Genomic DNA, 71,309 nt, shown 5'->3' with positions numbered 1-71,309 from the left:
CAATTTTCCTAGTTACATCCTCAAAAAATTCCAGTAGATTTGTCAAGCACATGTAAAGAGGTACATTGAAAACCTTTTGTTGCGTGTTAAGTGTTGCATGTTGCAACGTCGGGCATTGCACTGTGATGACACAGGCTTTTACAACACAGAGCGTCACACTGTGAGGACATAGGCCTTTACAACCCGGGGCGTTGCACTGTGAGGACACAGGGCTTTGCAGATCTCAGCAAAGTGTAGATATAAATGGCATCATCAGACAACTATAAGCTGAGGACAAAGGCTGATGCGATTAAGATCACCAAAGTGTGAAAGGATAAGGAGTGAGACTTTTGAAGTGCAGGAGATAGTCCATAGATAGTCTGAGTTTAATGGGGGAGTGCTGGACCTAATCCTAAGGAATGAAGTTGGGGAAGCAGATGCAGTCCTGGGAACCGTGGATTTTGAGGGATATTGAGGGGTTGATTAAAACAAGAGTCAAGTGTCAAAAGTGTTTTATTGTCATATGTCCCAGATGGAACAATGAAATTCATAATTGCTGCAGCACAACACAATATGTAAACATAGTACACCATAAACAATATAACAAACGAGAGAGAAAAGAAAGAAAAAAATAATAATAAATGGAAGTGCACGGTAGATTTAAGAGGATTAGCGACTGGGGAGGTCCTTTAAGGTTACATAGAGGGTGGAGTTCTGTAGCATGAATTTAGGAGAGCAAACTGTCAAATGACTCCTCCCACTTCCTCCAAACCAGAGGCGTAGCTATGGGCACTCGCATGGGCCCTAGCTACGCCTGCCTCTTTGTCGGGTACGTCGAACAATCCCTGTTCCAGACGTACACTGGCCCCATCCCCGAACTCTACCTCCGCTACATCGACGACTGCATTGGTGCTACCTCTTGCACCCATGCAGAACTCACTGACTTCATAAACTTCACCTCCAATTTCCATCCTGCCCTTAAATATACCTGGACTATCTCTGACATCTCCCTCCCGTTTCTGGACCTCACCATCTCCATCACAGGAGACAGACTAGTGACGGACATTTACTATAAACCCACCGACTCGCACAGCTATCTGGACTACACTTCTTCCCACCCGGTCCCCTGCAAAAAGTCTATCCCCTACTCCCAATTCCTCCGTCTACGCCGCATCTGCGCCCGGGATGAGGTGTTTCACACTAGGGCTTCCGAGATGTCCTCGTTCTTCAGAAAACGGGGCTTCCCCTCCTCCATTATAGATGAGGCTCTCACTAGGGTCTCTTCTACACCCCGCAGCTCCGCTCTTGCTCCCCCTCCCCCCACTCGCAACAAGGACAGAATCCCCCTCGTTCTCACCTTCCACCCCACCAGCCAGCGGATCCTACATATCATCCACCAACATTTCCGTCACCTACAACGGGACCCCACCACTGGCCATATCTTCCCAACCCCTCCCCTCTCTGCATTCTGCAGAGACCGTTCCCTCCGTAACTCCCTGGTCCACTCGTCCCTTCCTACCCAAACCACCCCAACCCCGGGCACTTTCCCCTGCAACCGCACGAGATGCAACACCTGTCCCTTTACCTCCCCCCTCAACTCCATCCAAGGACCCAAACAGTCTTTCCAGGTGAGACAAAGGTTCACCTGCACCTCCTCCAACCTCATCTATTGCATCCGCTGCTCTAGATGTCAACTTATTTACATCGGCGAAACCAAGCACAGGCTCGGCGATCGCTTCGCTGAACACCTGCGCTCGGTCCGCATTAACAAAGCTGATCTCCCGGTGGCCGAGCACTTTAACTCCCCCTCCCATTCCCAGTCTGACCTTTCTGTCATGGGCCTCCTCCAGTGCCATAGTGAGGCCCGCCGGAAATTGGAGGAGCAGCACCTCATATTTCGCCTGGGCAGTTTGCAGCCCGGCGGTATGAACGTCGACTTCTCCAACTTTAGATAGCTCCTCTGTCCCCCCCTTCCCCTCCTCCTTCCCAGATCTCCCTCTATCTTCCTGTCTCCACCTATATCCTTCCTTTGTCCCGCCCCCCTGACATCAGTCTGAAGAAGGGTCTCGACCCGAAACGTCACCCATTCCTTCTCTCCCGAGATGCTGCCTGACCTGCAGAGTTACTCCAGCATTTTGTGAATAAATTGAAATATTAGTGGCAGCTCAGCTTAGGGAAAACCTCACAGAGCCCGAGATATTTTGAAAACAAGAGGGTAGACAAAGAGTGAAGCTGTGAGGTACCAAAGTGGCAACCAATGCGGAGGGGCAAAGGGTTTGGGCAAAGTCATAGATTAATGGTTAATTTCATGTCACAGGAGCAGAATTAGGCCATTCGGCCCACCAAGTCTATTCAGCGATTCAATCATTGCTGATCCATCTTTCTCTCCCAAATCTATTCTCCTGCCTGGGCAGGAGGCACTAAAGCCTGAGGTTTCACACCACCAGGTTCAGGAACAGTTCCTTTCATACAACTCTCAGGTTCTTGAACAGGATTGACCTACACAATCCTAATCGTACCTCGAGAATGGAACACTATGGCACAACTCTTGCACTGTTATAGACTTTTGTTGTTGTACTTTGTTTTGGTTTTGCAGTCATCTTTCTTTAAGAATTTTATTTATTTTAATGTACAATTTATATGTATTTTGTTTTGTGCATTTATCTAAGCCTACATGCCTTTGATGCTGCTGTAAGCAAGATTTTTATTGTTCCAACAGCTGATTGTACTCGTGCATGTGACAATAAACTCAAATTGAACTCTGTTATGAATGTTCTGCACTGGTTCAACTTCAAGATGCAAGATATCTTTATTTGTCATCCATAAAACAAGTTCTTGTCTTATGTGGATTTATCTCCGTTATCTTATCTGAATTAAACTTCATCTGCTATTCCGTTGGCTACTTTTCCAGTTGATATATATTCAGTTGTAAACTTGTAAGATAACCTTATTCATCACCGATCCCTGCAAACCACTGTAGTCGCAACAGAGATAGACTTCCCCTAGTCCTTAAATTTCACCCCATCAGCCAATGCCTGTCCCAAAGGTAGGAAAAGAGGAAGTACAAAAAGATCTGTGTGTCCTTGTTCATCAGTCACTGAAAGTAAGCATGCAGGTACAGCAGGCAGTGAAGAAAGCTAGTGGCATGTCAGCTTTCATGACAAGAGGAGTTGAATATAGAAGCAAAGAGGTCCTTCTGCAGTTGTACAGGGCCCTAGTGATACCGCACCTGGAGTACTGTGTGCAGTTTTGGTCTCCAAATTTGAGGAAGGACATTCCGGCTATTCAGGGAGTGCAGCATAGGTTCACTAGATTAATTCCCGGAATGGTGGGACTGTCGTATGTTGAAAGACTGGAGCGACTGGGCTTGGATACACTAGAATTTCGAAGGATGAGAGGGGATCTTATGGAAACATATAAAATTATTGAGGGATTGGACACGCTAGAGGCAGGAAACATGTTCCCAATGTTGGGGAAGTCCAGAACCAGGGGCCACTGTTTAAGAATAAGGGGTTGGCCATTTAGAATGGAGATGAGGAAAAACATTTTCACTCAGAGAATTGTAAATCTGTGGCCAATTCTCTGGATGCTTTCAAGAGAGAGTTCGATAGAGCTCTTAATTATATCGGAGTCAGGGGGTATGGGGAGAGGGCAGGGATGGGGTACTGATTGTGGATGATCAGCTATGATGACATTGAATGGCAGTGTTGGCTTGAAGGGCCGAATGGCCTACTCCTGCAGCTATTGTCTATTATCGTATACAATACATAATGTTCCGACATAATGCTCCATTTCCAACGGGATCCTAACACTAGTCACATCCTCCCATCTCCTCCCCTTTCCGCCTTCCGCAGAAACCGTTCCCTCCACAACTCCCTGGTTAACTCATCTCTTCCCACCCAAACCACCCCCTCCCCAGGTACCACCTGAACCTACCTGATCTCCCGGTTGCTAAACACTTTAATTCTCCTTCCCATTCCGACACTGCCCTTTCTGTCCTAGTCCCCTCCATTGTCAGAGTGAGGCCAAACACAAATTGTTGGAACAGCATCTCATATTTCGCTTGAACAGCTCACAGCCCAGAGGTATATTAATTTCTCTAATTTCAACTAACCCTGGCATTCCCTCTCTCTCTCTCTATCCCTCCCTCACCCAAGTCGCACCAGCTTCTCGTTTTCACCCAACAAACAGCTAACAATGAATGGTCTGTTTCCTTTATCATCGTTACTCACTGTTCACTGCCCGGCAGGCAGGAAGAGAAGACCCCGATGTCCACAGTGGAGGAGCAGTCAGGCCCACAAGACTCCACCAGTCAGGCCCCAGATCCACACGGGAATGGCAGAGAGCAAGGACCAGCTCGTCTGATACAATCGCCGCTTTCTCCATCTCTCCAAACCAGTCTGCAAACCACAAGAGCATCCGTGAGATCACCTCTCATTCTTCTCAACTCCAGCAAGTACAGACCGACCCCACTTCAGTCCAGTCCTTTATCTCAGGCTCCACCCCCGGGCCCAGGCCCCTCCCCCTCCGTGGGCCTCGCCGCCGCCCCGCGCCCGGACCGGCCGGTTGCCGAGGGAACGACGTCAGTGACGCTACACGGTATCTGTGACGTAATCGCGCAAATGGCTTGCCGAAGTTGTCTCGCATCACGTGACAGGGGCGGCCGCAACCCGGGGGGAGGGGCAAAGTGAGCTGGCAATCAGTCACTTTTTCTAGGAGGGAAACTGATCAATCAATCAATATCAATAGTCGTTTATTTGTTACATACACATAAATGTGTAGTAAAATGAAACATTACCCGCAGTTGAACAATAAGACCAATAAGATTAATCAATAAAAATGCAATAACACATACAATCACAACTAACACCAAACAAAAAGAAACATCCATCACAGTGAGTCTCCTCCAGTCCCTCCTCACTGTGATGGAAGGCCAGAATGTCTTTTTCTCTTCCCTGCCGTCTTGTCCCGCGGTCAGGCTGTTGGAGTTGCCACGTCGGGGCGGTCGGGGCTCCCGATATTGAAGCCCCCGCTGGGCGGTGAAAAAAAATCCCGCGGCCTATTTCAGGCCGCGCCGGATGGTGAAAGGTCCGTGGCGGGCCGACCCAAGCCCCGCGATTCGGGGCGGGCGGACACGTTGCCTCTGCCGCTGCCGGAGCTCCCGATGTCGGCCCCCATCCAGGGGCCTGCGGGCTTCCGACGTCCACGCGGCCCGCGCCGGAGCCTCCGGAGACGAGTCGCAGCCGTTCCCGCAGCATTCGCAGGCAGCCAGCGCCGCAGGTGGTGAGTCCGGACCGCGGGCTCTGCGAACCAGAGACCCAGGTGGTCCCAGGTGCATGGCCGGTGGTAGGCCGCAACGGGAACGGAGACACGATACAGAACAAAGGTCGCGTCTCCGTTCTGGAGAGAGAATGTTACAGTTACAGTTCCCGTTCCCTCCCACCCCCCCCCCCCCCAAAACATAACATACAACACTACATCATATTAACACTACAATTGAGACAAAAACAACAAAAAACACAAAAGACAGACGGACTGCAGGCAAGCCGCAGTCATAAAACACAAGGTACATGATATTTGATATTGAGTTGACAGAAACTGAATATATTAATAATTGTAAAAATAATACTGTCGTCGGTAGGGGTGCCAACCTCACTCCCAAATGTGGAACAGATTACGTCCAGAGTGTTTGGAGCTAAAATGCCGAAAAACTCGATTGTCTGGACCGAAACTGTCCGCACCTACAACGTCGGGGCCTGCAGCGTCCAGGCTTACATCACCCCCCCCCCCCCCCGGGCCTAATACGGGACAAACCAATTTAGCCGAAAATACGGGATGTCCCGGCTAATACGGGACAGTTGGCAACCCTACTGCCAACAGTCATAAAACACTAGATACATGAAACATGAAATGAAAGTGACGAGTGGAAAGGGTTGGGGATGTGCAAAGATTTGAGGGTGGGGGGAGGTGAGTCAGTCTACCCCACGACAGAAAGGGGAGGAGTTGCACAGTTTGATAGCCTCAGGGAAGAGGGATATCCTGTGGCGTTCTGTATCCTCCCCTCCAAGACCACCTCCTATGAATCCACTTCCGCGCCCAGGATGGAGCCAGATGAGTTTGTGAATTCTGATGGTGTTCGCGGCCTTTGCCCTGCTGCCCCAGCACACAAGAGCGAAGAAGGTGGCTCTGGCTACCACCGTTTGGTCCAACATCAGGTGATTAAACCGACACCACTCAACAAAGTCTTAGACTACCCCTCTGCATTCAGCTTCCCTCCCCTCACTGATGCAGCCCACAATTGCAGAGTCATCCAAAAACTTCTGCAGGTGGCAGGAGTCCCAGTTATATCTGAAGTCCGAGGTGTATATGTTGAACAGGAAGGGAGAGAGTACCGTCCCCTGTGGGGCCCCCGTGTTGCTCAGTACCATGTCCGAGACACAGTTCTGTTGCCTGACATTGTGGTCGTCCAGTCAGGTAGTTGGTGATCCAGGACACCAATAGTGCATCCACCCGCATCTTCGTCATTTTGCAGCCTAGAAGTGCAGGCCGGATGGTGTTAAGCACTGGAGAAGTTAAAAAGATGACTCTCATAGTCCTTCCCGGCTTCCAGAGACATTTTGGTGTCAAATGTGCAACTGGGGAAGCGACGTAGAATCTCTTTTCTCAAGACATAAACTTGAACAAAATAAGTTGTTTCCAAGGCAGAAGCAGTGAAAAAGATCAGCGAAAAATTAATGAAAGAGATAAAGGGCAAAGTAAGAGGCGAGAGATGCAGCCAGTCAGAATCGTGTAAAGAGTAAGCGTTTCTGGTGAGATAAAATAAAATAGAAATTTATTGAGAAAGTGAGCGGTGATTCTGTGCAAAGTGAGTCTGAGGGGCAATGGTGGTAAATTGTTGACAGCAGAGTGAGTGGGAATCACTGCCAGGTAAGGAAGGCGAGAATTAGATGGGGCCTGAGGGTTGTATTACACTCAGAACGTGGTTGCAATGTGGGATATGGTGCCTGAGAATGTGGTGGATGCAAGAACAATCACACAAGTGAACAAGTATCTGGGAGAGCACTTAAAGTGTTTCAGTGTTGAAGGTTATGGAGCAAGTATGATAAACTGGACTGGTACAGTGGGGCTCTTGTTCGTCAGTATGGAGGGCCACATGGGCTGTCTCTATACTGCACAATCCCATGAGTCTGTCAGAGTCACTACAGAGGATACAATGAACCTCGCAGAAATGGCTGTAAATCAGGAACTGGAAGTTAGGGGAATCCCTGAAAAATTGCAATCAAAATTGTTATCTAGACAGCTGTTGGTGTTGAGCTGGCATTTTTAATTTTTTTCCAAATATTCCCAGATTAGGGGCAGTATCCTTCCGGCAACAACAAAGAGTACAATTCCATACCAACAAATGTGGAGTGGGTGGGGGGGGTGGGGGGAAGCAGGAAACACCAGGCAAATGATCTCAACCACCTGTCACAGGAAAATGTGTCGGAAAGAACTGCAGGTTTAAATCCAAGATAGATGTTTCTCGATCCGAAACTTCACCCATTCCTTCTCTCCAGTGATGCTGTCTATCCCGCTGATTTACTCCAGCATTTGGTGTCACAGGAAAATGTCAGCTGCTATTACTAAAGAGATAACATGACACTCGAGTAAAACCCAAATCATTTGGGCAAAGTTAACTAGATGCTGAAAGGGAATCCAGTTTTGACCATTTTGACCAATATATCAGAGTTCATTGAAAGTGACCATCAGGATGAGGGAAGCTGGGTCCACAAGAGATATTTGGGCTCTCAAGATTCAAGGACGCATAATTGTCACTAAATCAAGTGGACCCGTTGGGCCCAAACCTCTCCTGCATTGGTGCAGCACCCTCTCCTCCCCCCTCCCCTCTCCTCCCCACTCCCCCCCCCATCCTCCTCACCTCTGCTCCCCCTCCCCCCCCACTCTCCCCCCTCTCCCCCTCCTACCCTCACTCCCTCCTCCCCCTCCCTCCCCCAACCCCCCATCCCCCTTCCTCCTCTTTCCTCCCCTCGCTGCCCCTCACCCCCCTCCCCCCTTCTCCTCCCACCCACTCATCCTCTCCTTGCCCCCTCCCTCCCTCCCTCGGAGATAGGTTTAAACTTTAAAAATGTGAATAACTTTAAAAATGTAACACCTATTTCAATTAAACTTCTTCCACTAGCACCAGATGGTGAGTAAGGTAGTCCTAAAATTGCTGCACTATCGTGTACCGTTTTGGCTGTAGTTCAGGGACAAACAAACAAACGAGAATTTTAGTATATAGATATGTACCCGCAATAGAACAATGACATGCACACTTGCTGCAGCTTCAAATGTCATTTAACACAGGAGCACACAGATCATAATTAACAATAAAACATACATTAAATTTGTAACCACATTACTTGGTAACCAAAATTGTGCAACAACTGAAATCCATAATGCAGCTAAAAACATGGTGCACATCAGATCATAGCTGAGGTTAGTATTGTGTCATGTTCAAAAGCACGATAATTACTGGGAAGGAGCTGTTCTTGAACCTGATGACCATGATTTTCAGACTTCTGTACCTTCTTTCTGATGGTAGCAGTGAATTGTGAGCACAGCCAGGGTGGAGTGGTTTTATTATATTAGCTGCCTTTAAAGCAGTGCTTTCTCTGGATCCCTCTGATGGTGGAGAGGTCAGCACATGTGAGTGACCTGGTAGTGTCTACCTCTCTCTGTAGTCTCCTTCGTACATGGGCCTTTGCGTTGTCAAACCAGACCGTGATGCAACAGTACGCTTCTGTACACCTGTAAAAGTTCAATAAAGTATTTGTCAACAAACTGAATTGCTCAATATTTTTAGAAAGTAGAGGAAGGAAAAAAAGAAGTATATATCATGTGTAGATAGCTGGGATGAAGCAAATCTCTTGGGGAGTGCAAGTGATGAAGAAGTACACTTACGTCGAAAAGCAGAAGAGCAAAAAGGAGACAAGAGATATCTTTAGCAGAGAAGGTTATGGAGATAACCTGGGGATTATTTAAGCATATTGAAAGGCAACGAAGGAGAGATTAGGGTCCTGAAGGATCAATGTGGAATGCTATATTGGCAGCCATTGAGAACGTCACATAAACTGGGGAATTCAGGGACGAGAACTGTGATGTCTGCAAACATGTTCCAAGTTTAGAGGCATAGATAAAGTCGACAGTCAAAACCTTTTTCCCAGGTTGCAAATGAACAGTACTCGTGGGAATAGCTGTAAGTTGAGAGGGGGGAAGTATTAAGGAGATATGCGGGGCAAGTGTTTTTACACAGAGTGGTGGGGGCCTTGATTGCATTGTCTGGGGAGGTGGTGGAGGCAGATACAATAGTGGTGTACAAGAGGCTTTTAGATAGGCACAACAATGTGCAGGGAATAGAGAGGTATGGATCATGTACAGGCAGTGGAGATTAAGGGCTTTGTGGCCAAGTTTGTGGATGATACGGAAATAGGTGGAAAGGCGGGTAGTGTAGCTTAGAACACATCAGTATAATATGGCTCGGGAGGAACTGCAGATGCTGTTTTAAATCGAAGATAGACACAAAATGCTGGAGTAACTCAGGCAGACAGGCAGGATCTCTGTCTAAAGATCATTTGGAAGAAGGGTTTCGAACCAAAACATTACCCATTCCTTCTTTCCAAAGATGCTGCCTGTCCTGCTGAGTGACTCCAACATTTTGTGTCTATCTTACTGCAATATGGCACCAGTTTCAGACAGCCAAGCTGAGGAAGGATGTGCTGACTCTGGAGAGGGTCCCGAGGAGATTTACAAGAATGGTCCCAGGGATGAGTGTTTGTAGGCACTGGGCCTGTACTCGCAGGAGTATAGATGAACGAGGAGGGACCTCATTGAAACATACAAATAGTGAAAGGCTTGGGTGGAGTGGATGTGTAGAAGATGGTTCCGTTCGTGGGAGAGTCTTGCACTAGAGGCGCCTCAGAATTAAAGGACGTTCCTTTAGGAACAAGACGAGGAGAAATTTCTTTAGTCCGAGGGTGGTGAATATGTGGAACTCTTTGCCACAGAAGGCCTTGGAAGCCAAGTCAGTGGATATTTTTAAGGCAGAGATAGATAGATTCTTGATTTGTACAGGTCTCAAACGTTATGGGGAGAAGGCAGGAGAACGGGGTTAGGAGGGAGAGATAGATCAGCCATAATAGAATAGCGGAGTAGACTTGATGGGCCAAATGGCCTAATTCTACTGCTCTCACTTCTGACCATATGACCTAATCAGGCATCATGTTTGGCACAAACATTGTGGGGTGAGGGACCCACACTGTTCTTTGCACCATTACGAAAGAGTGGTCTTAAAGTGCATAATGTGGAAATCCTTGGAGCCTGATCAAGGGTATCCGAGGACAGTGTGGGAAACCAAGGAAGAAAATGCAGGGGCTCTGCAGAGTTATTTGCATCACTGTTAGCCATGGATGAGGTACTGGAAGACTGTGGGGTGGCTATAGTGGTGCCTTTACTTAAGGACTGCAAGGAAAAGGCAGGGAACTACAGGCCAGTGAGCCTAAAGTGAATTGTGCGAAAGTTACTGGGGGGGAATTCTGAGAGACAGGTTCTGCTTGCAATTGTAAAGGCAAGGACTGAATAGGAACAGTCACGGTGGTTCTGTGAAAGGGAAATTGTGACTCATGAATTTAACTGAATTTTTCAAACAGGAACCATGAAAATTGGTGAGGGACAGGCAGCAGATGTTGCTACATGGACTTTAGCAAGGCCTGACATGGTGTTGTATGGTAGGCAGGTCCAGAAGTTAGATCACAAGCGATGCAGAGTGAAGTAGCCAATTGATACAAAACTGGTTTGGTAGAGATGATTCTGTAGGTCTGTTTCACAGTTTGGAGACTTATGACCAGTGGTGTACTGCAGAGATCAGCACTGGGTCCACTGTTGTTTATCATCTATGTCCATCATTTGGATGATTATGCGATTGTCTTGGTTAGTAAGTTTACTGATATTCAATTAGTGGTAGAGTGGACAGTGAATAAGGTTATCTAAGATTGATGCTGGATCTAAATCAGTTGGGCCAGAGGCCCAAGGAATGGCAGAAGGAACTTAACTCACACACCTGCACAGTGTTGCATTTTGGCTGAACAGTAAACGGCACCAGATTGTAGGAAGGATGTGGTTTTAACGTAGCAACATAGAAAATAGGTGCGGGAGGAGGCCATTCGGCCCTTCATTATGATCATGGCTGATCGTCCCCAATCAATAATCGTGCCTGCCTTCTCTCCATATCCCTCGACTCCACTAGCCCCAAGAGCTCTATCCAACTCTCTCTGAAATCCATCTAGTGATTTGGTTTCCACTGCCCTCTGTGGCAGAGAATTCCACAAATTCACAACTCTCTGGGTGAAAAAGTTTTTTCTCACCTCAGTTTTAAATGGCCTCCCCTTTATTCTAAGACTGTGTCCCCTGGTTCTGGACTCGCCCAACATTGGGAACATTTTTCCTGCACCTAGCTTTTCCAGTCCTTTTATAAATTTATATGTTTCTATAAGATCCCCTCTCATCATTCTAAACTCCAGTGAATACAAGCCTAGTCTTTTCAATCTTTCTTCATATGACAGTCCTGCCATCCCAGGGATCAATCTCGTGATCCTACGCTGCACTGCCTCAATTACAAGGATGTCCTTCCTCAAATTAGGAGACTAAAACTGTGCACAATACTCCAGATGTGGGCTTACCAGGGCGCTATAAAACTGCAGAAGAACCTCTTTACTCCGATACAGAAATCCTCTTGTTATGAAGGCCAACATTCCATTAGTTTTCTTGAATGCCTGCTGTACCTGCATGCCAACTTTCAGTGACTGGTGCACAAGGACATCCAGGTCTCGCTGCACCTCCCCCTTACCTAACCTAACTCTATTGAGAAAATAATCTGCCTCCATGTTTTTTCCACCAAAGTGGATAACCTCACATTTATCTATATTATACTGCATCTGCCATGCATCTGCCCCCTCACTCAACCTGTCCAGGTCACCCTGCAACCTCCTAACATCCTCTTCACAGTTTACACTGCCACCCAGCTTTGTGTCATCCGCAAACTTGCTAGTGTTGTTTCTAATTCCCTCTTCCAAATCATTAATATATATGGTAAACAGTTGCGGCCCCAACACCTAGCCTTGCGGCACTCCACTCGCCATTACCTGCCATTCTGAAAAGGACCTGTTTACTCCTACTCTTTGCTTCCTGTCCGCCAACCAATTTTCTATCCATGTCAACACTCTACCCCCAATACCATGCGCTCTAAATTTAGTCACCAATCTCCCGTGCGGGACCTTATCAAAGGCTTTCTGAAAGTCTAGATACACTACATCCACTGGCTCCCCATCATCCATTTTACTTGTCACATCCTCAAAAAATTCCAGAAGATTAGTCAAGCATTATTTCCCTTTCATAAATCCATGCTGACTTATCCTTTTACTGCTATTCAAATGCACTGTTATTACCTCTTTATTAATTGACTCCAGCATCTTTCCCACCACCGAAGTCAGGCTAACTGGTCTGTAATTCCCCATTTTCTCTCTCGCTCCTTTCTTGAAAAGTGGGATAACATTAGCTATCCTCCAATCCACAGGACCTGATCCTGGATCTATTGATTCGGGTCGAAACCCGTTTTCAGACTGATGTTAGGTGAAGGGGTGGGACAAAGATAGAATGTAGTCGGAGACAGTAAGACTAGTGTTTTTTTCTTTCATGCTCTTTCCCCTCTTTTAATTAACCCCGTTGTCCTCCTCCATTGTGTTCTAAATTTCTCCCAGTCCTCCAGTTTGTTGCTTCCTCTGGCCAATTCATATGCCTCTTCCTTAGATTTAACACTTCCCTTGATTTCCCTTGTGAGCCACTGTTGAGCCGCCCTCCCCGTTTTATTTTTTCGCCAGACAGGCATTTTTTGGAGTTGCATCTTTGCCATTGCATCTCCACCATCAACCCTTTAAGTATAATTTGCCTGATTATCCAAGCCAATTCCCGTCTCATACCATCAAAGTCTCCTTTCTTCAAGTTCAGGACCCTTGTCTCTGAATTAACCATCTCACTCTCCATCCTAATGCAGAAATCCATCAGATTATGATCACTGTTGCCCAAGGGGCTTTGCACAACAAGATCGCAAACTAATCCTTCCTCATTACACAATACCCAGACTACGATGACCTGCCCTCTAGTCGGTTCCTCAACATGTTGGCTTAAACAACCATCTTGTGTACATTCCAGGAAATCCTCCTCCTCAGCGATGTTACCAATTTGGTTGGCCCAATCTATATGTAGATTAAAGTCACCCATGATATCTGCTGTACCTTTATTACACGCATCCCTAATTTCCTGCTTGATGTTATCCCCAACCTCCCTGCTGCTGTTTGGTGGTCTGTATACAACTCCAACAAGCATTTTTTGCCCTTTGCTATTTCGCAGTTCTACCTATATCGATTCTACAGCATCCAAGCTAATGCCTCTCCTTGTTGCATTAATCTCCTCTTTAACCGGCAATGCCACCCCACGTCCTCTTCCTTTCTGTCTAGCCTTTCCGAATATTGAATACCCCTGCATGTTTAGCTCCCAGCCTTGGTCATTCTGGAGGCATGTCTCCATAATTCCAATCAGCCCGCCTGAACCTACCTGATATCCCGGCTGCTGGACACTTTAATTCTCCTTCCCATTCCTACACAGACCTTTCTGTCCTAGGTCTCCTCCATTGTCAGAGTGAGGCTAAATGCAAATTGGAGGAACATCATCTCATATTTCTCTTGGGCAACTTACGGCCCAGTGGTATAAATTATTGATTTCTCTCATTTCAGGTAGCCCCGGCATTCTCTCTCTCTCTATCCCACCCCCACCCAATTCGCACTAGCTTCTCATTTTCACGCTACAAAGATCCAACAATGGTCTGTTTCCTTTATCATCGTTACCTTTTTGTATATCTTTCATTCATTGTTCTTTGTCTCTCCATATCACCGTCTATAACTCTTGTTTCCCATGTCCCTAACCAATCTGAAGAAGGGTCTTGACTCGAAACATCACCCATCCCTTCTCTCCAGAGATGCTGCCGGTCCCACTGAGTCACTCCAGCTTTTTGTGCCTATCTTCGGTTTAAATCAGCATTTGTAGTTCCTTCTTGCACACTGCCCAGTCCATCATGTGTTCTGACCTCCCCACCGTTAAAGTGCTCTGGCAGAGTCGCGGTTCAAAAAGGCAACCAACATTAATCTTGCCATGCACTCATTTCACCAATGTCATTGCGAAGGTGGTTTTGGAGCCTGAAAACGCTAACGTCCAGGTTTTGTAGCAGCTTCTTCACAACATCATCTGGCTATTAAACACTAAAACTCCAACTAAGCTCCATAGCTACTTAGACTTGGGACAATTAAATTTGTCTTTGCACTATTATTGTTTGTTCTTTTTATCTCCTGAACTTCACACTTGTTGGTTATTATGCCGATTGCAGAGTACATTGTTTACATATCTGTTTTGCTGCTGCAAGAAAGAATTTCACTGTTTGGTTTCAGGATACAGTATCTGACAACAACACAGTCATGACTTGACTCTTGAGGACAGACTCTTACAACACGGGCCATTGCATTATGAGGGCACAGGCCCTTGCAACGCGGGCCATTGCACTGTGAGGACACAGGGCCATGCAACGTGGGCTGTTGCACTGTGAGCACACAGACCTTACAACACGGGTCGTTGCACTGTAGGATTTTGCAATGTGAAGATACAGGCCAACAAACAAAACACCAGTGGATTTTACAGGTACGGGCATTTAAATACGTACATTGCATGGGCTTTGCAACTCCCAGCATGAAGCAGACACAGGTGTCACCATCAGACCACTGTATGAGCTGCACTACCAGGACAATAGATAGACAATAAATGCAGGAGTAGGCCATTTGGCCCTTCGAACCAGCACCGCCATTCAATGTGATCATGGCTGATCTCACAATCAGAACCCCTTTCCCGCCTTCTCCCCATACCCCCTGACTCCACTATCTTTAAGAGCTCTATCTAGTTCTCTATTGAAAGCATTGAGAGAATTAGCCTCCACTGCCTTCTGAGGCAGAGAATTCCACAGATTTACAACTCTCTGACTGAAAAAGTTTTTCCCCATCTCCGTTCTAAATGGCCTACCCCTTATTCTTAAACTGTGGCCCCGGATCTGGACTCCCCCAACATTGGGAACATGGTTCCTGCCTCTAACGTGTCCAATCCCTTAATAATCTTATATCTTTCAATACACCTGCAAGAACTGTGCCCAGCTGAGTTCTTGAATGAACGTGTGGTGGTGTTGAAAAGCAGCTGGATGACCTCAGGGCCATCCGGGAATGCGAGAGTTTCCTGGACAGGACCTACTGTCAGGCTGTCACGCCAAGGGTCCAAGTCAACCAAAGGTGGGAGACCGTTTCAAAGGGCAGTGACCGTGGACTACAGGGGACCCCGGTGGCTGTGCCTATTGCAAACAGGTACACCCTCTTGGGAGCTGTCGGGGCAGAGACGCTTCCAGTCCGAGCGGCGGACAGGTTGGTGGTTCTAATCCAGGCAAGGAGACTCGACCGGGGAGACCGAAGTCAGGAAGAGCCATAGTAGTGGGTGACTCCATTGTCCGAGGTACGGACAGTAGATTCTGTGACAGCAGGCGGGACTTGAGGATGGTCTGTTGCCTCCCTGGTGCCAGGGTTCAAGACGTCATGGACCCGCTTCAGAACATCCTAGCGAGGGAAGGCGATCAACCGGAAGTAGTTATGCACGTGGGCACGGACGACATCGGGAGGAAGAGGAAGGAGGTACTGCAAGGTCAATTTGAAAAGTCCGGGAGCAGAGCAAGGACGCCCGTTGGCTGAGCAGAAAAGTAAGTGCTAATTACAGTTGAACAGGCAGTTTAAAAAGAGCGCCAAGAGGAGGCTAGTAGTCAATTTGAAAAGTCCGGGAGCAGAGCAAGGACGCCCGTTGGCTGAGCAGAAAAGTAAGTGCTAATTACAGTTGAACAGGCAGTTTAAAAAGAGCGCCAAGAGGAGGCTAGTAGTCAATTTGAAAAGTCCGGGAGCAGAGCAAGGACGCCCGTTGGCTGAGCAGAAAAGTAAGTGCTAATTACAGTTGAACAGGCAGTTTAAAAAGAGCGCCAAGAGGAAGCTAGTAGTCAATTTGAAAAGTCCGGGAGCAGAGCAAGGACGCCCGTTGGCTGAGCAGAAAAGTAAATGCTAATTACAGTTGAACAGGCAGTTTAAAAAGAGCGCCAAGAGGAAGCTAGTAGTCAATTTGAAAAGTCCGGGAGCAGAGCAAGGACGCCCGTTGGCTGAGCAGAAAAGTAAGTGCTAATTACATGTTGAACAGGCAGTTTAAAAAGAGCGCCAAGAGGAAGCTAGTAGTCAATTTGAAAAGTCCGGGAGCAGAGCAAGGATGACCGTTGGCTGAGCAGAAAAGTGAGTGCTAATTACAGTTGAACAGGCAGTTTAAAAAGAGCGCCAAGAGGAAGCTAGTAGTCAATTTGAAAAGTCCGGGAGCAGAGCAAGGACGCCCGTTGGCTGAGCAGAAAAATAAGTGCTAGTTTAAGCGAGAAGTCAGGTAAATTGGACAATCAGGCAATTTAATTGGTGATATAAGCAATACTTGCAAAAGGGTGCAGCCCTGTTCGGGTGCAGCTCCTGAAGGGACGTGTGGTGGAGTTGGAGAGGCAGTTGGGTTGGATGACCTCAGGGCCATCCGGGAATGCGAGAGTTTCCTCGACAGGACCTATTGTGAGGCTGTCACGCCAAGGCTCCAGGTCGAGCGAAGGTGGGAGACTGTTTCAGGGGGGAGTGGACGTGGACTACAGGAGACCCCAGTGGCTGTGCCTATTGCAAATAGGTATACCCTCTTGGGAACTGTCGGGGCAGAAGACGTTTCCAGTCCGAGTGGCGGACCTGTTGGCAAGGATACACGACAGGGGAGACCGAAGTCTGGAAGAGCCGTAGTGGTCGGTGACTCCATAGTCCGAGGGACGGACAGAAGATTCTGTGGCAGCAGGAGGGACTTGAGGATGGTCTGTTGCCTCCCTGGTGCCAGGGTTCAACACATCACAGACCGGCTTCAGAAAATCCTAGTGAGGGAAGGCGATCAACCTGAAGTCGTTGTGCACGTGGGCACGAATGACGTCGGGCGGAAGAGGAAGGAGGTGCTACAGCGGGAGTTTAGAGAGTTGGGAAAAACACTGAGAAGTAGGACGTCGAAGGTGGTTATCTCTGGACTGCTACCGGTACCTCGTGCTGGTGAGGCCAGGAACAGAGAGATAGAGGGTATGAATTTATGGCTGAGGGACTGGTGCAGAGAGCAGGGATTTAGATTTCTGGACCACTGGGATCTCTTCTGGGCTAGGGGTGACTTGTACAAAAGGGACGGGTTGCATCTTAACAGCAGGGGGACAAACATTCTGGCAGGCAGGTTTGCTAGTGTAACACCTGTGGCTTTAAACTAAGTAGTGGGGGGGAGGGGTTAACAAATTGTGAATATGAAGATGAGGTAAAAGGGAATACAGGAGATATTGCAAAAGACTCTCGGAAGAATGGGAACAGAAGTTCTAGAGGGGAAAAGAAATTAAGGGCAGGGCCAATTGTGAACGATGTGAGAGGGGAGGTAAATACAGAAGTTAAAGTGTTGTACTTAAATGCGCGTAGTATAAAAAATAAAGTGGATGAGCTTGAGGCTCAGTTAGTCATGGGCAAGTATGATGTTGTAGGGATCACTGAGACATGGCTACAAGAGGACCAGGGCTGGGAACTGAATATTCAGGGGTACACAACGTATAGAAAAGACACAGGTGGGCAGAGGGGGTGGGGTTGCTCTGATGGTAAGGAATGATATTCATTCCCTTGCAAGGGGTGACATAGAATCAGGAGATGTTGAATCAGTATGGATAGAAATGAGAAATTGTAAGGGTAAAAAGACCCTAATGGGAGTTATCTATAGGCCCCCAAACAGTAGCCTCGACATAGGGTGCAAGTTGAATCAGGAGATAAAATTGGCGTGTCAAAAATGTAATGCTACGGTGGTTATGGGAGATTTCAACATGCAGGTAGACTGGGAAAATCAGGTTGGAAATGGACCCCAGGAAAGAGAGTTTGTAGAGTGCCTTCGAGATGGATTCTTAGAACAGCTTGTACTGGAGCCTACCAGGGAGAAGGCAATTCTGGATTTAGTGTTGTGTAATGATCCTGATCTGATAAGGGGACTAGAGGTAAAAGAGCCATTAGGAGGCAGTGATCACAACATGATAAGTTTTACTCTGCAAATGGAAAGGCAGAAGGGAAAATCGGAAGGGTCGGTATTACAGTATAGCAAAGGGGATTACAGAGGCATGAGGCAGGAGCTGGCCAAAATTGACTGGAAGGAGGCCCTAGCAGGGAAGACGGTAGAACAGCAATGGCAGGTATTCCTGGGAATAATGCAGAGGTTGCAGGAGGGGGAGTTCAACGAGATCTGGGTGTCCTAGTGCATCAGTCAATGAAAGGAAGCATGCAGGTACAGCAGGCAGTGAAGAAAGCCAATGGAATGTTGGCCTTCGTAACAAGAGGAGTTGAGTATAGGAGCAAAGAGGTCCTTCTACAGTTGTACCGGGCCCTGGTGAGACCGCACCTGGAGTACTGTGTGCAGTTTTGGTCTCCAAATTTGAGGAAGGATATTCTTGCTATGGAGGGCGTGCAGCGTAGGTTCACTAGGTTAATTCCCGGAATGGCGGGACTGTCGTATGTTGAAAGGCTGGAGCGATTGGGCTTGTATACACTGGAATTTAGAAGGATGAGGGGGGATCTTATTGAAACATATAAGATAATTAGGGGATTGGACACATTAGAGGCAGGAAACATGTTCCCAATGTTGGGGGAGTCCAGAACAAGGGGCCACAGTTTAAGAATAAGGGGTAGGCCATTTAGAACGGAGATGAGGAAGAACTTTTTCAGTCAGAGGGTGGTGAAGGTGTGGAATTCTCTGCCTCTGTGAGGAAGATGCTGTGAGGTTGCAGGGTGACTTGGACAGGTTGTGTGAGTGGGCGGATGCATGGCAGATGCAGTTAAATGTGGATAAGTGTGAGGTTATCCACTTTGGTGATAAGAATAGGAAGGCAGATTATTATCTGAATGGTGTCAAGTTAAGAAAAGGGGACATTCAACAAGTTCTGGGTGTCCTAGTGCTTCATTCACTGAAAGGAAGCATGCAGGTACAGCAGGCAATGAAGAAAGCCAATGGAATGTTGGCCTTCATAACAAGAGGAGTTGAGTATAGGAGCAAAGAGGTCCTTCTGCAGTTGTACAGGGCACTAGTGAGACCACACCTGGAGTACTGTGTACAGTTTTGGTCTCCAAATTTGAGGAAGGATATTCTTGCTATTGAGGGCGTGCAGCATAGGTTTACTCGGTTAATTCCTGGAATTGCGGGACTGTCGTATGTTGAAAGACTGGAGTGACTAGGCTTGTATACAGTAGTAGTTGCAGCAGAATACACATTAAATGAGCATCTGAATTTCTCTGAGCCAAGTCTAATGAGTAAGCTTGATTGAGTAACCACCCCATCCCCAGGCACTTTCCCCTGCAACCCACAGGAGATGCAACACCTGTCCCTTTACCTCCTCCCTCAACTCCATCCAAGGACCCAAACAGTCTTCACCTGCACCTCCTCCAACCTCATCTATTGTATCTGCTGCTCTAGATGTCAACTTCTTTACATCGGCGAAACCAAACGCAGGCTCGGTGATCGTTTCGCTCAACACCTTCGCTCAGTCCGCCTTAACCAACCTGATCACCTGGTGGTTGAGCACTTCAACTCCCCCTCCCACTCCCAGTCTGACCTTTCTGTCATGGGCCTCCTCCAGTGCCATAGTGAGGCCCACTAGAAATTGGAGGAACAGCACCTCATATTTCGCTTCGGCAGCTTGCAGTCCAGAACATTGACTTCCCCAACTTTAGATAGTTCCTCTGTCCCTCTCTTCCCTTCCCCTCTCCCAGTTCTCCCTCCATCTTCCTGTCTCCACCTATATCCTTCCTTTGTCCCGCCCCCCTGGCAGCAGTCTGAAGAAGGCAGGGCCGTCTTTACAGCATTATGGGCCCCGGGCAAAGCAGTGTACTGGGGCCCCTACGACAACTACTCACAGGAATAAAAATGTAAATGGTCGATAAAATTAAACATATATTTATTTTATTGGCACTTCCAACAAAATCGGTGTTGAAACATTAAAAACATGCTGTACAGCAACAACTAATCAACATGATAAACATTTCAACAATACACGAGGCTTGAAAATTAGGTCTAATGTGAGTAATGTCAACTGAGTTGAAGTGACGTAACATATACGCTAAATTACATTATACAGCATGAGATCCATACACATAGGCCAACATGCAAGTGAGGTGGCAGAGGTGACTGCGATACTAACCCGGGGATACTAAATCAGAGACAAATCACAATGTCCATTTGTAACACAATAACATTGCAGCAAATATTTATAGTTTAGTACTAGACCAAGTGGACCCGTTGGGCCCATTCCTCGTAGAGGGGGAACAGGGAAGGGGAGAGGGTATGATTGAGTGAGGCCTGGACCCAGAGCCTCTCGTGTATTGTAGCACCCTCAACCCACCTTATCTCTCCCCCTACTGACCCACTCCACCCCCCTTGGCCACCCCCACTTGCACCTCCCCTGCCCCACCCGGGACGCGGGGGGGGGTGGAGTGGCTGAGTGTTAGACCAATGCAGTAGAGGATTGGGGGAGTTTCAAAGGGGGTTCAGGGAGGTTGAATTGGGTGAATGGAGGGTGGAAGAGAGGGGGGTGATAAGGGGGCTGGGGGGATGGAGTGGGTGAGAAGAGGATAAGGGGGGATGAGGTGGGGGGTGGGATGATAAGTGGAGTTGAGGGGGTGTGGATGGAGTGGGTGAGTGGGGCTCTTAAAAAAAACCCCTGAAACCAATTTAAGTTAATGCGGCACAGGTCTGGGGGAGTTTTAAGGGGGATTAAGGGGGGAATGGAGTGCATGAGTGGGGCTCTGAAGAAAAATCCTAAACACAATTTCATGACCCCTGTTGTCCCCCTCCCCCAGTGCCCATTCTCAGACCCCTCCATTCTCTCTCCCCCGACCAACTGTTACTCTCCGCCACCCCCCTTTCCCCAGCACCCCCATTTCCCCCACTCTCTCTTCCCCCCACCACCAACCCCCACCCTTGCTGTCCCCCTCCCCAGTCCCACTCTGCCTCCTCCCACCCCCACTCTCTCCTCCTCCCACCCTCCCCGTCGCCCCCACCGTTACTCTCCCCCACCCCCCTTTCCCTACCAGCCCCCCCGTCGTGCCGGCGAAAAGCACTTACCAAAAAGCACTTAGCGATGGACTTAGGCTGCTACATTGTTGCAAAAAGCACTTACAGATCGCTGTGAGAAGCACTTAGGGATGGAAAAGCATAGCACTTAGGGAGCTAATTGTTGCGAAACAGATCGCTGTGAGAAGCACTTAGGGATGGAAAATGTTGCGAATAAAACACTTAGGGACCGAAAATGTTGCGAAAAAAGCACATTGAACCTACATTTTTAAAGTAGTATTTATTTATTGCAAGTCACTTAACATACACAGATCAGCATGGGGCCCCTATGCTCGTGGGGCCCCGGGCAAGTGCCCATCAGGCCCATGCGTTAAGACGGCCCTGGAAGAAGGGTCTCGACCCGAAACGTCACCCATTCCTTCTCTCCTGAGATGCTGCCTGACCTGCTGAGTTACTCAAGCATTTTGTGAAATAAATACCTTTGATTTGTACCAGCATCTGCAGTTATTTTCTTACACTAATTATACAAGCTTGATTGTAAGCTGACTAGATCCAAGGTTTTGTTTTCCAATAGTCCCTGTCGTATTAAAGGCGATGTCAAACCATAGAAAAAAAGAGTCTCAAATAAGTTCCTGTCAATATTGATCAGCTGTAACTGCTCATAAAGTGATTGACCAGGTTTTTGTTTTACGAGTAGCAAGGAGGTGTCGAGCAAATATTACATTGGGTGTCTTAACGAAGAGTCTGCTTAGTACATCAATAGAATCATAAGTTGTACATTCCTCTATGTAATCATATACATCATGAGACAGAGCTTATTAATGTCCTGAATTTGTCTGGTGCATTGACGCCACACTCATCAAAGTAGTTATTTAGTGTATGAAGCCAGAGCTTCCATTCCTTTGCTGCAGTAGGTGAGTTGAAATCCAGATCGAAGCTTTGTGCTTTCAATAGTTTCTCCATCTCAATGTCACACTGCTTAACTTCTGAGATTGAGTTGCTTAAATTGTTGTGAGGCAAATGAAAATTCTAATTTACTTAAACTTTATTTAAGCTTTAAGCAACTCATTTCTGTAATACACATCTTCAAAGCGCCTGGAAATTATTGCTGATTCCACAGGCCCTAGCCGGCCCGAGCCCCATACATGCGCACACTTCAGTCAATAAGACCAAGGAACTGATTGTGGACTTTGGAATGGAAAAATAAGGATCCATGAATTTGCCTTCATCGCAGGACAGTGGTGGAGAGTCAAAGCTGGACATTCGTGGGACTGGACATCTTTGTAGATATGACCTGGGTCCAACACTTAGATGCAATCATAAATAAAGCCTATCAACATTTCTACTTCTATAGAAGATTGAGGAGATTCTGTATGTCAACGAATACTCTCATGAACTTCTACAGGTGTACAGTAGAGAGCATATCTCTATCACTGGCTGCATCACTGCCTGGTTCGGCAAATCGAACGCCCAGGAATGAACAAGATTGCAAAAACTGGTAAACACTCCCAGTCAATCGCGGGTACTGACCTGCCCCCATCAAAGGAATCTACAACAGTTGCTACCTCAAAAAGGCAGCTTGCAAAGACCCACACCACCATGGCTATGCCCTTATTTCACACCTGCCATTTAAGAAGGTGGACAGGAGCCTGAAAACTGTAACGTCCAGGTTCAGGAGCTGCTACATCCCAAAAACCACACACCACCCTTCCGTACACAACAACCTCCAAATGTGCTTTGAACTATATAGATTAGGGACCTTATTGTTGTAAGAATATCTGCCAAAACTTACCTTTCCGCATCAGTCAACCGCTGTTTCATGTTTAGTTTAGTTTAGAGGTACAGCGCGGAAACAGGCCCTAAGGGCCAGCGAGTCAGCAGCGAACAGCAATCCCCACACATGAACACGATCCTACACATACATGGGATTTTTTTTGGTACATTTACATTATGCCAATTAACGTCTTTTGAATGTGGAAGGAAACGGGGAGAACGGACAAAACTGCGTACAGGCAAGCACCTCTAGTCAGGATTGAAACCGGGTCTGTGGCGCTGCAAGGCAGTTTGTTTACCGCTACATCACTGTATACACAACTCAATGTGCAGGGTCGGTTTTCGACAATAACAATGAACACTTTTCCCGCTCGAAGCATAGTCGCGAAAGATTAGCCCTTCCACAGACATGGTGAGTGGCTCTGAAAAGAGCCTTTGGGTTACTATGTTCAGTTTCTCTCGCTTACTTGCTCGCTCCGCCAGTTTTCTTGGGTAACAGCACGGCCTGGATATTGGGCAGCACACCGCCCTGAGCGATGGTCACTCCTCCCAACAGCTTGTTGAGCTCCTCGTCATTGCGGACATCCAGCTGCAGGTGTCTGGGAATGATGCGGCTCTTCTTGTTGTCCCGGGCCGCATTGCCGGCCAGCTCCAGGATTTCTGCCGTCAGATACTCGAGCACAGCAGCCAGATAGACCGGGGCTCCGGCACCAACACGCTGAGCATAGTTGCCCTTTCTCAGTTGCCTGTGTACACGGCCAACCGGGAACTGCAATCCGGCCCGGGACGAGCGAGACTTGGCCTTGGCCCGAGCTATGCCGCTGGTTTTTCCTCGTCCAGACATCTCCCGAATCTTGTACACGCAGAATGAGAAAATGATCACACTCGCCCATCTTGTACATTTTTGAGGAATCCAGTGAACCGCTGATGATTGGTGAAAAAGCACTTGATCTCATTGGTCAGAAGAATAACCCAATCACTGACCTGTTTTATCTACCAATCAAAACCCGCCACAAAAGCGCTGAAAATAACTGCCAGTCCCTCCAAAACCAGAACTTTAAAATAGCCCGCCAAACTATAAATCTGGATGTCAATACAATTTGTTACATCACATAATCATTGCTTTTCTGTTTATCATTTTTTATCTAAGTGCATTACGTTAAGATGTTAATTATACTGCTGCAAGTAAGAATTCCATAGTTCCGTTGACGGCATATTTGATAATTAAATACTCTTGATTATTGACCACCTTGAACCCTGGGCAATACGGCTCAACCCAGTTAATTTATGATTTATTTGGGCCGGCAACCGATCACAAAAAAGATTCTCGGCATCAATTAGCGATCGGCCACCTTGTAAACGGTGTCGGATTATCGACTGGTCCCTTTTCACAAAAGTCGGAGTTTGGGCTAGTGTGAAAAGTTCCTCCTTGAAAGACTGAATGAATTGCCAAGTAGAAATGCAATTTAGAACAGTTACAGAGATGAAGACAGGAGTTAATAAACCGCAGTATCCATAGTAAATAAAACAGCAACGACAGCACTAATCGGCTGCGCGTGGGCACAACGTATGGTGACTGGGACAAGATTCAAGATTCAAGATAGCTTTATTTGTCATCCAATATTGGACGAAATTCAGTCACCCACAGTCCAACAATAAAAGCATTAAATAGGCATTAAAATTACACAACCCCAAAAACACACAAAAAATGAAACATCCATCAAAGAAACATCCATCACAGTGAGTCTCCTCCAGTCCTCTCCTCACTGTGATGGAAGGCCACAATGTCTTTCCCTTCTCCTGCTGTCTTCTCCCGCGGTCAGGTTGTTGTGGTTGCAGGCCGCGCCGGACGGTCCGCAGCGGGCCAAGCAACGTGAAGAAGGAGTTTTACTTCTGTTTAATGGACAGGAACGTAAATGGATACCGGGAATATCCCGCGTATTGAAACATTTCATCACTAAACATAATGTGAAATAATTTGCCCAACAAAAATATCCTGAAACAATTCTGCTGCGATTCAATGTCGTCACGTGTGGCGGCGCCTAACGGCTGCGGCTCGCTGGCAGTCTGTTTGTCCTTTGTGTTTGTGTGTTGGTGTTGGGGTGTTTTGTTTTGGTTGTGTATGTGTGGGGGGTGTATGTGTGTGTGGGGGGGTATGTGTGGGGGGGGGGGGGGGGTGGGGGAAACCTTTCTTTTTTAGGTCTCTTCCTAGGGGCGAGGCTTGGCCGCGGGGCCTTCCATCGCCCGGTGCGGCTCGGCCGCGGGACTGAACAGCGCCCGGTGCAGATCGGCCGCGGGGCCTTCCATCGCCCGGTGCGGCGCGGCTACGGGACTGAACAGCGCCCGGCGCGGCTCGGCCGCGGGACTTTCCAGCACCCGGTGCGGCTCAGCCGCGTGGACTTTCCATCTCCTTGCGGTAGGGGTCGAGTTGTCTGTACGTGGGAGGGGCATTGGGGAAGAGAGAGGGGAAGTTTTTGGCCTCCATCACAGTGAGGGGGTGTTTGGAGTAACTGTGAAGGATGTTTGTGTTGGGGTTGTGTCTTGTGTTTTTTTTTGTACTGCTGGCTAAGTAATCTCGTTCTGTACGAATGACAAATAAAGCTATTTTGGATTTGGATACATTAGGACAACTCTTTCTGCGAGAATGTGGGCGGCTCTTAAAAGAGCCGTTGAGTTTTCGGTATTTTGTCAACAATGTGCGGATCTTTACTTGGAGCTGGTGTACTTGGTCCCCACCTTCGTCCCTTCCGACACGGCGTGCTTGGCCAGCTCCCCGGGAAGAAGTAGGCGCACGGCGGTCTGAATCTCTCGGGAGCTGATGGTCGACCGTTTGTTGTAATGAGCCAGGCGGGAAACCTCGCCTGCGATGCGTTCGAAAATATCGTTGACAAACGAGTTCATGATGCTCATGGCCTTGGAGGAGATGCCGGTGTCGGTGTGAACCTGCTTCATCACTTTGTAGATGTAAATGCCGTAACTCTCCTTCCTCGACCTCCTGCGCTTCTTGCCCGCTTTGCCTATTTGATTTCGGCAAAGCTTTCTTGGCGCCCTTCTTGGCAGCTGCTTTCGACGGGTCAGGCATTTCCCCGGAGGATTTCCAACACAGGAGTGACCGGAAGCCGCTCGGAGCGCGGATTAAATAGGCAGAGCGTTGCCCTATGCTAATTAGGGATGGAGCATATCGTCATTGGGTGGTCGGAGACATGAATAATTTCACCTCCCCGTAAACGCTCTGATTGGATATCTGAGGGGAACGTCACAATATCTCGCTGCACCAATCAGAATCCGCTCCCACTGTCACGTGTCGAGTCCGGGTCACTCTGCGGACTGGGAATTGGCACCGATCTGGTGCAGTGGCCGCTGCTGTTTAATACAGCAGAAAGCCCCGAAAGCTGTCGTTTGTCATCCTTTACGTGGTGAGTGCGGGATACTGACGTCTCGTGGGATAAAACATGAGAAAGGTAAACACCTTGCAATTAAAGGTCAGCTAGTACAAGTTCATTAGTGGAGCAATTATTGAAATATGAAAGTGCCGGAATAACTCAGCAGGTGAGGCAGCATCGCTGGAGAACATGGATATGGAACCACAGGTAGACAAAAAATGCTGAAGTAAATCAACGGGTCAGGCAGCATCTCGGGGAAGAAATTGGTGACGTTTCGGGTCGAGACCCGTCTTCAGACTAATGTCAGGGTAGTGGGCGGGACAAAGATAGAATGTAGTCAGAGATAGGAAGACCAGAGGGAAAACTGGGAGGGGGAGGGGAGAGAGAGGGAAAGCAGGGACTAGCTGAAGTTAGAAAAATCAGTGTTCATACCGCTGGGGTGTAAACTACCCAAACGAATTATGAGGTGCTGTTCCTCCATTTTGCGCTGGACCTCACTCTGACAATGGAGGCCCAGGACAGAAAGGTCAGATTAGGAATGGGAGGGGGAGTTGAAGTGCTGAGCCAGCAGGAGATCAGGTAGATAGGACGGATTGAGCGGATGGGTTCAGCGAAATGATCGCAGAGCCTGCGCTTGGTCTCACCGATGTAGAGGTTGACACCTGGATGGAGTAAATGAGGTTGGAAGAGGTGCAGGTGAAACTCTGCCTCACCATGAAAGACTGTTTGGATCCATGGATGGAGTCGAGGGCGGAGGTAAAGGGACAGGTGCTGCTTGTCCTGCTGTTGCAGGGGAAAGTACCCGGGGAGGGGGTAGTTTGGGTAGGAAGGGACCTGTGGACCAGGGAGCTATGGAGGGAATGGTCTCTGCGGAACAAAGAAATGGGAAGAGATGGGAAGATGTGGCCAGTAGTGGTATCCCGTTGGAGGAGACGGAAATTTTGGAGGATAATTTGTTGGATACGTTAGCTGATGAGGACAAGGGGGGCTCTGTCCTTGTTACGAATGGGGGGGGGGGGGTCAAGCGCTGAGCTGCAGGATATAGAAGAGGCCCTAGTGAGATTCTCGTCTGTAATGGAGGGGAAGCCCCGTTTGCTAAAGGAAGAGGACCTCTGATGCCCTAGTGTAAAAAGCACCTCATCCTGGCGCAGATGAGACATAGACGGATAGACTTTTTTTGCAGGAGACAGGGTGGGAAGAAGTGTAGTCCAGATAGCTGTGGGAGTCAGTGGGTTGAAGTAGATATCAGTCACTAGTCTGTCTCCTGTGATGGAGATGGTGAGATCCAGAAACCGTAGGGAGATGTGGGAGATGGTCCAGGTATATTTAAGAGCGGGATGGAAATTAGTGGTGTGCTATTTGCTTCTTGATTTTATACACCTTTATAGTTCAAGTTCCTGTCCTCAAAGGCGAAAAGTGCTAGCTAGACAAACCTCACCCAATAGCTCAGGCATTCGAGTCCTGGCCATATCCTTCTGTATCTCTGCACTTTGAAAATCAACTGCTTATTTTCCTGAACTGAATAACCCAAACTGTGCTAAAGGAAGAGGACATCTCTGATGCCCTAGTGTAAAAAGCACCTCATCCTGGCGCAGATGAGACATAGACGGAGGAATTGGGAGTAGGGGATAGACTTTTTTTTGCAGGAGACAGGGTGGGAAGAAGTTCGGTATCAACGTCTTCTACAACTAACCACGTCCTAAATTCCATGCTACTTGCCTCGAATGTTGAAGGCTAATGTACGGAAGGCCTTCGCCCCAGCAACAGAGATAGAATGAGCGCAACAAATCTGGAATCTAATTGTTTAATTGCCCATTGTTTGCGAGAACAGTCCAGTAGCCGCGCATTCCTGAATACCAAATCCAGTCCACATACCATTTCTATACTTTATTCGTTCTCTAACCACATACGTGAACCACTACCGTCATTGACCCGAAACTTTTGACCACCGGGAAAGCCGGGAGAACCGTCCACTGACCGTCGCCGATGCTCATTGTACTAAGATGACAGAATGCAAAGCCATTTAGCAAATATCTTCATGATCTCAGATGGAGCCGCCATCAAACGGCCCGACCAAAGAGTAACCCTCAGTCAGGCAATTGCCCGACACACTCCGACAAGTGGAACAGATTTCGACCGATTGAATTCTGATGCAATCGGAGCCGAAAGTTTGGTGCTGATCTGCAGACGCTGCCATCGACTATAATCACCAACAACGCATTGGAATGCGGAGCAAAGCGCTGTCGGATTAAAAAATCAACGAGAGCGGGGGTCAGTGACAGCGGCAGTTTATTCTCCAACAGCCACCTACAGTTCCAGGGAGCTGCCACACAACCCGCCCTCACACCAGTCTCCCGTTTCCATAGAGCCATAGTGCCGACCAATAGAGCCACGGAGAGCAGCGCCGTCCCGGCCGCAATTCCAGGAAGGACAAGGGACGGAACATCAGCAGCAGCGTCTGTGGGAACAAGACAGGGTTAGAGCGGCTCCAGGCACTCGCGCCCTTGCCAGTTACAGCCACATCCTTTACCTTCCTCCTGCTGGTGGAGCCCAGCAGACAAGCGCTCCTCGTCTTCAAAGAGAATGATGGGACCAGCGGCCGTCACCAAGATCCCAGCCCGCTCCTCTGCGCTTCTTCGACTTTCTGGGGGATGGGATAAGACAAGCGGGTGTACAGTTTACCACAGTTGCCGGGGCAACGGTCAGTCGGTTCTCCAGTTGGGGGAAGAGCCGTGGCAGAACGACGGTTAGGTCTAAAATTAACAGCCTCACAGCACCTCCACGCTGCAGAAGACGATGAAATCTGGGACCACTCTCGTAGTCAATATCACGAGCCCCGGCCGCCACCAGATTCGGCCACTCCTAGGGCCGTAGTTGGACCTTATCCCCGATAATCTACTCCAAGTGCCGGCCAGTCGGTCCCGACAGGGAGCGAGCGCGGATAGAAAACTTTACCCGATCGTCCGACCAACGTCTGGGGCGCTGTGAATGTTGGTTCATTCACCGACGTTACCTCCCGCCACGAACAAACGCGAAGCTGTAATTTCTACCGGAAAACTGTCACCTTAGTCTTTCCACCGCCCGCCATGGGTAACTGATTGCATCGAATAACGTCCTCACCGCCCATAACCAAGCTGTCAGTATCTCCGGCAACTGACCGCGGGGCTCAGACACTCCCTGGTCACGTTGTGCATCGGCGACCTAGTTGCTGACCCCCGGTACGCGAACAAAAGCCACCAGTCAAGGAGTAGGTTCCCGCACTGCTTCCGCCACATTCCTGTTTACCAATATCGCAGATCCTCCGAGGACCGGTTTAAACCCTGAACAGCCGAGGGCAGCGGACGAATCACGGCCGTTCACTGCACTTGAGGGGGAATAGGGGCGGGCAATCAACGCAACCTGATCAACGACCCCCCCCTCCCGCCGTCAGATGTACTTACTGGGGCTGCAGGAAGCCGCGCAGTTCTCACGGTGGGAGGGAAAGCAAACCTCAGCTCTACAGTGGAAGTAAACCTGGAGAGTAAACTCAGCTCTACAGTGGAAGTAAACCTTCTCCAGTCAATGGGGAACAGGGGCCGCCACACTGTTCCAAAGACTCGGGGAAGCAGCACAGCCAAGTGAGCGCCCGCGCAAAACCGCCGGAAACTCACCTCTCCGCATAGAGCCCGGGCCGAAACGCGGTCCCAGAAAGTGAAACTGCTGACTACAAACCGCTGATGGTGCGTTGGGAAGCGCAGGTGGGAAGCGGCGCTCACGGGGACCAGGCGGGTTTTGTAGTTGTCACCAGCAAACGGGCACCTGCGACAGAGGAACAGAGGGTTCAACAGAGAAAGACAGCGAGAGGATCTTCAGCGGGCCTCACACTCACCAATGGCTTCCCCAATCTGACTCACGGTCCGACCCTCACCTGTTCACCAGGAGGTCCCAGCGGAGCCCCGAATAAAGCTCGGGCCCTGGGGTCGCCGAGCAGTCATCGAGAACCAGCACAAGGGTCGGGTCGTTGCGGTTCAGCACACGAACCTCCACAAACACGGGGTCCCGCAGCACACTGACGATCGGGTAGTCAATGGCCACGTACCAGCTCCGGTATCTGCCATCTGCAGAGAGAAAGAAAAAGGGCGGCCAGTATGTATTTGCAGAGAGCCTGCAGTTGGATACTGAGCAACGGAACACTCGCTACCTCTCGTTATTCGCAGTTGCAGAAGAAGGGGGCGGTCTCATTGGCAGGACGTGGCGGAGTAAGCGAGTCTATACGGAGTCTATACCTGCAGCTCGGACTCCTGGCTTTCCTCGTAACTCCACTGCACGTGGAGCCTGAAAGAGAACGGACACTTGCCGGTCGGCAAGTGTCCGTTCTCTTTCAGGCTCCTCACACCCACTCGCCGCATAAGCCGTTCCCAAACTCACCTGAACGGACTATCCCGGCTCACCGAGGACAGAGCTCCATGCAAGATCTCAAACTGTCCCAACACGTCCGTTTCATAAACCACCTTCCCTCCGTACATCTACATGAAACAAAAGACCATCAGTGCCTGCGCGGGCGCCTGTCATGACCCCCACCCCAACACCTACCCGCTGCGTGGTGCCACACTCGGTGAGCGCGAACTGGAAGAGCACAACATATGTAGATGCGGCGGTGAGACGGCACTCGGCTCCGGACCCATTCTTCACGTACACCCTGCTCAGGTTTACAGGGGGCAGCGTCACATCCTTGGCGATAGCGACCAGAATCTGCCCGTCCTTTGTGCACACTGTGGAATGGGCAATGAAAGGCTGTTAGATAATGCACGGTAGAGTCGAGACCCGGTACAACAGGTCACAAACTATAGCTCCCATCTACACCCTCTCCAATGCAACCCAATTTGACCAGCTCCCTGCCCCGCACAGATGCGGCTGAATAGAAACACGGCGGAATATGCGCACTATCTGCATCTAAGCAGCAGCCTCTCTGCACGCACTCGCGGCCAGAAATCCCCACAAACCCGCAGTCTTTGCGGAATTGAGGAGACAGCCAACATTTATCGGCCGGGAGATGCAGAGAGGGCGGCTGCGCTGAATAGGTTGCAGCAAAAGCCAAACAAAGTGCCCATAACCCGTCCATCTCAACGCGCCAAGTCTCCGGGTGAATGATGCACTAGAGCCGACTCCTCCTTTTTCACCCGGCGCTCTTTTACCGCCACTCAATGAATGACCCAATCAGCCGCAGGCCCAGAGTCCGCCGCCTCCCGCATTCCCGCGTGAATCTCGTGGATGCGCCTGGTTCCAATCAACCAGTGAATGTGCTTCTGTCTTCAGCGAACGCTCAAAAAATTCCCCTCTTAAAGGCATCGCGGGTCTATATTGCAAGTCATTGTTTGATTAAATAATCAAAGTTATTTAAGACAGAATCAGGCTCTTCGGCCCACCGCATCCAGTGTCGGCCACCAACCACCAATTGTACAGTGATCTAATTTAGCAGCACCTATTTAGATTGAGGGTCGATGATGAAGGGAAGTAATGGCATCAAATTCCTGGCGTTAACATCCTGGATGCGATACATCCGATACGATACGATAAAACTTTATTCATCCCCGGAGGGAAATTGGTCTGCCGACAGTCACAACACACAAGGTACACAATAACTTGAAATTCAAAGTGAAAACAAGCGACAGTTGGCTGCCTGTCCTGTGCACAGCGCCTTCACCGGAACAAATGAACAAAGAAACAAACGAACGCAGACTTATCCCATGGGCAGAGGAATCTAGACTAGAGATTCTCCAGCGTGTTTAAATGACTACCGACCGGTGGCCCTCACCTCGGTTGTCATGAAATGCTTTGAGAGGCTAGTCAAGAAGCACATCTGCGCCCTCCTTCCTCGCAACATGGACCCACTACAGTTCGCATACCGTCCGAACAGGTCCACGGATGATGCGGTCTCCCAGGTTCTACACACCGCTCTCACTCATCTGGACAGCTAGGGGGTTATGTGAGGATGCTGTTCATTGACTTTAGTTCAGCATTCAAAACAATAGTCCCCAGCAGACTGGTTGAGAAGCTGCTGGAACTGGGGCTTAGCACCCCTCTGTGTGCCTGGGTCCTGGACTTTCTCACTGCCAGGCCCCAAGTGGTCAGGATGGGGGAACACACATCTAGCTCCCTCACCCTGAACATAGGATCCCCCCCAGGGCCGCGTCCTTAGCCCCCTACTGTACTCCCTGTACACACATGACTGTGGGGCCAGGTTCAGCTCAAACTCCATCATCAAGTTTGCTGATGACACTGTGGTGGTCGGCCAGATCTCCAACAACGATGAGAAGGCCTACCAGGAGGAGGTGGCTGATCTGGCACTCTGGTGTCAGGACAATAGCCTCCACTTGAATGTCACTAAAACAAAGGAGCTGATTGTGGACTTCAGAAGGGCTAAACATCCAAGGACGTACACGCCACTGGATATAAATGGGTCTACTGTGGATAGGGTGAGCAGTTTTAAATACTTGGGAGTCCGCATCACAGAGGATCTGATGTGGGCAACGCACATTGCCGCACTGGTGGGTAAGGCTAAGCAGCGCCTTTACCACCTTAGACAACTGAGGAAATTCAGAGTGTCTCTGAGGATCCTTCATTGCTTCTACTCTGGGGCTGTAGAGAGCATCCTGTCCGGCAACATTACAGTCTGGTTTGGGAACAGCTCTGCCCAGGACAGGATGGCCCTGCAGAGAGTAGTGCGTTCGGCAGAACGCACCATGGGAACTACACTCGTCCCCCTGCAGGACATATACATCAGGATGTGCAGATCCAGAGCAAGCAAGATCATGAGGGACCCCTGCTACCCCAGTAACGGACTGTTCCAGATGCTACGATCAGGCAAACGCCTCCGCTGTCACGCTGCGAAAATGGACAGGATGAGACGGAGCTTCTTCCCACAGGCCATCAGGACTGTCAACTTTTATAACCCCAGAGACTAAATTTTTGTCGACACCAATAGTAACTTATTAACTTTATTTATATGCTGTAACTGTAATTCTTTTTTGTGCACAACCCGCAGGCATTGCCACTTTCATTTCACTGCACATCGTGTATGTGTATGTGACAAATAAATTTGACTTGACTTGACTTGACTAGACTAGAGAACCCCCCTCCCCCACACCGGGTCCCCCTTGTTCTCCCACCATCCCTCACGGCGGTCCCCCCAAGCCGGGTCCTCATTGTCTTCCCCTCCCCCCTCACGTTCATCCACCGCGAGCCCCACCTGTTCTGGGCCCAGCAAGTAGATACCACCACGATAAAGGTGCGCCAGCGTCTTTGCTTTCTCCGATGTTTAAATCAATCTGACATGATTCCGAACACTCCCGCAAATTTCTCCAGATGCATTGTATTCTGTCTTATTGCGTCATGGTCAGGTGCCGCATTTCTAACGCGGAGCAACACGGTGCGGAGTGATAGTTTCAGCTCGGTCCACACAACGGTTCAAATCCGTACAAAAAGCCTTGGGATTTTCTTTAATCCGACGTCAGTGACATTTCACGGGAACTTTTGACCCTTCGAACTGCTGACTTGTTTTTTTCTAGCTTGCTTTCTAATCCTCATGTTACCCGTCTGAATTCATCTGTCTCTACATTATATGAACATTATTTAACGTATTGATCAAATTTGCACGGTCCTTGGTCATTTATAGTTCCGTTAACTTGCCTCCTCATCCTTCCTCCTTACAGGACTATACTGGAACTGAATTCTGAACAACTACACTTTAATCGACTCGCATGTGGACCTATCTAATAATATTCTCCCATTTTGTTTCTCGCTAGCTCCTGCTCTTAATGGCTTACCCCAATATGTTACCCCAAGATCCAGACTTATCCTTACTCATGACTATCTTAAAGTATGTATGTGCTGACGGTACATATAACATATAACATATATAACATATAACAACTACAGCATGGAAACAGGCCTGTCCGGCCCTACCAGTCCACGCCGACCATTCTCCCTGACCTAGTCTCATCTACCTGCACTCAGACCATAACCCTCTAATCCCCTCCTATCCATATACCTATCCAATTTACTCTTAAATAATAAAATCGAGCCAGCCTCCACCACTTCCACCGGATAATATTATCCACTGAAACACCAGTCATCTGGCCATGTTTGTTTCTCCGTACATGGTCCAGTCTGATCCCTCCTCGAGTTGCACTATCCAGATACTGTTTCAGGAAACTTTCTTGGATGTATCAAATAAAATAAATACATTCTACCCCTTCCATGTCTTTTGTACTGAGCATGTCTTTTGAGTATTGGGGAAGTTACATATGCCCACTACGCCAACACTGTTGCTTTACCATCTTTCCGTAGTTTGTCTTCAATGATATTGTCACGATGGGAAGAGTGCAGAGAAGATGAACGAGAATGTTGCCAGACGTTAAGGGTCTGAGTTGTACAGAAAGGTTGGGCAGGCTCGGGCATTTTACATTCGAGAGCAGCAGGAAGAGGGGTGATCAGGTGCCGTGGTAGTCTGGCGCGCTGACCTCTACCGGACTGACGCCAGACGACAACTCTCTGACACCTCCTCCTACTTATCCTTGGACCATGACCCCACTGACGAGCACCAGACCTTAATCACTTACACTATCACTGATCTCACCAATTCCGGCGATCTGCCCTGTAATTCCTCCAGCGTTATCATTCCCCAGACCCGCACCGCCCGATTTTACCTTCTCCCTAAAATCCACAAACAGAACTGTCCTGGCAGACCCATTGTTTCTGCCTGTTCATGTCCCAACGAATCAATTTCCACCTACCTCGACTCTATCCTATCCCCCCCCCCCCCCCCCCCACCGTGAAATCCCTACCCACCTATGTCCAAGACACCTCACATGCTCTCCGTCTCCTCAATAAATTCCGGTTTCCAGGCCGCCACTCCCTCGTCTTTACCATGGATGTCCAGTCACTCTACACCTCCATCCCGCAGAAGGATGGTCTTGAAGCCCTCCGTTTCTTCCTCGACCATAGAACCAGCCAATCTCCATCTAACAATACTCTCCTCCGCCTAGCAGAGCTGGCTCTTACCCTCCACAACTACTCCTTTGACTCCTCCCACTTACTCCAAATTCGAGGCACAGCTATGGGCACTCACATGGGCCCTAGCTACGCCTGCCTCTTTGTAGGGCACGTCGAACAATCCCGGTTCCAGGCGTACACTGGCCCCATCCCGAACTCTACCTCCGCTACATTGACGACTGCATTGGTGCTACCTCTTGTACCCATGCAGAACTCACAGACTTCGTAAATGTCACCACTAATTTCCATCCTGCTCTTAAATATACTTGAACCATCTCGGACATCTCCCTACCGTTGCTGGATCTCGCCATCTCCATCACAGGAGACAGACTAGTGACTGACATCTTCTACAAACCTACTGACTCCCACAGCTATCTTGACTACACTTCTTCCCACCCTGTTTCCAATAAAAACTATCCCCTTCTCCCAATGCCTCCATCTACGCCACATCTGCACCCAGGTTGAGATGTTTCATACTAGGCCATCAGAGGTCCTCATTCTTTAAGAAACGGGGGTTCCCTTCTTCCATTATAGATACGGCTCTCACCAGGGCTTCCTCTATATCCCGCACCTCCGTTCTTGCACCCCCTATCCCCATTCGTAACAAGGATAGAGTCCCCCTTGTCCTGAGCTACCACCCCATCAGCCAGCGTATGCAACATCTTATTCTCCAACATTTCCATCACCTCCAGCGGGATCCCACTACTGGCCACGTTTTCCCATCTCCTCCTCTTTCTGCTTTCTGTAGAAACTGTTCCCTCCGTAACAACCTGCCCCCCTCGTCCGTTGCCAACCCAAAACCACCCCCTCCCCAGGTACTTTCCCCAGTAACCGCAGGAGATGCAACACCTGTCTCTTTACTTACCCCCTCGACTCCATCCAAGGACCCAAACAGTCTTTCCAGTTGAGACAGAGGTTCGCCTTTACCTCCTCCAACCTCATCTATTGTATCCGCTGTTTGAGGTGTCAACTTCTCTACATCGGCGAGACCAAGCGCAGGCTCGGCGATCGTTTCACTCAACACCTTCGCTCAGTCTGCCTTAACCAACCCGATCTCCCGGTGGCTGAGCAGTTCAACTCCCCCTCCCACTCCCAGTCTGACCTTTCTGTCATGGGCGTCCTCCATTGTCATAGTGAGGCCCACCACAAATTGGAGGAACAGCATCTCATATTTCGCTTGGGCAGCTTATACCCCAGCGGTATGAACATTGATTTCTCCAACATCAGATAGTTTCTCTGTCCCTCCCTTTACCCTCCCCCTTTCTATTTCTCCCACTGTCTTTCCGTCTCCCACTACATCCTATCTTTGTTCCAACCCCTCTCCTGACATCATTCTGAAGAAGGGTCTGGACCCGAAACGTCACCCATTCTTTCTCTCATGAGACGCTGCCTGACCCGCTGAGTTACTCCAGCATTTTGTGATACGTTCGATTTGAACCAGCATCTGCAGTTATTCTTCAATAGAAAATTACAGCAGTACCTTATCAGTTCGGCAATTGGGCTGGGGAATTATTATTTGAGTTTAATGCAGGAAAGTGCGAGCTGGTGCACTTTGGTAAGTTAAACTAGCGCAGGTCCTGAACAGTAAATGACAGGCCCCTGGGGAGTGTTGTAGAACATAAGGATCTAGGAGTGCAAGTACACAGTTCCTTGAAACTGGGATGTGTAGGAAGGAATTGCAGATGCTGATTTAAACCGTGGACACACAATGCCGGAGTAACTCAGCGGGACAGGCAGCATTTCTGGAGAGAAGGAATGGGGGATGTTGCGGGTCGAGGCCCTTCTTCAGACTAATCAGGGGAAAGCAAAACGGGAGATATAGATAGTGATGTAGAGAGATATAGAACAAATGAATGCAAAAAAGTAACGATGATAAAGGAAACAAGCCATTGTTAGCTCTTTGGAAGGTGACAACGCGACTTCCGTGGGGGAGGGATGGAGAGAGAGGAAGTGCAGGGGTTACTTTGTTAGATAAATCAATATTCATACAACTGAGTTGTAAGATGCCCAAGGGAAATATGAGATGCTGTTCATACAATTTGCGATTAGCCTCACTCTGACAATGGAGGAGGCCTAGGACAGAAAGGTCAATGTGGGAATAGGAAGGGAAATTAAAGTGTTTGGCAACCCGGAGATCAGGTAGGTCCAGGCGGACTGAGCGAAGGTGTCCAGCGGAACGATCGCCCAGTCTACTTTTGGTCCTGCCGATGTATAAGAGTCCACATGTTGAAAAACGGATACAATGGATGAGTTTGGATGAAGTGCAAGTGAACCTTCGCCTAAACTGAAAGGACTGTCGGGGTTCCTGGACAGAGTCGAGGGAGGGGGTATCAGTACAGATGGAATTGCAACAGTGTGAGAAATGACCCGTCAGGAAAGAGCGCGGGGACTGATCATCAAGACACAAAGCCACATGGTGCTGGAGATCATTCGGCACCCGAATATACTGCGGCACCTCACAGCGATGGTGGTATAGTGGTGAGCATAGCTGCCTTCCAAGCAGTTGACCCGGGTTCGATTCCCGGCCATCGCAATTTGAGCAATTTTACTTCTCTAACATTGGAAATGATAGAAACGAACTTAATACAGAACACGATTTGTGCAGAGCTCGATGGGCAGAGAGGACTGTTACGGCAAATTCACGTGCAACTTCTTAAATCCTCTCGGATCTTTCGCTCCCTTTGAATGCGATTACATCGCCATTTGGTAAATCCATCAGCGGATCAGCGCAGATTCCTGTTATCATTCTGTTGCAGATTCCCAGAGCAAACTCGGACACATCCCAACACGACAATGCGATCAATTCACACCGAGTAACGCTAATCTCGTCATCGCCAGCTGTCTTTCTATGTTTCTCCCGTGGAATCTCTCCCCCCTTTCCCCCTTCATTCCGACACAGACTTCTGCACTGAGAGATGTACCATAGACAGCGCAGAAACAGGCCTTTCGGTCCCAAATATCCATACCGACCATCAAGTATCCATCCGCACTGAACGCGTTTAACAGTACCGACTCTATCTTCAATGCCTTGGTGATTCAAGGGCGAGAGATACATAAACACTGTGAGAAACCCCACCACCCACACATCGGGTCGGATCCAGATTTCAACTTCCGTGGACGCGGCGTGGGGATGGAATGACCTTCCGAAGCCCCTCATCAGTAGGTGAACCCCAATCAGGTCTCTTGCAGACTCGGCTCACTGGACAATAAACCCAATCTTTCCAGTCTTGCCTTTTGACCGATCCGCTCTACCTCGGGCAACATGTTGGTGCATCACCTGCACCCTCTCCTTTGCGCTCTAAGACCCATTCATTCCCTCTGCTCCTCGGGAATATCCCCACTGTTATCCGCGCGGCTGTCATTGGTTTATCATCGTTTTAACCATCTTTACCGGTTTTATTTGTGGATGTGAAAGAAATGTGCAAATGCGGAATGCAAATGCGGAATGGAAAATAAAAGCCGAGTTAAATAGCAGAGGATAGTTTCGATCTATCGACCTCTGTGTTATGGGCCCAGCACGCTCCCGCTGCGTCACTCTGCTAGTGAGTATCACGTAAACGAGTGCGTTATGTTGTTCTGTTGTGAACGTTACGTCTTTCCTTGTTTTTTTTTGTCATTTACTCTCCCGACATCATATGGTCCCCCTTGCTTGCCTTGTCTTTTTTTCCTGACCTAGTTCTCTTCTACTGTATTGATCCGCAACTATGACAATTCATTCCCTTCGCAGATGCTGCAGAGCCTGCTGAATTTCTCCAAGTCACGGCGGTGTGCGGCTTGGGCGCAGGTGCTGAGCGCGATGCCTCGCACGTGCACTGTCCTTGATGTTGTTAGTGGCTGTGGTCGCAGGTTTGGGGGATGTTATTCCAGTGGTCCTGGACAGGAACTGCCATGTTTTATAAGAGGAAATACACACTGATACACATTGCACCACCTCATGCCAAAGGTGCGCGGTGAATATATTGTGAACTTGATTGGATGCGAATCAAGGGAGCAGCTTTCTCCTGGATGGAGTTCAAATTTCCAATTTTATGGCGAAGAGCGTTTTGTGCAAATTAGGAGTGTTTTACTTAAGATCATGAAAATGCCTTGTGATAAGAATGTGTCGGAAAGAACTGATGATGCTGGTTTAAATCGAAGGCAGACACGCAATGCTGGAGTAACTCAGCGGGTCAGGCAGCATCTCTGGAGTGAAGGAATGGGTGACGTTTCGGGACGAGACCCTTCTTCAGACTGATGTCAGGAGAGTGGGTAGGACAGAGATAGAATGTAGTCGGAGACAGTAAGACTGGTGGGAGAACTGGGAATGGGGAGGTGAAGGGGAGAGAGGGAAAGCAAGGGGTATTTGAATTTACAGAGGTCAATGTTCATACCGCTGGGGTGTAAGCTACCCAAGTGAAATATGAGGTGCTGTTCCTCCAATTTGCGTTGGCAATGGAGGAGCCCAGGACAGAAAGGTCAGATTGGGAATGGGATGGGGAGTTAAAGTGCTGAGCAACCGGGAGATCTGGTAGGTTCAGGCGGACTGAGCGGAGGTGTTCAGTGAAACGATCGCTGAGTTTGCGCTTGGTCTCGCCGATGTACGGAAGTTGACATCTGGAACAGCGGATTCCGTAGATGAGTTTGTAGGAGGTGCAAGTGAACCTGTGCCTCACCTGAAAAGACTCTCGGGGTCCTTGGATGGAGTCGATGGGTGAGGTAAAGGGACAGGTGTTGCATCTCCTGCAGTTGCAGGGGAAAGTGCCTGTGGAGGGAATGGTTTGGGTGGGAAGGGACGTGTTGACCAGGAAATTGCAGAGGGAACGGTCTCTGCGGAAAGCAGAAAGGGGTGGAGATGGGAAGATGTTGCCAGTAGTGGGATCACGTTGGAGGTGTTGGAGTATAATTTGTTTTATGCGACGGCTGATGTTGTGGAAGGTGAGGACAAAGGGGACTCCGTCCTTGTTGCGAATGGGTGGGGGGGGGGGGGGGGGGGGGGAGCAAGAGCGGAGCTGCGGGATATCGAGGTGACCCTAGTGAGAGCCTCATCTATAATGGAAGAGGGGAACCCCCGATTCCTAAAGAATGAGGACAACTCCACCACCAATTTATATTCAAACCACTGTATTAAGCAGAATAATTCGGTAAACCAAAAATATACCCAAATAAAACAGGAATAAATCTTGAATTTTCATCGGACTGAACTTATTGCTTGGTTTCGCGCCCGTATGAACGACCTGGTGCGTGGAATAAGTGATACTGGTTTATCCCCTTTATGTGGTCGCTTATTTCAAAATTCAACTCAACGTTGCCAAACCATATAACCATATAACCATATAACCATATAACAACTACAGCACGGAAACAGGCCCGTTCGGCCCTACCAGTCCACGCCGACCACTTTCCCTGACCTAGTCTCATCTACCTGCACTCAGACCATAACCCTCTAATCCCCTCTTATCCATATACCTATCCAATTTACTCTTAAATAATAAAATCGAGCCTGCCTCCACCACTTCCACCGGAAGCCCATTCCATACAGGCACCACCCCTTAGGGGTAACATGAGGGGTAACTTCTTTACTGTTACCCCTCATGTTACCCCTAAACTTTTGTCCCGCAATTCTGAAGCTGTGTCCCCTTGTTGGAATCTTCCCCACTCTGTCCGTCCCTCTCAAAAATTTAAAAACCTCTATCAAGTCCCCCCTCAACCTTCTACGCTCCAAAGAATAAAGACCCAACCTGCTCAACCTCTTTCTGTAGCTTAAGTGCTGAAACCCAGGCAACATTCTAGTAAATCTCCTCTGTACCCTCTCCAATTTGTCGACATCCTTCCTATAATTTGGCGACCAGAACTGCACACCATACTCCAGATTCGGCCTCACCAATGCCCTGTACAATTTTAACATTACATCCCAACTTCTATACTCGATGCTCTGATTTATAAAGGCAAGCATACCAAACGCCTTCTTCACCGCCCTAACCACATGAGATTCCACCTTCAGGGAACAATGCACAGTTATTCCCAGATCCCTCTGTTCCACTGCATTCCTCAATTCCCTACCATTTACCCTGTACGTCCTATTTTGATTTGTCCTACCAAAATGCAGCACCTCACACTTATCAGCATTAAACTCCATCTGCCATCTTTCAGCCCACCCTTCCAAAAGTCCCAAGTCTCTCTGTAGACTTTGAAAATCTACCTCACTATCAACTACTCCACCTATCTTAGTATCATCTGCATATTTACTAATCCAATTTGCCACACCATCATCCAGATCATTAATGTAAATGACAAACAACAGTGGACCCAACACAGATCCTTGGGGTACTCCACTAGACACTGGCCTCCAACCTGACATACAATTGTCAACCATTACCCTCTGGTATCTCCCATTCAGCCATTGTTGAATCCATCTTGCAACCTCACTATTAATACCCAACGATTTAACCATCTTAATCAACCTTCCATGTGGAACCTTGTCAAATGCCTTACTGAAGTCCATATAGACAACATCCACAGCCTTACCCTTTTCAATTTCCCTGGTAACCTCTTCAAAAAATTCAAGAAGATTAGTCAAACATGACCTTCCAGGCACAAATCCATGTGGCAGAGAATTCCACAGACTCGCCACTCTCTGTGTGAAGAAATGTTTTCTCATCTCGGTCCTAAATGACTCCCCCCTTATCCTTAAGCTGTGACCCCTGGTTCTGGACTCCCCCAACATCGGGAACAATCTTCCCGCATCTAGCCTCTCCAACCCCTTAAGAATTTTATATGTTTCTATAAGATCCCCCCTCAGTCTTCTAAATTCCAGCGAGTACAAGCCCAGTCTATCCAGTCTTTCCTCGTATGTAAGTCCCGCCATCCCAGGGATCAATCTGGTGAACCTTCTCTGTACTCCCTCTAAGGCAAGAACGTCTTTCCTCAGGTTAGGAGACCAAAACTGCACACAATACTCCAGGTGCGGTCTCACCAAGGCCCTGTACAACTGCAGAAGAACCTCCCTGCTCCTAAACTCAAATCCTCTTGCTATGAATGCCAACATACCATTCGCTTTCTTCACTGCCTGCTGCACCTGCATGCTTGCTTTCAATGACTGGTGCACCATGACACCCAGGTCACGTTGCATCTCCCCTTCTCCCAATCGGTCACCATTCAGATAATACTCTGCTTTCCTGTTCTTGGCGCCAAAGTGGATAACCTCACATTTATCCACATTATATTGCATTTGCCATGCATTTGCCCACTCGCCTAATCTATCCAAGTCACTCTGCAGCCTCCTAGCATCCTCCTCGCAGCTAACACTGCCACCCAGCTTCGTGTCATCCGCAAACTTAGAGATGTTGCATTCAATTCCCTCGTCCAAATCATTAATATACACTGTAAATAACTGGGGTCCCAGCACTGAGCCTTGCGGTACCCCACTAGTCACTGCCTGCCATTCCGAAAAGGACCCGTTTATTCCTACTCTTTGCTTGCTGTCCGCCAACCAATTTTCTATCCACCTCAACACTGAACCCTCAATACCGTGTGCTTTAAGTTTGTACACCAATCTCCTATGTGGGACCTTGTCGAATGCCTTCTGAAAGTCCAGATATAACACATCGATTGGCTCTCCCTTATCCACTCTACTAGTTACATCCTGAGTAAACGGCACTCAATAAACTGCCGCTGTCACTGACCCCCGCTCTCGTTGCTTTTTTATTCGCAGCGCTTTGCTCCGCATTCCAGTGCGTTGTAGGTGATTATAGTCGATGGCAGCGTCTGCAGATCAGCACCAAACTTTCGGCTCCGATTGCATCAGAATTCAGTCGGTCGAACTCTGTTCCACTTGTCCGAGTGTGTCGGGCAATTGCCTGACTGAGGGTTACTATTTGGTCGGGCCGTTTGATGGCGGCGCCATCTGAGATCATGGAGATATTTGCTAAATGGCTTTGTATTCTGTCACCTTAGTACACTGAGCATCGTCGACGGTCAGTGGACGGTTCTCCCGGCTTTCCCGGTGGTCAAAAGTTTCGGGTCAATGACGGTAGCGGTTCACGTATGTGGTTAGAGAGCGAATAAAGTATAGAAATGGTATGTGGACTGGATTTAATATTCGGGAATGCGCGGTTACTGGACTGTTCTCGCAAACAATGGGCAATGAAACAATTAGATTCCAGATTTGTTGCGCTCATTCTATCTCTGCTCCTGGGGCGAAGGTCTTCGGTACATTAGCCTTCAACATTCGAGGCAATGAGCATAGAATTTAGGACGTGGTTAGTTGTAGAAGACGTTGTTGATACCGCACTTGGAGCATTCTGCAGTTTGGGTTATTCAGTTCAGGAAACTAAGCAGCTGATTTTCAAAGTGCAGAGATACGTGAGGATATGGCCAGGACTCGAAGGCCTGAGCCATTGGGTGAGGTTTGCCTCGCTAGCACTTTTCTCCTTTGACGACAGGAGGTTGAACTTTAAAGGTGTATCATGAAGCAAATAGCACACCACTAATTTCCATCCCGTTCTTAACTATACTTGAACCATCTCCGACATCTCCCTACGGTTTCTGGACCTCACCATCTCCATCACAGGAGACAGACTAGTGACTGATATCTACTACAAGCGCACTGACTCCCACAGCTATCTGGACTACACTTCTTCCCACCCTGTCTCCTGTAAAAATATCTATACCCTACTCCCAATTCCTCTGTCTACGCCGCTTCTGCGCCAGGATGATGTGTTTTGTACACTAGGAGATCAGAGATGTCCTCATTCTTTACAGATGAGGCTCTCACTTGGGCCTCCTCTATATCCCACAGCTCAGCGTTTGATCCCCCTCGCCCGCCATTCGTAAAACAAGGACAGAGTCCCCCTTGTCCTCAACTTCCACCCCATCAGCTAACCTATCCAACAAACTATCCACCAACATTTCCGTCACCCCCAACGGGATCCCACTACTGGCCACATCTTCCCATCTCCTCCCCTTTCTGCTTTCCGCAGAGGCCGTTCCCTCCGTAACTTCCTGGTCCACTCGTCCATTCCCACCCCAACCACCCTCTCCCCAGGCACTTTCCCCTGCAACCGCAGGAGATGCAACACCTGTCCCTGTTGCTCCCCCCCCCCTCGACGCCATCCAAGGACCAAAACAGTCTTTCCAGGTGAGGCGGAGGCTCACCTGCACCTCCTCCAACCTCACCTATTGTATCCGCTGTTCCAGATGTCAGCTTCTCTACATCGGCGAGACCAAATGCAGGCACGGCGATCGTTCCGCTCAACACCTTCGCTCAGTCCGCCAACCTGATATAACGGTGGCTGAGCACTTCAACTCTCCCTCCCATTCCCAGTCTGACCTTTCTGTCATGGGCTTTCTCCAGTGTCATAGTGAGACCCACCGCAAATTGGATGAACAGCACCCCATATTTCGCTTGGGCAGCTTCCAGCCCAGCGGTATGAACATTGATTACTCTAACTTTGGATAGTTCCTCTGTCCCTTTCTTTCCTCCCCTTCCCAGTTACCCCACTGTCTTCCTGTCTCCACCTATAATCCTTTCTTTGTCCGTCCCCCCCTGACATTAGTCTGAAGAAAGGTCTCGACCCGAAACGTCACCCATTCTTTCTCTCCAGAGATGCTGCCTGACCCGCTGAGTAACTGCAGCATTTTGTGATACCGTCGATTTGTACCAGCATCTGCAGCTATTATCCTAAGCAAATAATTGAGGATAACGCTGTCTCTTCTTCTGCCTTTCCAAGTGTACGATAACAAACGTACATTTTGGTTCTGCAACGCGAAAGATCCTACCTATGTACCCGTCGAACAGCTTCTTAAACGTGGAGATAATCTTCGCCTCAACTACCTCCTCTGGCAGCTTGTTCCATACACTCACCACGCTTTGTGTGAAAAAAAGTTACGTCAGATTCCTATTAAACCTTTTCCCCTTCACCTTAAACGTGTGCCTTCTGGTCCTCGATTCATTTCCTATGGGCAAGAGACTCTGTGATTCCTCTTATGATTTGTGCACCTCAATAAGATCACCGCTCATTCTCCTGCGCTCCAGAGAATAGAGTCTCAGCCTCGGACATGGTGCCCAAAACTGAACACAATATTCCAAATGCGGTCTCACCAACGCCTTACTCAACCGCAACATGACCTCCCAAAACTGACTGATGAAGCTCAATGTACCAAACGCCTTTTTGACCACCTACGACAGGACTTTCAAGGAACCATGCACTGTGCACCTAGATCTCTCCCTCTGCTCGACAACACTCCCCAGAGCCCTACCATTTCCTGTGTAGGTCTTGTTTTGGACATTTTCACCCAGAAGAAAACCTCTGACTATCTAGCCTGCTTATACATCTCATAACATTAAATACTATTATATCTCCGATACACCGCAGAAAACATTCCACGTTTGTTCACCCTGTCAGAACAATGACTATCCTCTAAACGTGGCGGTATTTTACCCCGCCATCTGTATGTAGGTCCAAGCTTTCAGAGATACGACACACAACAGAAGACCCAGCGCGGATCCCCACTGATCTGATGTTTAGCCAGAATGTCAGCATTGTTCCACAGCCATAGATCTTCTATGAATGAGTCAGTTCTAAATCCACACAACCAAAGCATCATGGATGCTATGCCTCTTAATCTCATGCAGGGGAAAGTACCTGCGGAGGGGGTGGTTTGGGTGGGAAGGGATGAGTTATCCTGGGAGTTGCGGAAGGAACGGTCTCTGCCGAAAGGGGTGGAGATGCAAAGATGTGGTTCGTGGTGGGATCCGGTTGGAGGTGGCGAAAATGTCGGAGGATTATGTGCTGTTTGCGACGGCCGATGCTGTGAAAGGTAAGGACCAGGGCGACTCTGTCCCTCTTACGACTGGCGGGAAGGGGAGTAAGAACGGAGCTGGGGGATACTGAGAAGACCCGTGCGAGGGCTTCATCCATGTTGGAAGAGGGGAAGCCCCGTTCACTAAAGAATCAGGACATTTCGCCTGTCCTGGCATCGGACACCACTTCTTGAGCGCAGATGCGGCGTAGATGGAAAATTGTGAGCAGGCGACAGTCTCTGCAGGAGGCAGGGTGGGAAGGAGTGTCGGCTGGATAGTTGTGGGAGTCAGTAGATTTACACTGTGTGGGAAGGGGTGATTGAACCAAGGAGTAGCATTTAGATTGGCCACGACCGAAAGTGGAAATACTATTAATTAGACTTGGAACAAGTGTACAAGACTTGGAAAAAGTATGCAAGATTCTAGCACTTGCAGTTCCTTATGTTTCCTTCAATGTTCCTGCGGGATTGGGTGGGAGGACAGGCTCAGGTACAACCCTTAAAAATAAAATCAGATCCCAAAATGAGCCATGACCTGGATTTGCGACCGATATGTGTCTGTCGCCCCCGCCCCGGACCCATCACTCAGACTCTGGGGAAATTGAACTGGGGAAAGTCCCGGCTGAGCGTCGCTCTGTGTCGTCACCACAAGGCGCGCTCACGTCACATCGCCCCGCCCATTGATGGGCAGGGAACGCGCGCTCCGCTCCAGTCTTGTTAGCGCCGGTCCCTCAGCGAGCGGCAGCGGCAGCGGCTTTAAAGCAGCCGGGAATGGAGAGCTCCCGGGACCGGGGGCAGGTCGCTGACAACAGCTTGCTTCTAGCAGCGCATCGGTCCGGGAACGGCTCCGCGGGTGGTCTCGAAGATCCGCACTAAGTCCGGAATCTGGGCAGTGGAAGTGGGGGCTGGGAGGAAGAATCGGAGTGGAGCAGCGGCTGTGGCCAGAGCATGGAGTTAGTTGTGAGGGAGAGGTTGTTCCCGGGCTGGGTGCGGGCAGGGCGAGGGCGGTTGAATGAGAGAAAGCTGCCTGAGACATAATAGAAACATAGAAAATAGGTGCAGGAGTAGGCCATTCGGCCCTTCGAGCCTGCACCGCCATTCAATATGATCATGGCTGATCATCCAGCTCAGTAGCCTGTACCTGCCTTCTCTCCATACCCCCTGATCCCTTTAGCAAAAAGGGCCACATCTAACTCCCTCTTAAATATAGCCAATGAACTGGCCTCAACTACCTTCTGTGGCAGAGAATTCCACAGACTCACCACTCTGTGTGAAGAAATGTTTTCTCATCTCGGTCCTAAAAGACTTCCCCCTTATCCTTAAGCTGTGACCCCTGGTTCTGGACTCCCCCAACATCGGGAACAATCTTCCCGCATCTAGCCTCTCCAACCCCTTAAGAATTTTATATGTTTCTATACGATCCCCCCTCAGTCTTCTAAATTCCAGCGAGTACAAGCCCAGTCTATCCAGTCTTTCCTCATATGAAAGTCCCGCCATCCCAGGGATCAATCTGGTGAACCTTCTCTGTACTCCCTCTAAGGCAAGAACGTCTTTCCACAGGTTAGGAGACCAAAACTGCACACAATACTCCAGGTGCGGTCTCACCAAGGCCCTGTACAACTACAGCAGAACCTCCCTGCTCCTAAACTCAAATCCTCTTGCTATGAATGCCAACATACCATTCACTTTCTTCACTGCCTGCTGCACCTGCATGCTTGCTTTCAATGACTGGTGCACCATGACACCCAGGTCACTTTGCATCTCCCCTTCTCCCAATCGGTCACCATTCAGGTTATACTCTGCTTTCCTGTTCTTGCCGCCAAAGTGGATAACCTCACATTTATCCACATTATATTGCATCTGCCATGCTTTTGCCCACTCACCTAATCTATCCAAGTCACTCTGCAGCCTCCTAGCATCCTCCTCGCAGCTAACACTGCCACCCAGCTTTGTGTCATCGCGAACTTAGAGATGTTGCATTCAATTCCCTCGTCCAAATCATTAATATACACTGTAAATAACTGGGGACCCAGCACTGAGCCTTGCGTTACCCCACTAGTCACTGCCTGCCATTCCGAAAAGGACCCGTTTATTCCTACTCTTTGCTTCCTGTCCGCCAACCAATTTTCTATCCACCTCAACACTGAACCCTCAATACCGTGTGCTTTAAGTTTGTACACCAATCTCCTATGAGGGACCTTTTCGAAGGCCTTCTGAAAGTCCAGATATAACACATCGACTGGTTCTCCCTTATCCACTCTACTAGTTACATCCTCGAAAAATTCTATAAGATTCGTCAGACATGATTTGCCTTTGGTAAATCCATGCTGACTTTGTCCGATGATTTCACCACTTTCCAAATGTGATGCTATAACATCTTTAATAACTGACTCTAGCATTTTCCCCACTACCGATGTTAGGCTAACTGGTCTATAATTCCCCGTTTTCTCTCTCCCTCCCTTTTTAAAAAGTGGGGTTACATTAGCTACCCTCCAGTCCTCAGGAACTACTCCAGAATCTAAAGAGTTTTGAAAAATTATCACTAATGCATCCACTATTTCTGAGGCTACTTCCTTAAGCACGCTGGGATGCAGCCTATCTGGCCCTGGGGATTTATCTGCCTTTAATCCATTTAATTTACCTAACACCACTTCCCGACAAACCTGGATTTCCCTCAGTTCCTCCATCTCATTAGACCCCCGGTCCCCCGCTATTTCCGGCAGACGGTTTATGTCTTCCTTAGTGAAGACAGAACCAAAGTATTTGTTCAATTGGTCTGCCATCTCCTTGTTCCCTATGATCAATTCACCTGTTTCCGACTGCAAGGGACCTACATTTGTCTTAACTAATCTTTTTCTCTTGACATATCTATAAAAGCTTTTGCAGTCAGTTTTTATGTTCCTTGCCAGTTTTCCCTCATAATCTATTTTCCCTTTCCTAATTAAGCCCTTTGTCCTCCTCTGCTGGACTCTAAATTTCTCCCAGTCCTCTGGTATGCTACTTTTTCTGACTAATCTGTATGCTTCATCTTTTGTTTTAATACTATCCTTGATTTCCCTTGTTAGCCACGGATGCACTACCTTTCCTGGTTTGTTCTTTTGCCAAACTGGGATGAACACTTGTTGTAGTTCATCCATGCGACCTTTAAATACCTTCCATTGCATGTCCACCGTCAACCCTTTCAGCATCAAACGCCAGTCTATCTTGGACAATTCACGCCTCATACCCTCAAAGTTACCTTTCTTTAAGTTCAGAACACTTGTTTCTGTATTGACTTTGTCACTCTCCATCCTAATGAAGAACTCTACCATATTATGATCACTCTTGCCCAAAGGGCCTCGCACAACAAGACTGCTAACTAACCCTTCTTCATTACTCAATACCCAGTCTAGAATGGCCTGTTCTCTCGTTGGTTCCTCGACATGTTGGTTTAGAAAACCATCTCTCAAAGATTTCAAGAAATCCTCTTCCTCAGCACCCCTGCCAGTTTGGTTCACCCAATCTATATGTAGATTGAAGTCACCCATTATAACTGCTGTTGTTCCTTCGCCTCAGACCAGGATGGAGAGTTCCTGGTTTTGTTTAATTCTCCCCGTATGGGGTTGTCACTGGACAGTGATCAGTGAACACAGAGCCGGACACTCAGGGTGGGGGCAGTTTTACGAAGAGCGGCTCACTTTGTGTGTGAGGGATACTTTTTAAGCAGTCGCCTTCCGCAGCCCCTCACAATGAAGCAATTAATCCACCACCTTCACACAAGTAGCTGCCTTTTATCTCACCCTCAATTATCCAATTTCTTTATCCGTTCCACAGGAAAATTCTTCAATCAATTATTTTTCCTCCTCCGTGGCACAAGGAATAGAGCAGCCGCTCCGTCCCTCACTCACAAGGTACGTTACAGTGCACATAGACACCGGCAGCACATCAGTTTCAGGGCCTCGGATACGAGACCCAGACACACATTTCCAATACACCAGTTAAACGGAATCAGAGAGACGCACAAACGCGAGCTGTTGCAACTGGTGTCGATGAGTATCTTGGTCAGCATGAGTAAGTTGGCCGAATGGCCTATTGCTGTGCCGTGTTCTCCATTTCACTCAGTAATGCCACAGGGACTGTAAGGAAGGCTTTCTGAGTTTACGAATGGATCTGGAACACCTGGGGAGGTGTGGACAATAGGTGCAGGAGTAGGCCATTCGGCCCTTCGAGCCAGCACCGCCATTCAATGTGATCATGGCTGAACATTCTCAATCAGTACCCCGTTCCTGCCTTCAAATGATTGTTGGATGGAATTTAACTCTGACAAGAGTGACGTGTTGAATATTCGTCAGGCAACTCGGGCAGGACTTGCGCAGAAAATGGTGGACTCATTGTTGTAGATGGACATGGGAGATAGACACAAAAATCTGGAGTAAATCAGCGGGACAGGCAGCAACTTTGGAGAGAAGGAATGGGTGATGTTTCGGGTCGAGACACAAGAAGGGTCATAGAAACATAGAAAATAAGTGCAGGAGGAGGCCATTCGGCCCTTCGAGCTAGCTCCGCCATTCATTGTGATTGTGGCTGATCGTCCACGATCAATAATCAATAACCAGTAAGCCTGCCTTCTCCCCATATCCCTTGATTCCACTAGCCACTAGCATCTTTTGAGGATGTAACTAAGATTTTTGAGGATGTAACTAGGAAAATTGACAGGGGAGAGCCGGTAAATGTGGTGTACCTCGACTTTCAGAAAGCCTTCCACAAGGTCCCACATAGGTTATTAGTAGGCAAAATTAGAGCACATGGTATTGGGGGTAGGGTACTGACATGGATAGAAAATTGGTTGACAGACAGAAAGAAAAGAGTGGGGATAAATGGGTCCCTTTCAGAATGGCAGGCCCTGAAACTGGTGGGGTACCGCAAGGCTCGGTGCTGGGACCGCAGCTATTTACAATATACATTAATGACTTGGATGAAGGGATTAAAAGTACTATTAGCAAATTTGCAGATGATACTAGCTGGGTGGTAGTGTGAACAGTGAGGAAGATGCTATGAGGTTGTAGGGTGACTTGGACAAGTTGTGTGAGTGGGCGGATGCATGGCAGATGCAGTTTAATGTGGATAAATGTGAGGTTATACACTTTGGTGGTTAGAATAGGAAGGCAGATTATTATCTGAATGGTGTCAAGTTAGGTAAAGGGGGTCTACAATGCGTGTCCTAGTGCATCAGTCACTGAAAGGAAGCATGCAAGTACAGCAGGCAATGAAGAAAGCCAATGGAATGTTGGCCTTCATAACAAGAGGAGTTGAGTATAGGAGCAAATAGGTCCTTCTGCAGTTGTACAAGGCCCTAGTGAGACCGCACCTGGAGTACTGTGTGCAGTTATGGTCTCCAAATTTAAGTAAGGATATTCGTGCTATTGAGGGCCTGCAGCGTAGGTTTACTAGGTTAATTCCCGGAATGGTGGGGATGTCATATGTTGAAAGACTGGAGCGACTAGGCTTGTATACACTGGAATTTAGAAGGATGAGAGGGGATCTTATCGAAACATATAAGATTATTAAGGGGTTGGACACGTTAGAGGCAGGAAACATGTTCCCAAAGTTGGGGGAGTCCAGAACCAGGGGCCACAGTTTAAGAATAAGGGGTAGACCATTTAGAACAGAGATGAGGAAAAATCTTTTCAGTCAGAGTTGTAAATCTGTGGAGTTCTCTGCCTCAGAAGGCAGTGGAGGCCAATTCTCTGAATGCATTCAAGAGAGAGCTAGATAGAGCTCTTAAGGATAGCGGAGCCAGAAGGTATGGGGAGAAGGCAGGAACGGGGTACTGATTGAGAATGATCAGCCATGATCACATTGAATGGCAGTGCTGGCTCGAAGGGTCGAAAGGCCTACTCCTGCACCTAAAGTGATGAACGTGAACATGCAGGCTCAGCATGTAGTTCAGGAGAAGATTTGTATTTTGCCCTGTGACTAGGGTTTGTGATCAGTGTAGAGATATCTCATTGAAATCACGATCAGCCCCAGTGAGATGGCATCTTGAATATTATGTCCAGATCGATCATAGGTAGGATATTGGTGCAATAGAGGGAGTGCAGAGACGGTTCACACAGTGTCTGGTCTGCGGGGTTGGAAATTGAAGGGGTTTGAAGGACAGTTTATCTGAAGAAATCTGAATATTTTACAATATCTGTGTGTCCAAGATTGTTGAATTGTGCATTGGCAAGTAGTGTGACAAAACGGGTTGATCTGAGTGAAAACATGTCATTTGTGTGACGTGCAAGTTTATCCAAAGACTGTGAGTGACAGGAGTGAGTACAGTTGGTGACAAGTAATTTTGTGCCCGACGACTGCTGGCAGTGAGACTCACTGGGAACCAGTGTCATGGCCGTGCTGTTGATGAGAAGCGGCAACTCTGATGTCAATGTGAAGAAATGTAGGACATGGTGGGAAAACTGAGCAGGCCAGACAGCATCTGTGGAAAGAGAAATGGCTGATATTTTAGCTCTGGCATCCTTGATTGGAACAGAGGAAGAGATAAATGTGTCTGTCTCTGTAACAGAGAGGGCTGGGAGGGCATTGGGTGGAACTGAGTGACGTTTGCTGATAGATGCACCGGGGCTACTCAGGATTTAATCTAGTGATGTAGGGGGCTGAGATCCACAGTTACTGGTGGGCTGTGACTCCTATGTAGAAATAAGGACAGTAAAATCCAGTGGGATGAGTAGACAGAGACAGGAGGGGAATTTCGAGAGGGGCCAGTGGGGTTAATGGACGATCACTATGACGGGATTATACTGTCTGCCTCTCAATAGTCAGCATGGAAGAGTAGACCAAACATGTCGGCTGAATGAGGAAGGGTGTAAAATCAATGTGTTTGTAGTCATGGGTAATTGTAACTGTTGGGTGGGGAAAGCAGTGATGTTTCAACAGAAAGCAACATCCAGATCTGTGCTGCTAGGACTAGCTCTGTGGCACAGTGGGGATGAATGAGGCCAGTCAGGCTACAGTGATAGGACACTCGATAGTCAGGGGAAAAGAAGGATATTCTGTGAGGATAGGAATAGGGAGATGGGACAGATGAATGCATGGCTGAAAGGTTGGAGCAGGGAGTCAGATTATTGGATTATTGGGATTTTTCTGCGGCTGCAGTGACCTGCACAAGAGGGACGGGTTACACCTGAACTGGAGGGTGACAAATATTCTGGCAGGCAGATTTGCTCACGATACCAGGGAAGGTTTCAAATAGATTGGCAGTGGTGTGGGATTCAAAGCAGTCGTGAGGCAAGTGGAAGCTGCAAGTTGACTGCAAAGTCAGCAACAGTAAGTTCAGTATATGTGTCAGGCAGCAGCAGGGCAGGGAGCGAGCAAAGGGAGTCAGATTAAATTACATTTATTTCAGTAAAAGAGGCCGGACAAGTAAGGTCGTCGAACTGGACGTGAATAAGTACATGGGACTGGGATATTATAGCCCTTGCAGAAATATAGTTAATGGAGGGTCAGGCAGGTAGCTTAATGTTCCATGGTACCAGTGCGACATGATAAAATGAACTGAAGACAGATATTAAAAGCGAAAGTAACTCAGCGCATCAGGCAGCATCTCTGGAGAAATGGAATAGGTGACGTTTCGGGTCAAGGTCCTTCTTCAGACTGACAGTCAGGGAAAAGGAGGAATGAGAGATATGGACGATACTTAGAACAAATGAATGAAAGAAATGCAGACAGCAACGACAATCATTGAAATGTGAATCCCACAATGGTCCATTGATGACTGTGGGATAGGTGATAACGAGTTATACAGACCGTGAAATTCGACAGGACGACAACAAAGCTAGTATTACGATGGTGGGGGAGGGACGGATAGAGGGGATGCAAGTTAGAGAAATCAAAATTAATACCGCTGGGTTGTAAACTGCCAAAGTGAAATATGAGGCGCTGTTCCGCCAATTTACATTTGGCCTCTCTCTGATACTGAAGGAGACCTCGGACAGAGAGGTCAGGATGGGAATGGGAAGGGGAGTTAAAGTGTTTGGCAACTGGGAGAGCATGTAGTTTAAGGCGGACTGTTGAGTGAAGCGATCGCCGAGTCTGCCTGTGTTTGGTCTCCCCTAATATATATATATATATATACACATATACACATATCCACACCTGGATGGCAGATACAGTAGATGAGGTTGGAGGAGATGCACGTGAACCTCTGCCTCACCCGAAAGGAATGTCGAGGTCCCTGGACCTGTGCGCTCTGTTGGTGAATTGATTCTGAAACAGATTTACTCCTCTTCATTTGCCTCCAGGGTATTTGACTGAGATTATCAACTGTTTTGGCGTTTGGGACCTATCAGTTATTGCTGAAGTCCTCGCCAACACTCCACGCTATCCCCTCAATTAATCGAACCAACTATGATTAATGAAAATCTGAAGAAGGCTCCCATCCGAAAACATTGTCTGTCCCTTCCGCTCTTTGTGGCGCGCGGCAGTGTTGCTGCCTTCCAGCGCCAGAGACCCGGGTTAGATCCTGAGTATGGGTGCTGTCTGTACAGAGTTTGTACGTTCTTCACATGCCCTGTGTGGGTTTTCTGCAAGAGCTCCAGTTACCTACAGCACTGAAGACGTACAGGTTAGTAGGTGAATTGGCTACGTGCATTTGTAAATTTCCTCTCGTGTCGGATAGTGTTCGTGTAAGGGGATCGCTGGTCGGCGTGGTTTCGGTGGGCCGATGGTCCTGTTTCCGCACTGTATCTCTGAAACTAAACGTAAGCTGCAATTTATTGTGCTTCCTAAGTAACTTCTGGCTTTATAAACACAGGTTTACCATCTAAGTTGGATCTGACCTCCAACGCTTCACCGGGGATTTCCCCCTCTTCCAGCCGCCTTCTCCATATTACAATCAGTCTGAAGAACAATCCAAATCCAAGGGGTGGCTATGGGCACTCACATGGGACCTAGCTATGCCTGTCTCTTTGTAGGGTATGTTGAACAATCCCTGTTCCAGGCGTACACTGGCCCTATCCCCGAACTCTACCTCCGCTACATTGAAGACTGCATTGGTGCTACCTCCTGTACACATGCAGAACTCACTGACTTGATCAACTTTACTAATTTCCATCCTGCTCTCAAATTTACTTGGAGCATCTCCCTACCGTTTCTGGATCTTACCGTCTCCATCACAGGAGACAGACTGTTGACCGACATCTACTGCAAACCTACTGACTCCCATTGCTATCCTGACTACACTTCTTCCCACCCTGTTTCCTGTAAAGACTATCCCCTACTCCCAATTCCTCCATCTACGCTGACTCTGCGCTCAGGATGAGGTGTTCCATACTAGGACATCGGAGATGTCCTCATTCATTAGGTAACGGGGGTTCCCCTCTTCCATTGTACTTGAGGCTTTCGCTAAGGTTTCTTCAATATCCCTCAGCTCCACTTTTGCTCCCACTCCCCTATTCATAACAAGGACAGAGTCCCCCTTGTTACCTTCCACCCCATCAGCCATCGCATACAACATCTTATCCTCCAACATTTTTGCCACCTCCAACGGGATCCCATTACTGGCCACATCTTCCCATCTCCACCCCTTTATGCTTTCCGCAGAGACCGTTCCCTCCGCAACTCTCTGGTTCACTCATTCCTTCCTACCCAAACCACCCCCTCCCCAGGTACTTTCCCCTGCAACCGTAGGAGAAGCAACACCTGTCCCTTTACCTCCCCCCTCGACTCCATCCATGGATCCAAACAGTCTTTCGTGGTGAGGCAGAGTTTCACTGGCACCTCTTCCAACCTCATCTACTGCATCCAGGTGTCAACTTCTCTACATCGGTGAGACCAAGCGCAGGCTCGGCGATCGTTTCGCTGAACACCTCCGCTCAGTCCGTCTTGACCTACCTGATCTCCTGCTGGCTCAGCACTTCAACTCCGCCTCCCATTCCGAATCTGACCTTTCTGTCCTGGGCCATTGTCAGATTGAGGTCCAGCGCAAATTGGTGGCAGAGCACCTCATACGTTTGGGTAGTTTACACCCCAGCGGTATGAACATTAGTTTTTCTTACTTCACATAGTCCCTGCTTTCTCTCTCTTTCCCAGTTTTCCCACTGGTCTTCCTATCTCTGACTATTCTAGAGTCACTCCCCTGACATTAGTCTGAAGGGTCTCGACCCGAAACGTCACCCATTCCTTCTCCCGAGATGCTGCCTGACCCGTTGAGTTACTTCAGCATTTTTTGTCTACCTGTGGTCCCATATCCATGTTCTCCAGCGATGCTGCCTCACCTGCTGAGTTATTCCGGCACTTTCATATTTGAATAATTGCTCCACTAATGAAGTTGTACAAGCTGACCTTTAATTGCAAGGTGTTTTCCTTTCTCGTGTTTTATCCCACGGGACGTCAGCATCCCGCACTCGGCACCGGAAAGGATGACAAACGACAGCTTTCGGTGCTTTCTGCTGTATTAAGCAGCAGCGGCCACTGCACCAGATCGGCGCCAATTCCTCGTCCGCAGAGTGACCCGGACAGGACACGGGGCAGTGGGAGCGGCCTCTGGTTGGTGCAGCGAGGGATTGTGACGTTTCCCCATAGATATCCAATCAGAGCGTTTACGGGGAGGTGTAATTATCCATGTCTCCGACCACCCAATGACGATCCGCTCCCTCTCCATCCCTCATTAGCATAGGGCTACGCGCTTATTATTTAAACCGCGCTCCGAGTGGCTTCTGGTCACTGCTGTGTTTGAAATCCATCGAGGAAATGCCTGAGACGTCGAAAGCAGCTGCCAAGAAGGGCGCAAAGAAAGCTTTGCCGAAGCCTACAGGCAAAGCAGGCAAGAAGCGCAGGAGGTCGAGGAAGGAGAGTTACGGCATCTACATCTACAAAGTGATGAAGCAGGTTCACCCCGACACCGGCATCTCCTCCAAGGCCATGAGCATCATGAATTCGTTCGTCAACGATATTTTCGAGCGCATTGCAGGCGAGGCTTCCCGCCTGGCCCATTACAACAAGAGATCTACCATTAGCTCCCGAGAGATTCAGACCGCCGTGCGCCTGCTTCTTCCCGGGGAGCTGGCCAAGCACGCCGTGTCGGAAGGGACAAAGGCGGTGACCAAGTACACCAGCTCCAAGTAAAGATCCGCACATTGTTGACAAAATACCGAAACCCCAACGGCTCTTGTAAGAGCCACCCACATTCTCGCAGAAAGAGTTGTACTAATGTTTCGACGTTGAATCGCAGCAGAATTGTTTCAGGATATTTTTGTTAGGCAAATTATTTAACGTTATGTTTAGTGATTAAATGTTTCAATACGAACTCCTTCCATCGGGCAGACGATTCAAGGCCTTCTACGCCCGCACCTCCAGACTCAGGAACATCTTCATCCCCAGGGCCATAGCTGCTATGAACCGGTCCTGCTGAACCGGATGGTCACAACGCATAGTGATCCGGCACAGATTAACTTGCACTTAATCCTGTCTAAAACTGTTACAATTGTTTCGTTGGGTTGTTGTCTAAATTAATTAAATTATTGCATCGTATGGGAGGCGCATTCCCAATCTCGTTGTACCCCTGGGTACAATGACAATAAAGATATATTGTATTGTATATTCCCGGTATCCATGTTACGTTCCTGTCCATTAAACAGAAGTACAACTACTTCGCGTTTGGTTGTCCCAGACATCATAAGTTGCGCCCACGGGCAGCCGATTATTGCTGTCGTTGCTGTTTTATTTTCTATGGGTACTGAGGTTTATTAACTCCTGTCTTCATCTCTGTAACTGTTCCGAATTGCATTTCTATTCGGCAATTCGTTCTGTCTTTCAAGGAGGAACTTTTCACACTGTAGCCCAAACTCCGACTATTGTAAAAAGGGACCAGTAGATAATCCGACACCGTTTACAAGGTGACCGATCGCTAATTGATGCCGAGAATCGGGTTTTTTTGTGATCGGTTATCGGCCCAAATAAATCGTAAATTAAATGTGTTGTGCCGTATTGCTCGGGGTTCAAGGTGGTCAATAATCAAGAGTATTTAATTGTCAAATGTGCCGTCAACGGAACAATGGAATTCTTACTCGTAGTATAATTAACACCTTAACGCAATGCACTTAGATAAAAAAAGATAAACAAAAAAACAATGATTATGTGATGTCGCAAATTGTATTGACATCCAGATTTATAGTTTGGCGGGCTATTTCAAAGTTCTGGTTTTGGAGGGACTGGCAGTTATTTTCAGCGCTTTTGTTGCTGGTTTTGATTGGTAGATAAAACGGTTCAGTGATTGGATTATTCCTCTCACCAATGAAATCAAGTGCTTTTTCACCAATCATCAGCGGTTCACTGGATTCCGCAAAAATGTACAAGAAGGGCGAATCTGTGATCATTTTTTCATTCTCCGTGTGCAAGATTCGGGACATGTCTGGACGAGGGAAAACCAGCGGCAAAGCTCGGGCCAAGGCCAAGTCTCGCTCGTCCCGGGCCGGATTGCAGTTCCCGGTTGGCCGTGTACACAGGCTCCTGAGAAAGGGCAACTATGCTAAGCGTGTTGGTGCCGGAGCCCCGGTCTATCTGGCTGCTGTGCTCGAGTATCTGACGGCTGAAATCCTGGAGCTGGCCGGCAATGCGGCCCGGGACAACAAGAAGAGCCGCATCATCCCCAGACATCTGCAGCTGGCTGTCCGCAACGACGAGGAGCTCAACAAACTGATGGGAGGAGTGACCATCGCACAGGGCGGTGTACTACCCAATATCCAGGCCGTGCTGTTACCCAAGAAAACTGGCGGAGCGAGCAAGTAAGCGAGAGAAACTGAACATAGTAACCCAAAGGCTCTTTTCAGAGCCACTCACCATGTCTGTGGAAGGGCAAATCGGCGGCTATGCTTCGTGCGGGAAAAGTGTTCATTGTCGTTGTCCAAAACCGACCCTGCACATTGAGTTGTGTATACAGTGACGTAGCGGTAGACCAACTGCCTTGCAGCGCCAGAGACCCGGTTTCAATCCTGACTAGGGATGCTTGCCTGTACGCAGTTTGTACGTTCTCCCCGTTTCCTCCCACACTCAAAAGACGTTAATTGGCATAATGTAAATGTACCAAAAAATCCCTTGTGTGTGTAGGATCGTGTTCATGTGTGGGACTGCTGACTCGCTGGCCCTTAGGGCCTGTTTCCGCGCTGTACATCTGAACTAAACTAAACATGAAACAGCGGTTGACTGATGCGGAAAGGTAAGTTTTGGCAGATATTCTTACAACAATAAGGTCCCCTAATCTATATAGTTCAAAGCACATTTGGAGGTTGTTGTGTACGGAAGGGTAGTGTGTGGTTTTTGGGATGTAGCAGCTCCTGAACCTGGACGTTACAGTTTTCAGGCTCCTGTCCACCTTCTTAAATGGCAGGTGTGAAATAAGGGCATAGCCATGGTGGTGTGGGTCTTTGCAAGCTGCCTTTTTGAGGTAGCAACTGTTGTAGATTCCTTTGATGGGGGCAGGTCAGTACCCGCGATTGACTGGGAGTGTTTACCAGTTTTTGCAATCTTGTTCATTCCTGGGCGTTCGATTTGCCGAACCAGGTAGTGATGCAGCCAGTGATAGAGATATGCTCTCTACTGTACACCTGTAGAAGTTCATGAAAGTATTCGTTGACATACAGAATCTCCTCAATCTTCTATAGAAGTAGAAACGTTGATAGGCTTTATTTATGATTGCATCTAAGTGTTGGACCCAGGTCATATCTACAAAGATGTCCAGTCCCACGAATGTCCAGCTTTGACTCTCCACCACTGTCCTGCGATGAAGGCAAATTCATGGATCCTTATTTTTCCATTCCAAAGTCCACAATCAGTTCCTTGGTCTTATTGACTGAAGTGTGCGCATGTATGGGGCTCGGGCCGGCGAGGCCTGTGGAATCAGCAATAATTTCCAGGCGCTTTGAAGATGTGTATTACAGAAATGAGTTGCTGAAAGCTTAAATAAAGTTTAAGTAAATTAGAATTTTCATTTGCCTCACAACAATTTAAGCAACTCAATCTCAGAAGTTAAGCAGTGTGACATTGAGATGGAGAAACTATTGAAAGCACAAAGCTTGGATCTGGATTTCAACTCACCTACTGCAGCAAAGGAATGGAAGCTCTGGCTTCATACACTAAATAACTACTTTGATGAGTGTGGCGACAATGCACCAGACAAATTCAGGACATTAATAAGCTGTCTCTTATGATGTATATGATTACATAGAGGAATGTACAACTTATGATTCTATTGATGTACTAAGCAGACTCTTCGTTAAGACACCCAATGTAATATTTGCTCGACACCTCCTCGCTACTCGTAAAACAAAAACCTGGTGAATCACTTTATGAGCAGTTACAGCTGATCAATATTGACAGGAACTTATTTGAGACTCTTTTTTTCTATGGTTTGGCATTGCCTTTAATACGACAGGGACTATTGGAAAACAAAACCTTGGATCTACAGTCAGCTTACAATCAAGCTTGTATAATTAGTGTAAGAAAATAACTGCAGATGCTGGTACAAATCAAAGGTATTTATTTCACAAAATGCTTGAGTAACTCAGCAGGTCAGGCAGCATCTCAGGAGAGAAGGAATGGGTGACGTTTCGGGTCGAGACCCTTCTTCCAGGGCCGTCTTAACGCATGGGCCTGATGGGCACTTGCCCGGGGCCCCACGAGCATAGGGGCCCCATGCTGATCTGTGTATGTTAAGTGACTTGCAATAAATAAATACTACTTTAAAAATGTAGGTTCAATGTGCTTTTTTCGCAACATTTTCGGTCCCTAAGTGTTTTATTCGCAACATTTTCCATCCCTAAGTGCTTCTCACAGCGATCTGTTTCGCAACAATTAGCTCCCTAAGTGCTATGCTTTTCCATCCCTAAGTGCTTCTCACAGCGATCTGTAAGTGCTTTTTGCAACAATGTAGCAGCCTAAGTCCATCGCTAAGTGCTTTTTGGTAAGTGCTTTTCGCCGGCACGACGGGGGGGGGGGGGGGGGGGGGGGCTGGTAGGGAAAGGGGGGTGGGGGAGAGTAACGGTGGGGGCGACGGGGAGGGTGGGAGGAGGAGAGAGTGGGGGTGGGAGGAGGCAGAGTGGGACTGGGGAGGGGGACAGCAAGGGTGGGGGTTGGTGGTGGGGGGAAGAGAGAGTGGGGGAAATGGGGGTGCTGGGGAAAGGGGGGTGGCGGAGAGTAACAGTTGGTCGGGGGAGAGAGAATGGAGGGGTCTGAGAATGGGCACTGGGGGAGGGGGACAACAGGGGTCGTGAAATTGTGTTTAGGATTTTTCTTCAGAGCCCCACTCATGCACTCCATTCCCCCCTTAATCCCCCTTAAAACTCCCCCAGACCTGTGCTGCATTAACTTAAATTGGTTTCAGGGTTTTTTTTTAAGAGCCCCACTCACCCACTCCATCCACACCCCCTCAACTCCACTTATCATCCCACCCCCCACAACCCACCTCATCCCCCCTTATCCTCTTCTCACCCACTCCATCCCCCCAGCCCCCTTATCCCCCCCTCTCTTCCACCCTCCATTCACCCAATTCATCCTCCCTGAACCCCCTTTGAAACTCCCCCAATCCTCTACTGCATTGGTCTAACACTCAGCCACTCCACCCCCCCGCGTCCCGGGTGGGGGCAGGGGAGGTGCAAGTGGGGGTGGCTAGGGGGGGTGGAGTGGGTCAGTAGGGGGAGAGATAAGGTGGGTTGAGGGTGCTACAATACACGAGAGGCTTTGGGTCCAGGCCTCACTCAATCATACCCTCTCCCCTTCCCTGTTCCCCCTCTACGAGGAATGGGCCCAACGGGTCCACTTGGTCTAGTACTAAACTATAAATATTTGCTGCAATGTTATTGTGTTACAAATGGACATTGTGATTTGTCTCTGATTTAGTATCCCCGGGTTAGTATCGCAGTCACCTCTGCCACCTCACTTGCATGTAGGCGTATGTGTATGGATCTCATGCTGTATAACGTAATTTAGCGTATATGTTACGTCACTTCAACTCAGTTGACATTACTCACATTAGACCTAATTTTCAAGCCTCGTGTATTGTTCAAATGTTTATCATGTTGATTAGTTGTTGCTGTACAGCATGTTTTTAATGTTTCAACACCGATTTTGTTGGAAGTGCCAATAAAATAAATATATGTTTAATTTTATCGACCATTTACATTTTTATTCCTGTGAGTAGTTGTCGTAGGGGCCCCAGTACACTGCTTTGCCCGGGGCCCATAATGCTGTAAAGACGGCCCTGCCTTCTTCAGACTGCTGCCAGGGGGGCGGGACAAAGGAAGGATATAGGTGGAGACAGGAAGATAGAGGGAGAACTGGGAAAGGGGAAGGGAAGAGAGGGACAGAGGAACTATCTAAAGTTGGGGAAGTCAATGTTCTGGGCTGCAAGCTGCCGAAGCGAAATATGAGGTGCTGTTCCTCCAATTTCTAGTGGGCCTCACTATGGCACTGGAGGAGGCCCATGACAGAAAGGTCAGACTGGGAGTGGGAGGGGGAGTTGAAGTGCTCAACCACCAGGTGATCAGGTTGGTTAAGGCGGACTGAGCGAAGGTGTTGAGCGAAACGATCACCGAGCCTGCGTTTGGTTTCGCCAATGTAAAGAAGTTGACATCTAGAGCAGCAGATACAATAGATGAGGTTGGAGGAGGTGCAGGTGAACCTCTGTCTCACCTGGAAAGACTGTTTGGGTCCTTGGATGGAGTTGAGGGAGGACGTAAAGGGACAGGTGTTGCATCTCCTGTGGGTTGCAGGGGAAAGTGCCTGGGGATGGGGTGGTTACTCAATCAAGCTTACTCATTAGACTTGGCTCAGAGAATGTCCCCTAATCTATAGTTAAGAGCCTATTTGGAGGTTGTTGTGTACGGAAGGGTAGCGTGTGGTTTTTGGGATGTAGCAGCTCCTGAACCTGGATGTTACAGTTTTCAGGCTCCTGTACCACCTTCTTAATGGCAGGTGTGAAATAAGGGCATAGGGTGTGAAATAAGGGTGGTGTGGGTTTTTGCAAGCTGCCTTTTTGAGGTAGCAACTGTTGTAGATTCCTTTGATGGGCAGATGATTGACTGGGAGTGTTTACCAGTTTTTGCAATCTTGTTCATTCCTGGGCGTTCGATTTGCCGAACCAGGCAGTGATGCAGCCAGTGATAGAGATATGCTCTCTACTGTACACCTGTAGAAGTTCATGAGATTATTCATTGACATACAGAATCTCCTCAATCTTCTATGGAAGTAGAAACATTGATAGGCTTTACTTATGATTGCATCTAAGTGCTGGACCCAGGTCATATCTACAAAGATGTCCAGTCCCACGAATGTCCAGCTTTGACTCTCCACCACTGTCCTGCGATGAAGGCAAATTCATGGATCCTTATTTTTCCATTCCATAGTCCACAATCAGTTCCTTGGTCTTATTGACTGAAGTGTGCGCATGTGCGGAACTCAGGCCGGTGAGGCCTGTGGAATCAGCAATAATTTCCAGTCGCTTTGAAGATGTGTATTACAGAAATGAGTTGCTTAAAGCTTAAATAAAGTTTAAGTAAATTAGAATTTTCATTTGCCTCAACAATTTAAGCAACTCAATCTCAGAAGTTAAGCAGTGTGACATCGAGATGCAGAAACTATTGAAACCACAATGCTTGGATCTGGATCTCAACTCACTTACTGCAGCAAAGGAATGGAAGCACTGGCTTCATACACTAAATAACTTCTTTGAGTGTGGTGACAATGCACCAGACAAATTCAGGACATTAATAAGCTCTATCTCTTATGATGTATATGATTACATAGAGTAATGTACAACGTATGATTCTGCTATTGATGCACCAAGCAGACTCTTCGTTAAGACACCCAATGTAATATTTGCTCGACACCTCCTTGTTACTCGTGAACAAAAACCTGGTGAGTCACTTGATGAGTTTTTAACACGAAGCAGTTACAGCTGATCAATATCAACAGGAAGATTATTCGAGACTCTTTTATCAATGGTTTGGCATCGCCTTTAATATGACAGACTATTAGAAAACAAAACCTTGGATCAACAGTCAGCTTACAATCAAGCTTGTATAAATAGTGTAAGAAAATAACTACAGATGCTGGTACAAATCGAAGGTAATTATTTCAAAAAATGCTGGAGTAACTCAGCAGGTCAGGCAGCATCTCAGGAGAGAAGGAATGGGTGACGTTTCAGGTCGAGACCCTTCAGACTGATGTCGGGGGCGGGACAAAGGAAGGATATAGGTGGACACAGGAAGATAGAGGGAGAACTGGGGAGGGGGAGGGGAAGAGAGGGACAGAGGAACTATCTAACGTTGGAGAAGTCTATCTTCTGGGCTGCAAGTGCCCAAGTGAAATATGAGGTGCTGTTCCTCCAATTTCCGGTGGGCCTCACTATTGCACTGGAGGAGGCCCATGACAGAAAGGTCAGACTGGGAATGGGAGGGGGAGTTGAAGCGCTCAGCCACCGGGAGATCACGTTGCTTAAGTGGGACTGAGCAAAGGTGTTGAGCGAAATGATCGCCGAGCCTGCATTTGGTTTCGCCGATGTAAAGAAGTTGACATCTAGAGCAACAGATACAATAGATGAGGTTGGAGGAGGTGCAGGTGAACCTTTGTCTCACCTGGAAAGACTGTTTGGGTCCTTGGATGGAGTTGAGGGGGGAGGTAAAGGGACAGGTGTTGCATCTCCTGCGGGTTGCTGGGGAAAGTGCCTGGGGATGGTGTGGTTACTCAATCAAGCTTACTCATTAGACTTGGCTCAGAGAAATTCAGATGCTTATGGCTCATCTAATGTGTATTCTGCTGCAACTACTACAGAATAATCTAACCCAAATATTAATATGGGGCAAGCTGAAACAATTTCTACTGATAAATGTGCCCTTGCTGCAGCATGTACTTATTCAAAAAAGAGAAATCTCGATGGCTCCGACAACTCTCAATACTCAAATTATTGGATCTTGTATTGTGGACTTTATTCTGAACAAAACTAGTTATAAATCTGTATGTCTGGGTATTTTGAAAAATTTGTGTAGCGATATAATTCTACGTCAGGATTTTCACAAACAGCACAGATCACTTCAAATCATGTATGAAGGAACAATGCCTGATCTTGTATTGTCAAAGCCTCCAGTATTGTGTGATCTTTCTACTGCTTCTGTTGAATGTCCTTCATTATTCACTAATCTATCCTGTAAGTGCAAGCCAATTGCTACAAAATCAAGACATTTTAGTAAAGATGACAAAAAATGTATCAACACAGAAGTAACTAATCTTTTACAAGAAGGTATCATAGAACCCAGCTCTTCCCCTTGGAAGGCACAAGTTGTCGTGGTTAAGGACCCCTTAGAGAGACATAGAAAGAGACACTGCATTGATTATTCTCAAACTATAACCAGTTCACGGAGCTTGATGCATATCCATTACCTCGTATAGAAGATATTATCAATACATGAGCCAAGTATAAGATATTCTCTACTTTTGACCTAAAAAGTGCTTACTACCAAATTCCTTTGAAAGAATCAGAAAAGAAACACACTGCATTTGAAGCAAATGGAAAATTATACCACTACTGCAGAGTTCCTTTTGGTGTAACTAATGGTGTGGCTGTTTTTCAGAGAGAGATGGACAAACTTGTTGAACAGGAAAACCTTAAAGATACTTTCCCTTATCTTAATAATATAACTATTGCAGGAAAAGACCAAGCTAAACATGACAAAAATGTACAATGGTTTTTAGAAGTTGTACATTCTAAAAATCTAACATTAAATGAGGCTGGCAGAAAGACTCCACCCACTCCAAGAAATACCTATTCCAGCTATATTAAACTCTCTATGAAGGCTTCTTGGTATGTTTGCATATTATGCTAAATGGATACCAAATTTTTCTGACAAATTTCAACCTTTGATTAGAGCAAAATCGTTTCCTCTTGACTCTACAGCAATTGGTGCCTTTACTTCTTTAAAGAAACAATTAGAATCTGCGACATTATACGCCATCGATGAGGATCTCCCCTTTGTTGTTGAATGTGATCCCTCTGATTTAGCACTATCAGCAACATTAAATCAAGGAGGACGACCAGTGGCTTTCATGTCACGTACTCTCCAAGGTCGTGAATTGCACTACCCACCCGTCGAAAAGGAAGCTACAGCAATTATTGAAGCAGTGAGAAAATTGAATCATTTCCTTGCTCACCAGCACTTTACTTTAATAACAGATCAGCATTCAGTAGCTTTAATGCTAGATAACCGGAAACGAACAAAGAATAAAAACAGTAAAATTCATGAATGGAGGATTGAATTATCTGCATATAGTTATTCAATTGAGTACCACCCTGATAAGGATAATGTTGCTCTGGATACATTAACTCGAGCATTTTGTGCTTCTGTTCATTCTTTTGCAGTCACTGATCCTCACAAAGGGTTGTGTCATCCTGGAGTCACTCGTATGTTACACCAAGTTCGTTCCAAAAACTTACCTTTCTCTAGAAGATGTGAAGTGATGTGTGCTTCATGTAGAATCTGTGCTGAATTAAAACCAAGGTTCTTCCATTCTGTAGAAGGAAGATTGATCAAAGCTACTCAACCTATGGAACGTGCCTTGAACAGGAAAACCTTAAAAGGGCCTTTACCATCCTCCTCCCAAAATGTTTATATACTTACCATACTTGATGAATATTCGAGGTTTCCATTTGCCTTTCCTTGTCCAAATATGTCAGCTGCTACGGTTATCAAATGTTCAGATCAACTGTTTTAATTCTGTGGATTTCCACGTTACATACATTCTGATAGGGGCACCTCATTCATGTCAAACGATTTAAAAGACTACCTTTCTAATAGAGGAATTGCAACAAGTAAAACAACACTATATCATCCTATTGGAAATGGTCAGGTTGAGAGGTATAACGGAATCATTTGCAAAGTAGTGAAACTGGCTTTAAAGTCAAATGACATACCAGATCAGCAGTGGGAATGTGTTCTACCAGATACATTACACTCCATCAGATCTCTACTGTCAACTGCTACCAATACTACTCCACATGAGCGGTACTTTAACTTCAAACGGCATTCTTCCAGTGGTATTTCTCTGTCATCATGGTTGACTAGCCCTGGGACTGTGTTGCTTCGTTGGTATGTCCGATCAAATAAGAATGAGCCCTTAGTTGATGAAGTTGAACTGACTGATGTCAACCCTTCTTATGCAACTATCAAGTATCAGGATGGACGTCAGTCAACTTCTCACTTCGTGACCTTGCACCATGTCCATCTTCTCCATCAGCTCCATCACTCCTTTATAATATTAATCAAGAACTTCCTTCAACACTCCCACTGTCCCCTATGAAAACTTCTATAAGTAATTCTAAAATTGAAAATGTAAATAACAATATGAGTGAAGTTGATGACCAAGCAATATATGTACCACCAGCTATTGAAACACCATTATCTCCTGATGCTCCAGTGCTGCGACGGTCATCAAGACATACTAAACCTCCTGACCGTCTCAACTTATAAATAGGAGGGGAGAATGAAGTGTGCGCATGTGCGGGGCTTGGGCCGGCGAGGCCTGCTGAATCAGCGATCATTTCCAGGCGCTTTGAAGATGTGTATGACAGAAATGAGTTGCTTAAAGCTTAAATAAAGTTTAATTAATTAGAATTTTCATTTGCCTCACAACATTGTCGTTGAAAGCAAGGTTGTTGTTCTGGCACCATTTGATCAGTTGTTCGATCTTCCTCCTATTTTCCAACTTATCGTCATCTATAATTTATGCAACAACAGTGGTGTCATTGGCCAACTTGAAGATGGAGTTCAAACTGTGTCCGGCTACACAGTCATGAGTAGAGCAGCAGGCTGAGCACACAGCCATGAAGTCCTCCAATGCTGATGGTTATCAAGGAGGAAGTGTTGCTGCCAATTCGTACAGATCATTGTCTGTTGACAAGGAAGTCTAGGAACCAGTTGCAGAGGGTTGTGCAGAGACCCAGTTCCATGAGCTTGGTATCCAGCTTGGAGGGGATCATGGTGTTAAACATCCTGATGTATGTGTTTTTATCATTCAATCAGTCCAGTGCAGAGCGGTGAGCCAGCAAGATTGCATCTTCTGTTGACCTGTTGTGGTGGGAGGTAAATTGTAGCGGGTCCATGTTCTTGTTGAGGAAGGAGTTCATATGCACCATAAACAACCTCTCAAAGCACTTCATCACCATATACCTAGTCACTGAGGCACGTCACCATATTCTTCTTGGCCAAAGGTAAAGCAGATGGGAACCTGATCTAAAACATTTTTTTGGGAGATTGTTTGTATCCTCTGCAGTGATACCTAGTAGATTCCTGAAGGTGCACAGCACAAAGACAGTCACTGCGATCCACCATACTGACTAACAAAAAACCCAACTGTACCGATCCAGTTCATTGGTACTTGGTCTGTAAACATCTACACCATAATGCTTCACGTCCCATCTACATTAGTCCCACTTGCCATATTCCCTCTAAACATGTCCTATCCAGTCTTAGCGCAGTACCCAATATAGATGACTTAATATAGTTATTAATTTTTAATAACTATTTTCTCTATGGCAGGACCACAATCAAGCACAGGACTAAGCAGTGAAATTTCTGGAGTTTCAGTAACCCTACAACCTTGCTGCAGGCTAATCTAGAAGGATGAGAGGTGATCTTATAGACAATAGACAATAGGTGCAGGAGTAGGCCATTCAGCCCTTCGAGCCATTCAGCCCTGACGTCACGACGCCATTGACGTCGTTCCCTCGGCAACCGGCTGCGAGGCCCACGGAGGAGGAGCGGCCTGGGCCCGGGGGTGGACGCGAGAGATTCCCCGGCGGGAGGTGTTGTGGCGACCGGGGGCCCGTGTCCAAAGTGCTGGAGCGCGGTTCCAGCTCGTCCCGGTCCCGGGGCCGCACTGAAGGGAGTCAGGGTGAGAAGAGGCGGATGGAGCCTCGCCTTCATCAGCGCGGCGGAGAAGAGGAACCGAATTCAAAATGGGTCCGGCCAAGGCTGCCCCAGGATGGAAGTGTGGGCCCTGGTCCTGATCTCCGGCCTGAGGATGCAGGACCATGGGGTTTATTCCACGTCCTGGGACCAGGGGTCGTGGGCTGGGAAGGGGAAGCATTGATTCGACTGAACTGAAACGGTCGATGCAGAGAAACTGTTCCCTGCAGCAAGTAAGTTTGAGAGCGGTCGACAGGCGCTCCCACTGAGAAATAAAGGTAGAACAGTTTGGAAACACTCGGCAGGTCGGTCAGAATCTCCGGGGAGAAAAGCAGAGTTTCGGTTCCTGGTCTCAGCTCTGTTTCTCACCACGGTCGCTGCCTGGGCTGCTGAGAATTCCCAGCAGGTGTTATGTTCATCTCGGACTTCCAGCATCTGCAGATTTTATTTTCTTCCCATCTAACAATTGGAAGCTGAGGTTAAGAACTGAACTGGGGTTGGTGTGTACTTGCTAGAGTTTCGAAGAATGAGAGGTAATCTCACGGCTTCTCTTGTGTTTGCAGACTGACTTGGCGGGATGAACAAGATGGCGATTGCATCAAACGTGCCATTCCCATGTGGATCTGGGACCTGGCTAGTGGAATCTTGTGGACATGAGTGCTCCTCCACCGTGGACATTGGGGTCTTCTCTTCTTGACTGCCGTCGAGTGAACAGTGAGTGTATGTTGGTACCTACTCCACCAGTCCCTGCCTCAGTTTTAACAATGCCATCCTCGTGTTCAAATCCCTTCTTTGCCCTCACCCTTTCTGTAACCTCCTTCACTGTTCTAGCGCTTTGAAATCTTTGCTCTCCTCCACCTATGGCAACGTCATGTCCCTTCCCTTTTCAGATTGGAGGACTCTGACTACAGGTGTGCTGCAGGAATTATTACTTGGTCCTTTCTTTTGTCTAAACAACTTAATTCCCTTGTTCCAGTCCCGACTTGAAATATTCCCTCCATAAATGCAGCATATACCTGTTGAGTTCTTCCAGCACACGGCATAAAGGTAGAAGAGTTGGTACGTAACTTCGGAGACAACACCAAAATTGATGAAGTTGTGGTCAGTGAAAATGGTTGTGAAAGTATACAGCAGGATACAGATCAGCTACAGAAATGGTGGATAAATGGCAGATGGTGTTTGATTGGAGCAAATGAAAGGGGTTGCACTTTGTTAGGTCTAATGTTAGGGGAAAGTATACAGTTAATGTCTGGATCCTCAAAAGCATTGACAAAGCGTCCTACAAGAGGAAGATTGAGGACCACTTTTCCAACAATGACCCACGGCGGGTATGGCAAGGCATCCAGCACATCACCAACTACAAGACCAGCAACCGCACGACTGCCGACGGCGACGCCTCGCTGGCTGAGGAACTTAACTGTTTCTTTGCTCGTTTCGAGGTGAAAGCTACAGTGGCAGACATTACACCCTCTCCAGCACCTGACAGCAACACCTTCACTGTGCAGGAGTATGATGTTAAGCGCGTGCTCAGAGCAGTGAATCCCAGGAAAGCTGCAGGCCCCGATGGTGTGACGGGCAGAGTGCTGAGGGAATGTGCAGACCAATTATCTGAGGTCTTCACAAAAATCTTCAACCTGTCCCTTTTAAAATCCACCATCCCTCCCTGCCTGAAGTCCGCCATAATCATCCCACTGCCGAAAAAGTCTGTCATCAGCGGTCTTAACGACTACCGTCCGGTAGCACTCACACCGGTCATCACAAAGTGCTTCGAGAGACTGGTCCTGCAGCACATCAAAGCCAGCCTCCCACCCACCTTCGACCCACACCAGTTTGCCTACAGAGCAAATAGGTCTACAGGGGATGCCATCGACACTGCTCTTCACACTGCACTGACCCACCTTGAACACCAGGGGAGCTATGTGAGGATGCTCTTCCTCGACTTCAGCTCTGCCTTTAACACGGTCATCCCGAGCAGACTGGTCACCAAACTTTCCGACCTTGGATTTTCCCAAACCATCTGCCAATGGATCAAGGACTTCCTGACCAACCGCCCCCAGACAGTCAAAATAGGCCCTCACCTCTCCTCCACCATTACACTGAGCACCGGCTCACCACAGGGCTGTGTGTTGAGCCCCAT

The 71,309-nt window shown here is 48.0% G+C and overlaps 3 protein-coding genes, 1 non-coding gene and 1 pseudogene across 4 annotated transcripts; 3 read left to right on the top strand and 2 right to left on the bottom strand.

Annotated features, from left to right (window-relative positions):
• Positions 1-23,512: 23,512 nt before the first annotated feature.
• LOC144609702 (histone H2AX-like) lies at positions 23,513-23,920 on the bottom strand. The gene has a single exon (XM_078428204.1). It carries the CDS (start codon positions 23,891-23,893, stop codon positions 23,513-23,515), a length of 381 nt encoding a protein of 126 aa, XP_078284330.1. The 5' UTR covers positions 23,894-23,920.
• Positions 23,921-25,755: 1,835 nt separating this feature from the next.
• On the bottom strand, positions 25,756-26,131 carry LOC144609700 (histone H2B 1/2-like; annotated as a pseudogene).
• An 11,795-nt stretch (positions 26,132-37,926) lies between these two features.
• trnag-ucc (transfer RNA glycine (anticodon UCC)) lies at positions 37,927-37,998 on the top strand. The gene has a single exon. It is a non-coding gene; the product is annotated as a tRNA-Gly (tRNA).
• An 18,959-nt stretch (positions 37,999-56,957) lies between these two features.
• LOC144609703 (histone H2B 1/2-like) lies at positions 56,958-57,347 on the top strand. The gene has a single exon (XM_078428205.1). It carries the CDS (start codon positions 56,973-56,975, stop codon positions 57,345-57,347), a length of 375 nt encoding a protein of 124 aa, XP_078284331.1. The 5' UTR covers positions 56,958-56,972.
• A 1,281-nt stretch (positions 57,348-58,628) lies between these two features.
• On the top strand, positions 58,629-59,009 carry LOC144609699 (histone H2AX-like). The gene has a single exon (XM_078428202.1). The coding sequence runs from the start codon at positions 58,629-58,631 to the stop codon at positions 59,007-59,009; it is 381 nt and encodes a 126-aa protein (XP_078284328.1).
• The last annotated feature ends 12,300 nt before the right edge of the window (positions 59,010-71,309 follow it).

The sequence above is a fragment of the Rhinoraja longicauda genome, chromosome 34, assembly GCF_053455715.1.
Source record: "Rhinoraja longicauda isolate Sanriku21f chromosome 34, sRhiLon1.1, whole genome shotgun sequence".
In the NCBI taxonomy this organism is placed as follows: Eukaryota; Metazoa; Chordata; class Chondrichthyes; order Rajiformes; family Arhynchobatidae; genus Rhinoraja; species Rhinoraja longicauda.
The sequence above is the reverse complement of the archived record's forward strand: the minus strand, read 5'-3'. Positions and strand labels throughout refer to the sequence as shown.

What these genes read in the sequence shown, in the direction of transcription:
- LOC144609702 (XM_078428204.1), bottom strand. Translation starts at nt 23,893, where the DNA reads ATGTCTGGACGAGGAAAAACCAGCGGCATAGCTCGGGCCAAGGCCAAG.
- LOC144609703 (XM_078428205.1), top strand. Translation starts at nt 56,973, where the DNA reads ATGCCTGAGACGTCGAAAGCAGCTGCCAAGAAGGGCGCAAAGAAAGCT.
- LOC144609699 (XM_078428202.1), top strand. Translation starts at nt 58,629, where the DNA reads ATGTCTGGACGAGGGAAAACCAGCGGCAAAGCTCGGGCCAAGGCCAAG.